At 42.0% G+C, this 53,334-nt stretch overlaps 1 protein-coding gene across 1 annotated transcript; it reads left to right on the plus strand.

Moving 5' to 3' along the window:
* Window positions 1-7,898: 7,898 nt before the first annotated feature.
* Window positions 7,899-48,877, plus strand: ube2r2 (ubiquitin coniugating enzyme 3b). The gene is made up of 5 exons (XM_041580678.1): window positions 7,899-8,952; window positions 36,619-36,705; window positions 38,905-39,002; window positions 43,778-43,912; window positions 47,573-48,877. The coding sequence occupies exons 1-5, from the start codon at window positions 8,776-8,778 to the stop codon at window positions 47,790-47,792; spliced, it is 717 nt and encodes a 238-aa protein (XP_041436612.1). The 5' UTR covers window positions 7,899-8,775; the 3' UTR covers window positions 47,793-48,877.
* Window positions 48,878-53,334: the final 4,457 nt, after the last annotated feature.

Consider the following 53,334-nt stretch of genomic DNA (forward strand, 5'->3'; position numbering starts at 1 on the left):
TAATAAGCAGAACCTGTGCAAGGACAAGCCTCCTACATAATGGACCGGTTGCTTATTTTGAAAAATACAGGTGCAAACTGCCACTTTAAGTCTTTGTTTTACTTCATACATCCAAAACTGCATGGGGAAACAGCATACCTCCCAACTGTCCCATTTTTAGAGGGGCAGTCCCTCTTTTGACAGCTCAACCCACAGTCCCTCATTTGTACTAGAAAGTCCAGTTTTTCTCTGCAACGAACAGCCAGAAAAAGAAACAAAGTTTCTAACTTAATTGGCTTTTGGCAGAGAGCCCAGAACAGCCACAGCAGCAGATAAGATACTTTTGTAACAATTTCAAGATAAGCAAAATAAGTAATTGTAACAATTTCAAGATAAGAAAAAAAGTAAGTGTAACAATATAAGATAACAGGTCCCTTGGGAAAAGTTAGACCGACAGCTTAGAGGGCAATTCACCTTTATTTGCAAAACTGTAATAACTGGAAAAAAAACACAGGAATATGTTCAAACTTTCATAACCTGACAAATTTTGTAAAATTAACATGGTAATTAGGAGGTGTGGCCACAAATGGGCGTGGTCAAAAAAATTGCAGGGCTTAGTGCAGCAACTTTTTTGTCCCTCTTTTTATTTCCAAAATGTTGGGATGTACGAAACAGGATAAGGCGTAAATGTCAAATAGCGATAAACAAACTATGGTTGCTCATTCCCAGTGGCGTAACTAGAAGGGGCCCTGCCCACTCCTATCCCCATCCTCCTGCCCAGGCCCGGATTTGTGGCGAGGCCCCAAAGGCCCAGACGGCAAAGTATTAGGGGCGGCATGTTGCTCCGGCCACTTTCTCTGGAGCACGGCCGGCAGCTAGGACCATGTGGCCTAGGAGCGGCTGCCCGTGAGATCCAACCCTGGTCCCGCCCACTTCCCATCCTGCCTCCACCTCGCCTATGTCCTGCCTCCACCCGCCCACTCCAGCCCCGCCCACTCCCACGCACGTTGCATCCACCTTCTTCACCGCACCGTAGGAGGGTTTTTTATTAGCTATAGAGAGGAAAGACTCCACAGTCCGGCCCCCCCTGTTCCTCGGGCCCCCTGCTACTGTGGGGTCTGCCTCCTCTATAGTTACACCACTGCTCATTCCCATAATTAGGAACAGGTGTTCCTTGGCCTTCACCCAGGATTAACTACTTCACATCCGCATATTTGTGTGCCACTTGACTTATTTGGCTCATGCACTTGCCCTACATGGCTCACGCAGGGACGATACTTTCCACCGGCTCATGACAGTTTCTACTTTATATCCACACCTGACAGACTTTTTTTTTTATTAATCCATCGATATTTATTAAGCGATCGATAAAGCAACAAATTCTGAGCACTTTTGCAATTTACATTTATTTTCTAGTTTTAGTGGTTTCTGAGATTTTAGCAGTTTTAGATTGCTACTACCAGGCTGTTTTTAATGGTAAGAGTGTCAGTGACCCCCCGTCTATGGGTTAAATTTACTAAAGGGTGAAGTGACTAACGCTGGCGAAAAGTCTCTTGTGTAATCTAAATTTAACTTCCCGCCGTATGCAAATTAGCCAACGCTAGCGCAACTTCACTTTTCTTGCCGAATTAACGCTAGCGAAACTTCGCCATCGTTTGGCGCCCTGGACGCAACTTCACATTTTAGTGAATTAGTGTTGTCCTGGCGAAGTGTGGTGATGTGAGCGAAGCGAAGATTAGTGAATTTGCCCCAATGTACTTTGTGTTATCTGGAAAACCCCAGGTCCTGAGCATTCTGGATAACAGGTCCTATACCTGTACCAGGAAAGGGATTGTCAGACCATGAGATTAGTAATGCTGAGCAATTATCCATGTCTAGTAAGCACTTGCATGAAGAAAGCCTGATTCCCAAACTGTAGGGTGTCCTTAAAGGGATTGTGTTGAGCCCAGTAATCTCCTATGTCTGATATCGGTGCCTACTTCTCAGCCCCAGGAAGGTTTGTGGGAAGGTTAGAGGAAGGGTGGAACAGATACTAATGAGTATAATTATAAAACAGGAAAATTGGGTAGTAGTAACTGTGAGGGCCCTAAAGCTTGGCCTTCACTTGCTTATAGTCTGTAGCACTTCCCAGCCCAGGAGCCCAGGTGACCAAGGCAATCAGATAATATTTGGGGTTCTCTGGGGCTCTGCTAATTTATCGGACCCCAGGATTATTGACAATGTCTTAGTACAATGACCCTTTAAAAGTATTCAGAATATTCTATGGACAACCCTGCCCTCAGTTGTTTGCCTGGGTTCTGCCTGGCATCTCGTTTGCACTAATTACCTACATTCAGCTTCACTCTGATCCCTAAACTTCTGGGTGACACCCCAATAACGTGCAGACCTGCAGCCTCAGACAAACTTTGTTGTAATGCAACTGCCTGACTCATGTTAATTGCAAGATCTGCTGCCAATTTGTTTGGGACATGATGTTTATTTTAAGCCTTCCTCAAACTGGAGTGGAATGTACGGGGCAAGTACCTTTTATGAATCATGGTGATACATGGACAACTTTACATCTAGTTTAGTGGAATGAGCACACATGAGGTCCCAGTGACTGCACAGATCCTATCTGATCCCCATTGTAAGCAGCAGTCCTGTCCTGCTTTATGGCAGCTGAGATTCTAGCTATCTGTATAACAGAACATTCTGTCCCAGTGGCTGCACAGATCCTATCTGATCCCCATTGTAAGCAGCAGTCCTGTCCTGCTTTATGGCAGCTGAGATTCTAGCTATCTGTATAACAGATCATTCTGTCCTAGTGGCTGCACAGATCCTATCTGATCCCCATTGTAAGCAGCAGTCCTGTCCTGCTTTATGGCAGCTGAGATTCTAGCTATCTGTATAACAGAACATTCTGTCCTAGTGGCTGCACAGATCCTATCTGATCCCCATTGTAAGCAGCAGTCCTGTCCTGCTTTATGGCAGCTGAGATTCTAGCTATCTGTATAACAGAACATTCTGTCCCAGTGGCTGCACAGATCCTATCTGATCCCCATTGTAAGCAACAGTCCTGTCCTGCTTTATGGCAGCTGAGATTCTAGCTATCTGTATAACAAAACATTCTGTCCCAGTGGCTGCACAGATCCTATCTGATCCCCATTGTAAGCAGCAGTCCTGTCCTGCTTTATGGCAGCTGAGATTCTAGCTATCTGTATAACAGAGCATTCTGTCCCAGTGGCTGCACAGATCCTATCTGTCAGCCTGCAGCCTTGTGCCTTTATATGGTCACAGAACAACCCCTCAGTGACTTCTAATATCCTTATCATTTACAGTAGGGGGTACATTATCCCTTATAATACATGAGTGATACTCAGAGTTCCCTGTATAACTCAGCCTGCAGCCTTGTGCCTTTATATGGTCACAGAACAACCCCTCAGTGACTTCTAATATCCTTATCATTTACAGTAGGGGGTACATTATCCCTTATAATACATGAGTGATACTCAGAGTTCCCTGTATAACTCAGCCTGCAGCCTTGTGCCTTTATATGGTCACAGAACAACCCCTCAGTGACTTCTAATATCCTTATCATTTACAGTAGGGGGTACATTATCCCTTATAATACATGAGTGATACTCAGAGTTCCCTGTATAACTCAGCCTGCAGCCTTGTGCCTTTATATGGTCACAGAACAACCCCTCAGTGACTTCTTATATCCTTATCATTTACAGTAGGGGTACATTATCCTTTATTATACACTCAGAGTTCCATTACCTTTATAACTGTAATTTGTCTCCTATTATATGGCCTGACTAGAGTGCTCAAAGTCTGTTATGCATCTACATCAGTAAGTTATTCTCTTTGCTAAAAAGTAAAACAATAAAGCTAAAGTGCTCAGTTCATGGCAAGGGAACTAAAGCAAGAACAAAGACTGATAGAATACAGTGTAATATATGTAGTAAATAGGTGCATGCAGCATGGATATAATATCTAATATACACAGCATAAGGATATAAAAAACATATTTTATTGGGGACATACAGGGTATCTGCAGAAGTAGCTGCACAGCCATTGCTCAGGCAGGTGGATTAATTCTATTTACGGTAGGTTAGAGATCAGTATTGCAACACAGTGTATCTCTTGTTGTTCCTTTAAGTTAACTCTACCTATGCCAGTGCCTAGCTTTGGCCTTGCCTTCTACCTGCTTATGTATTAATAAAGTTGTTTCTGTTTAACAAGCAGCTGTCCTACTTGTTTCCCAGTCAGTTTTGTCTTGGATCTCACCTAAAATCCTTAAAAGAAGCAGGGCCCCTCGGTGTTACATATAAACCCCTGATTCCCTAACCCAAGAATAAAGCATAAATTAGAGCTGATAAGTTCCTTTACTATCAGCATTTGATTGGATCTAAGTAGGGATCAAGTACAAGGTGCTGTTTTATTATTAAAGAGAAAGGAAATCATTTGTAAAAAATGTAATGATTTGATTAAAATTGAGTCTATGGGAGATTTCCTTTTCAAAATTCTGAGATTTCTGGATTACAGGTTTCCAGATAATGGATCTCATAACTGCACTGGCTCTTCCTTTCTTTAAAAGTACAGGATAGCGATGGATACAGAGCATTGATTTTCTCTATCAACACAGAACAGAACTGGACTCATGTTATTAGATCTTCTCTGTTCAACAAGTACAGGACAGAGCTGGATATATATTACAGCTATGGGATCCATTATGCAGAAAGCTGTTATCCAGAAAGCTACCAGTTATGGAAAGGCCGTCTCACACAGACTCCATTTTATCTGGATAATCGAAATTCTTAAAGCTAATTTTCTTTTTCTCTGTAATAACCAAGCAACACCTTGTACTTGATTCAAATCAAGAAATAATAATAATAATAATATAATCATATAATTAAACTGAAAGCAAAACAAGCCCATTGGGTTTATTTCATGTTTACATGATTTTCTAGTAGATTTAAAATATGAAGATTCAATTACGGAAATATTCATTATCCGGAAAACCCCAGGTTCCGAGCATTCTGGATAACAGGTCCCATACCTGTACTTGCCCTTCTCAATCAGTACAGGACAAAGCTGGATACATATTTTTAACCCTTCCCTTCTCTGTCAGCTGGTGGCTAACAGAATATTGGATCAATCCCAAATCAATATCCATGAACAAAGGAAAAACACTGAAACATTCCTTGTTCCTAACAAACACATTCCTATTGCCAATTCTGATTGCAGAGTTCTTCAATATCGGAATACCCTTATCCTTAATGGCGTTGTTCACCTTTGAGTTAATTTTAGTATGATTATTATTTAGTAGATGTAGGGGCACATTTACTTAGGGTCGAAGTAAAATCCTTCGTCTTCGAATATCAAAGTCGAAGGATTTACCGCTATTCGTTCGTTCGAACGATCGTAGGAAAAATTCGAAGGATTTTAATTCGATCAGAAATTGGCTAGAAAGCCTATGTGGACCTTCCCCATAGGCTAACATTGATGCTCGGTAGGTTTTAGGTGGCGAAGTAGGTGGTCGAAGTTTTTTTTTAAAGAGACTATCGAATGGTCGAATGGTCGAATAGTCGAACGATTTTTAGTTTGATTCAAAGTCGTAGTCGAAGGTCGAAGTAGCCAATTCGATGGTCGAAGTAGCCAAAAAAAAACCTTCGAAATTCGAAGTATTTTTTATTCTATTCCTTCACTCGAGCTCAGTAAATGTGCCCCGTAGTGCTTGAGTTATTTAGCTTTTTATTCAGCAGCTCTCCAGTTTGCAGTTTCCGCCATCTGGTTGCTAGGGTCCAAATTCCCCTAGCGATCATGCATTGATTTGACTAAGAGACTGGAATATGAATAGGAGAGGCCTGAATGGAAAAATGAGGAATAAAAAGTAGCAAGAAAAATACATTTCTAGCCTTACAGAGCATTTGTTTTTTAGACGGGGTCAGTGACCCCTATTTGAAAGCTGGAAAGAGTCAAAAAATAATTCAAAAACTATAAAGACCAGTAAAAACATTGCTTAGATTTGGCCATTCTATAACATACTAAAAGTTAACCTATAAGTGAGCCACTGTGATTTGATTTTATTGTCATTTTGTAGCAACAGAATGATGAGTTTTATACTTCAGCTCAGAGCTGTACCACTGAAGGCTCCTGGATCTTTATGGCCCCGCAAACTGCTCAATGGCTGCACAGACTTCACTGTATGACATCATCATTTTAATTCCATCCTGCCCTTGACTATGTCATAAGAAAAATAATTGCCCCACTACATGTAATAAGTTGGACAGCTTTAGTGGGTTATTCTTCCTAATCTGATGGCTCTGGTAGCTGCAAAGCTTGCAATTACACTAACTACCTCTCAGAACAACACGTTAAAACAGTCCTTGAATTTCCTCCAACAAACAAAAAACAGGATATTGCATAATGTGCCACGTTACAGTGCAATTCTTTCTGCACAAAAAGCAATACAGTATAGCAAAGTTTGGAACAGAATGTTATCCTTGAGCGCTTTCAGAATTTTACCATAAACATCAGTGAGGACACAACAAACAGACTTGGCCCTTGTTTAATGCTCCGTGCTTCTTGTAATGATTGTACAATACTATAATACGTTAGCTTCACATACACTTCACCCTTTTCATTTAAATACTCCCACTACCAACTGTGACCATATAAAGGCACAAGGCTGCAGGCTGAGTTATACAGGGAACTCTGAGTATCACTCATGTATTATAAGGGATAATGTACCCCCTACTGTAAATGATAAGGATATTAGAAGTCACTGAGGGGTTGTTCTGTGACCATATAAAGGCACAAGGCTGCAGGCTGAGTTATACAGGGAACTCTGAGTATCACTCATGTATTATAAGGGATAATGTACCCCCTACTGTAAATGATAAGGATATTAGAAGTCACTGAGGGGTTGTTCTGTGACCATATAAAGACACAAGGCTGCAGGCTGAGTTATACAGGGAACTCTGAGAATCACTCATGTATTATAAGGGATAATGTACCCCCTACTGTAAATGATAAGGATATTAGAAGTCACTGAGGGGTTGTTCTGTGACCATATAAAGGCACAAGGCTGCAGGCTGAGTTATACAGGGAACTCTGAGTATCACTCATGTATTATAAGGGATAATGTACCCCCTGCTGTAAATGATAAGGATATTAGAAGTCACTGAGGGGTTGTTCTGTGACCATATAAAGGCACAAGGCTGCAGGCTGAGTTATACAGGGAACTCTGAGTATCACTCATGTATTATAAGGGATAATGTACCCCCTACTGTAAATGATAAGGATATTAAAAGTCACTGAGGGGTTGTTCTGTGACCATATAAAGACACAAGGCTGCAGGCTGAGTTATACAGGGAACTCTGAGTATCACTCATGTATTATAAGGGATAATGTACCCCATACTGTAAATGATAAGGATATTAGAAGTCACTGAGGGGTTGTTCTGTGACCATATAAAGGCACAAGTTTGCAGGCTGAGTTATACAGGGAACTCTGAGTATCACTCATGTATTATAAGGGATAATGTACCCCCTACTGTAAATGATAAGGATATTAGAAGTCACTGAGGGGTTGTTCTGTGACCATATAAAGACACAAGGCTGCAGGCTGAGTTATACAGGGAACTCTGAGTATCACTCATGTATTATAAGGGATAATGTACCCCCTACTGTAAATGATAAGGATATTAGAAGTCACATGTCATTGTGCCCAGCAGTGAGTAGTCGGCACAAGCGGTGAGACTGACAGGGAATACAGTAGCAGTGACACAGCGGTACAAATAACACAGAGAGACAGGACAGTCTGTACAAAACACAGAGACAACCCAGCAGTGACGTCACGCAGCACCTCTAGACCCCGCCCCTCACACAGTGACAGCACAGAAGCTACTGACACACACGTGTCTGACACTAAGACCCTCCCCGGGGCGTGTCCGTGCGGCGCCGTGCGTGTGACGTCACAAAAGGAGTCAGAGGCGGAGCCCGGTTGGGTCCGGCTGAGGGAGAGATCGTTTGAGAGAAGCGAATAGTTTGACCCGCGCCCTGGGGATTAGAAGCGCCAGAGAGTCCGCAGTCTGAAAGCTCCCCCGCCCGCACTGACTCCTCTTCTACTGACACCCGAGCGGGGAACCGTGAGCTGCTGTGACTGAGACAGGCCCGGGCTCTCTGACTCACACACTGGGGCCCGGGGAGTCACAGGGACTCACTGATACACAGGCCGGGGAGTGGAGGCGCCTCTAGTGGGACCTGACAGGACTCGCTCAGCTCCCCGTGCCCTCTCCTTCCTTCATCCGCTCACACTGTGGCCCCTCAGGGAAGCACTTCCGGTGTGGCTCTAGGGGCCCCGAGACACTTCTACTGTGGGAAGCTGGGCCCTCCCCCAAGTGAACTGCTATTGTGTCTCCCTCATCCATTCCCAGCTCCATTCTCTGTCTGTGTGGCCCCTGAATCCCAACAGAAGCCTTTGTGTGGCCCCTGAATCCCAACAGAAGCCTTTGTGTGGCCCCTGAATCCAACTACAGTCACTGCCCCAACAGAAGCCTTTGTGTGGCCCCTGAGAGAGACTGATTGAGCTCCACAAATAGTGACCCACTTTCAACCCATTTTTCTGGTCTCCCCCAGTTCCCCTTCCAAGTGGAGACCCCCCATCCCTGAGAGAGACTGCCTTGTGTTAGAGAAGGGCCCCTAAGAGACACAGTTGCTGGTGTGTGGCCCCAGTAGAGAATCTCTTTGCCCCCACACGTTGCCCCCTGTGGGGAGAAGCAGCCGCCACCCTCTCATCTCTGTGCCCACCATGGCCCACCAGCAGATGACCAGCTCCCAGAAGGCCCTGATGCTGGAGCTGAAGTCCCTGCAGGAGGAGCCAGTGGAGGGATTTAGAATTACTCTGGTTGATGAAAGTGACCTGTACAATTGGGAAGTGGCAATATTTGGGCCCCCCAATACTCTTTATGAGGGGGGCTATTTTAAGGTGAGTGCATGACCTCCAAACTGTCTCCAGATTTATTTCTGTGTATCCAAAATTAATGTGTTTTTCTAAATACCCCGCACTGCAGAAGTTTGATCCCATTTCTATTGTACTCAGAGGTATGGAATGGAATTTCAATACCTTGTGCAGGTATAATTCATTACATTCCGGGGAAGTGTTCAGCCATCCTCTTTAAAGGAACAGTAACACCAAAAAATTAGGAAATAAAATATAATCTACTGGTGCCCTGCACTGGCAAAATTACAGTGTTTGCTTCAGAACGTCTACTATAGTTTATATAAAGTGCTGTGTAGCCATGGGGGCAGCCATTCAAGCACAGGATACACAGTAGATAACAGATAAGTACTACTATAGTTTATATAAACAAGCTGCTGTGTAGCCATGGGGGCAGCCATTCAAGCACAGGATACACAGTAGATAACAGATAAGTACTACTATAGTTTATATAAACAAGCTGCTGTGTAGCCATGGGGGCAGCCATTCAAGCACAGGATACACAGTAGATAACAGATAAGTACTACTATAGTTTATATAAACAAGCTGCTGTGTAGCCATGGGGGCAGCCATTCAAGCACAGGATACACAGTAGATAACAGATAAGTACTACTATAGTTTATATAAACAAGCTGCTGTGTAGCCATGGGGGCAGCCATTCAAGCACAGGATACACAGTAGATAACAGATAAGTACTACTATAGTTTATATAAACAAGCTGCTGTGTAGCCATGGGGGCAGCCATTCAAGCACAGGATACACAGTAGATAACAGATAAGTACTACTATAGTTTATATAAACAAGCTGCTGTGTAGCCATGGGGGCAGCCATTCAAGCACAGGATACACAGTAGATAACAGATAAGTACTACTATAGTTTATATAAACAAGCTGCTGTGTAGCCATGGGGGCAGCCATTCAAAGCTGTAAAAAAAGACAAGGCACAGGATACACAGCAGAAAACACATAAACTCAGTATTATAAAACAGGATTCTTCATAACTTATCTGCTATCTACTGTGTATCCTGTGCTTGAATGGCTGCCCCCATGGCTACACAGCAGCTTGTTTATATAAACTATAGTAGTACTTATCTGTTATCTACTGTGTATCCTGTGCTTGAATGGCTGCCCCCCATGGCTACACAGCTTGTTTATATAAACTATAGTAGTACTTATCTGTTATCTACTGTGTATCCTGTGCTTGAATGGCTGCCCCCATGGCTACACAGCAGCTTGTTTATATAAACTATAGTAGTACTTATCTGTTATCTACTGTGTATCCTGTGCTTGAATGGCTGCCCCCATGGCTACACAGCAGCTTGTTTATATAAACTATAGTAGAGTTTCTGAAACAAACACACCAGTTTTACCAGTGCAGGACAACACTACATTTTATTGTCTTTCCTTTAAAACACTCATTTTTTTGGCGTTCCGGTTCCTTTAATCAGCTCTGTCTAACCTGCAGCTCCCAGTCTCAGTAGTGGTTGGAATGTTTATGTTGGGAATCCTTATGTCTAAGCCCTGGGCACACCTAGCAGCTAGCCGGCTTCTTTTCATCCACATTTAATAAATGACAAGAAGGTGCTTCTGCGGTTTCCAAGGCCTTGGGTTTTTATCACCTGTGATATAAATAACCGTATTTTGATTGTTTAATCTTCAGTTAGCCCTAGTTTGGTGTTCTCCTCAATGTGTTTGTGTGATTGATCTTCTAAATAGTAATGTAATGGCGAATCTAACCTGAATACTGTGTGATGGCTGTAGGAAGCCTATGGCAAATAATTTCCTTTCTAACTTATGGTGGCCATAGACGCACAGATAATATCGTACAAACAAATTCTTGTCCGATATTCGGTGCGTGTATGGTGGAAAAAGAGCCGACCGATGTTGGCAGAAGACTTGGCTATCGGTCGATCGGGCTGGATGGAAAATTATAATCAGGTGCCTTTGAAGGGACCCAAAAATCGGCCATTGTTAGTGCTGAATGGTCAGATACAGGTAGAATTCTATTGTTTGTACCTGTATATCTACCGGTATATCTGACGATTCAGCTCTACACGTGTGTATTGAAACAAATGATCTTTCTTGGAAACATCTTTTCCAAGAAAGATTGGAATTGTTACATCTATGGCCACCTTAACTCTTAGTGCATTACAGGGTAATTGTGCCCCAATACAATCTGCAATAGTGCAGGGCTGTTCCACCTATTGGGGGGGGGGGTTTGCTCAGTGATCCACATCTGCTTATATGATTGGCCAATTCAGAACTTTCATTTGATTGGATCAGTGCAAACTGAATATCCATGTGTGCAGACACTCATACTTTGTAACATGCACATACTTTACAATACCGGGTCAATCCCATGGCATCAAACTCATTTTTCATCTACAAATGTGCATCTGATCACTTATTTTTTAATTCCATATACTAGGAGGCCTTTAGTAGTCGGCAAGGATGGGGTATCCTATTGGCGAGGATCTTGGTGAAATAATCCCCAATGTTATCAAAGTAAACATCGCTTTATTATTGTATAAACAAGTCGTTTCGTGTTTTTACAGCAAAGTGATTGTGTTTAGTGCCAGTGGATTGTCTCTATTAACTTTATGTACCTCTTTCTAGTCATTTGGACAAAGAGCTGGTAAGGTTTTGCATGCGGTGTAGCCATTCGCATCCAGAGCTGCAGCATTACAACTGGGCGTATAGAAACGCACCTTCAGACTTTTAAATGGGAATTCACCCCAAAAATCAATGTGGCTAAGAATGCCGTATTTTATAAATTTAACTTATTGCAGGAGGCTAAAGTTTGAGCTTGTCAATAGCAGCAATGATCCAGGACTTCAAACTTGTCACAGGGGGTCACCATCTTGGAAAGTGTCTGTGACACTCACATGCTCAGTGGGCTCTGATTGGCTGTTGAGAAGCTAAGCTTAGGGCTCGTCACTAATTATCCAGCAGAAAATGAGCTTCCCTGGCTGTAATATAAGCTGATGCTACAGGTTTGCTGATTATTAAATTCTGATGCTAATTGCACTGGTTTCTGTGCTGCCATGTAGCAATTATGTGTATTAATTACTAATCAGCCTTATATTGTGACATTTCTATTCTATGTGTACTGTATATTGTGAGTGGGTCCCTAAGCTCAGTAAGTGACAGCAGCACAGAGCATGTGAATCAGTGAATCAGCAGAAAAGAAGATGGGGAGCTACTGGTGCATCTTTGGAGACACAGATCTTTACTGCTAAAGGGCTGTGGTTGCCTTGGGCTGGTAGAGAAGAACAATACATAACGTACAGCATTTCTACCTACTTCTTTAGTTAAAGGGATACTGTCATGGGAAAAAAATTTTTTTTTCAAAACGCACCAGTTAATAGTGCTGCTCAAGCAGAATTTTGCACTGAAAAATTCATTTCTCAAAAGAGCACACATTTTTTTATATTCAATTTTGAAATCTGACATGGGGCTAGACATTTTGTCAATTTCCCAGCTGCCCCAAGTCATGTGACTTGTGCTCTGATAAACTTCAATCACTCTTTACTGCTGTACTGCAAAATGGAGTGATCTCCCCCCCCAGCAGCCAAACAAAAGAACAATGGGAAGGTAACCAGATAACAGCTCCCTAACACAAGATAACAGCTGCCTGGTAGATCTAAGAACAACACTCAATAGTAAAAACCCATGTCCCACTGAGACTCCTTCAGTTACATTGAGAAGGAAAAACAGCAGCCTGCCAGAAAGCATTTCTCTCCTAAAGTGCAGGCACAAGTCACATGACTAGGGGCAGCTGGGAAATTGACAAAATGTCTAGCCCCATGTCAGATTTCAAAATTGAATATAAAAAAATCTGTTTGCTCTTTTGAGAAATGGTTATCAGTGCAGAATTCTGCTGGAGTAGCTCTATTAACTGATGTGTTTTGAAAAAAACATGTTTTCCGATAACAGGATCCCTTTAAGCTTTAGTTCTCCTTTAACTAAAAAGTCGGAGCAGTGCTTGTAATGCGAATGACTCCATGAGGTAGAGTAGTTTTGGGCTTACGTAAATAGGGGAAAGCTAGATATGAGAGGAATGCTATTTTTTTCCTGGCTACCCCTAAAGCTATTGTTTTTTTATGATAAAGGGGACCTGACCAATTTTGTGACAATTTATCAACACTGGGCAAATTTGCCCATGGGCAGTAACCCTTGGCAACCAATCAAATAGCTGCATTCATTGTTCTACTTGCAGCTGGCTTAAAATAGCTAATCACTGATTGGTTGCTATGGGTAACTGCCCACGGGCAAATTTGCCCAGTGTTGATAAATGAGCCCCAATGGGTGCAGCTTATAGAGCCACTTCAGATAGTTATCAACACCAGTGCAAAGCGCCTGCCATGACTTGTGCATAATGCACCAATATGGATGCAAATCTTTCTAACTGCATTTGTGTGCAAATGGCATACGTTGCAGCTATATATGCGACACCCCCCGAAAGAATCCCTGAAACTAGAGCAAGATCCAGGCATCCAGTAATTTCAGAACTCTATTATGTCCATGGATGGGTTTCTGCTTGGGGTTCCAGAGCCACTACCCTTATGAACATTGTAAATTAATGCTCTTTTTGATTGTGAATTTGTTAATTGGATGTCCTAATTTCTATGTTGCTATCTGTGTAAATTAGCTCCAAAACATATCTCTGTGCTGCCTACAAATTCATGCTATCATTTTCCCCCCAAGGAGGCCATACGTGGAACCATGACACATCTAAAGTCACAAGTACAGCCCTGCTAAATGTTTTCTTTTGGCTTTGGGATTAACACATCTAGGAATTGAAAATGTGTCTTGCAATTTCTTACTTCCCTCTAAGTCACAAGTGATCATCTCACCCTATTTATCTCAGTGGTGCTGCAAATAAAGGTGGCCATAGATGGAACAATTGGGATCTTTCCTGGAAAAGATCTTTCTCAAGAAAGATTGTTTGTTTCAAAAAAACCACACACACACACACACACACACACACACACACACACACACACACACACACACACACACACACACACACACACGCGTGTAAAGCTGAATTGTTGGATAGACATATAGAAACGATAGAATTCTACCTGTATTTGATGATTCAGCCCTAAACCGTGCCTGATGGTCAGGTGCCTTCAAATGCTCCCAATCATTATTTTCCACCTTGACCTATCGATGAGCCGACCGTATGAAAATTATCTTTGTACAATAATACGACTGCTTCATTTCAGACTGTGCACAAACTTCTCTTCAGGTTCTGCCACAGTATCTCTATAGTGAGGACTAGGCCTGTCCAAAACTTTAGTTTCTCCCTAGTAATTTGGATCATTGTCTTGCTGCATAACCTAATTCTTGGTTCAGTTTGAACTCTCAAACAGATGATCGGAACATTCTCCTTAGAAGATGACAATATATAGTGAATAAAGTACCCCCTCTTGTGAAATATAAGGATATTCTAAGTTACCGAGGAGTTTCATGACCATATAAAAACACAAGGCCGAAGGCCGAGTGTTTTTATACAGGTCATGGAACTCCGAGGTAACTTCTAATATCCTGATATTTTGCAACTGGGGGTACTTTATTTAATATAATACACAAGTTTCAGTGAGTCATGTGACAGAAATGACATCAGAACTCACCGTTTATAACTGATGACATCAGAACTCACCGTTTATAAGGATATAATTTACAGGATATTCATGGCTTTTGTGTATTGTATTCAAATAAACAAAACAAACACCATCCCCATGTTTGGCTGTTGATATGATGAACATATTGGGGAATGCTGTATTATTTTACTCCAGATATTGCTGGAGTCATATTCTGTCGTGATTTTTATGGTGTAGTTTTTATTTCTAAATTACACTGTAAATAATTCACTCTACCATATAACATTTCATTCCTGAACCAACAAGTATATATATTTTTTTTTAGTTGTAATATTCAGAAAGAGCCAATACTGCACTATGGAACTGCTTTCTGACAGGTTATTGTTTCCCCCAACTCAATCTAACTGAATGTGTCGCAGCGGACATGGATTTACTATTGAGTGGTGTTCTTATATCTACCAGACAGCTGTTATCTGGTACCAGTACCATTGTTCTGCTGATGGGCTGTAGGGGAGGGAATGGAGGGGGTGATATCACTCCAACTTGCAGTACAGCATCAAAGCGCAAGTCATGTTACTGTGGGCACCTAGGAAACTGACAATATGTCTGAACCCATGTAAGATTTGAAAAATCGAATATAAAAAAATTCCTTGGAGTTGTAGGGATTTGGGCTAGATATTTATACACAGATAAATTTGTGTGAATGGAACGATGTATTACTATGTATACTGAACATTTGGAGTAATAGACTCTATACAGTGTGATATTTGTGGGCACAAGGTGCACAAACTACCTTAAAGGAGAGGGAAAGTTTAAACTAAAAAAGCTTTATCAGAAAGGTCTATGTAAATACACTAGTAAACCCTCAAAGTAATGCTTTGTCAAAAGAAACAGCACATTTCTTTCCTTCTATTGTGTACTCATGGGCTTCTGTATCAGACTTCCTGTTTTCAGCTTAAACCTCCAGGGCTAGGGCTTGAGCATGCTCAGTTTGCTCCTCTCCCTGCTGTAATCTGAGCCCAGAGCTATGAGTGAGCAGGGAGAGACTCAGGCAGGAAGTGATGTCACACCAAGCTAATATGGCAGCTGCTATCCTAAACAAACAGAGACAGTGTCTAGAGCTGTTTACTCAGGTATGGAAAAGCATTGTAAAGAAAAAAATGGCACTATTGTGGCCAATCTATTGGCAATAAAATGCCTTGGTAGCTTTCCTTTAAAAAACATTGTGACCCTTTTCAGACTTGTGTCGCAGTCTTGTAAAAACATTGTTCACTCTCATGGCTCAGTTCAGTTTATGGTAAAGTTTCAATTTAATAGGGCTGGCTAAATAATCTAAGGGCCTTAAAAATTCATTGAAGTGCCAAAAGCATTTGCCAGGTGGTCAGCTTTGTTTGAGAGTATTAAAAGCAACTTCAGAGTGGTTTCCGTGCTGTCACGGAATGGTGACCTAGCAGCTTTACAAAGGGTGGTTGGAGCCTTGGCATACTCTGTGGGTATTCTTGTACTACTCAATGTCCTTGGCTATGATTTTTAGACTTTGGCATCTGTTTTCAGCATTTTTAACCTTATCCTCCTCTGAGCATTGTTTCCAGCAAAGGACGTTCTAACCCCCTGTGCCTGGACCTTAGGAGTTGTACATGTATGTAATGAATATGGATGTTGGTCTGGAACCTAACTGGGCCCTCAAGCCTTATAGTTTGCCTGGTGACTAGGGTAGCGTCCATTTTTTTGAACCCGTACCCAACCCGTTTCCATAACCTGCAATCCGCAACCCGGACCCGTGACCCGCTGACCATGAAGAATCGGGAAGTGCTGTCCTTGTGAATGGGAAGTGACATCAATGGACGTATGTGTGATCAGAAAAAAAGTAAAAATAGCTATTGAGAAGACCCGCTGACCCGCGTCTACACCCGCACCCAGAACTCCTACACGCAACCTGCAGGGTACCGCAGGTTTTACGGGTAACCCGCGGGTACCTGACCCGCTGCAGGATTCTAGCCTAGGATATAACAATAAAAATCACTGTGCTACCCCATTTATGCCTTCTCTATGCGTACTGGATATTTTGCAGAGGGGAGGGACTTGCAGAGGCGCGAATTGGGGCAGATCTCTGTATTTGCAAGTTTCGCCTGTTTTTTTTTTTTTCTGATGACATCACTTCTGGTTTGCGATAGAAACAAGGTGATCAGAGGGTCGGGTTTTGGGGAGTTGCAGATAGGATTGGGTAGTGGGTCAAAATGCCTGTGCAAGTTGTGTCTGAGTTTCAGAAATTGGACCCTTGCAGGACTCTTAACTTGGGCAAAATCTGAGCCTCTGTAAATTTTTATTTTTTTCAAGTTAATTTTTTTTATACTTGGTTTATTGGTATATATGTGGTTGGTGGTATATTTACTTACCTGATACCCCAGGCTGATGCTCCTATCGGCAGAAATCTGCACTGGCCCAGGGTTCATTTAGCAAGTACCACGGAGTTATCTTCTTCCTTCTTATTCAGTTTTCAAATTTCCTGCGGCAGACGCATGCGCAGTAGAACAAAATAGCGGCATTTTCATTAAATTTGGGGTTTTCGCTCTACTGCTCATGCGCTGCTGCGAGAAGACAGAGGAAGCAGGATGATTTTCGCTCCGGGGCAGTTTTCTGCTGATAGGAGCACCAGCCCAGGGTGTCATGTAGGTAACATGTGGAGGTGCCTAACTTTGGCACCCCCAAGTGTAATTTGCCTTTTGTTCTCCTTTAAAGAGGCTGTTCGCCTTCCAGAATGCAGGTCTGGGTTGCGGATTGCAGGTTGTGGGGTCGGGTACGTGTTCCAGAAAATGGACCCGCGCAGGACTCTAGTTTAGTGATCCAGGAGCAGATTCTGAACTGTTAAAATGTGCTACATTTAGTTGATACAATTGGTTGATACATTTCTCAGCAGTATCTGTGGAATATCAGCAACTCAGTAGTGATGTGTAGGCCGACCTCGCAAACCCCCTTTTCGGGTTAGGGGCCGGTCTGGGTTGAGCTCTTCTGACTGCTCTCCCCGTCCACGACCTTACAAATTCTGACTTCCGACTTTTGGGTTCAACTTTTATAGACGCGTCCCTGCTTTCAGCGGGACGGGTCTATAAAAGGAATCCGGAAGTCGGCCGCGTCTGCATCTGACAGTCGTGATGCGTCGGATCAACGCTGCTGCGACTTCATCCCACATTTCATTCTTACCTTATTTCCTTACCTTATGCAGCTTTTCGCAGGCGTTTAGTTGCAGCGAGTCGGATCGCGCCGAAAACGTTCATGTAGTCCTACCCATAGAAGGGGAAAAATGAAACTTTACACTTCAATATTAGAAAAAACGGTCACAAAAAGAAAATAGAAAGTAACTGAAAAAAGTATTTTTCTGGTGAACTGAAAATAACTGAACTAAAGGTCTTTGAGAGATATCCGGTAGGCTTTAAGATGGCCATAGATTGTCGAGATTTTTAAAAGATCAGATCCTCATCGTGAGACCACGATTTTCTCTGAACGATCGCACGAATTGACCATCAACTAAAAAGACCAATTTGGCAGGAAAACAAAGGGGAGCTGCCTGCTTGGCCCTGCAAACATAGATACATTGCACTGGGACCGACAAAGATTTTTTGACCTGGCCGATCAATTTCCTGACAGTTGTCGGCCGAAAAATCGTAAGATGTAAGATCGTTCGAATACCTCTAACAGCACGATAATTTCGAAGGATTGGTCGGATTTCTCTAAAATCGGTCGTTCGGCAAGAAGAACCGTCCCGTCTATGGGGAGCTTTATAGTCCTTGAATAAAAGTGACTATGATAGACTTGCTGGCTGAAGGGAGTTGTAGAGTAGCCCCATGACACACTGATATAAGTGACATTTTGCACTTTTGCTATCACTGAAAACATACTTGAAATGGACTGAGTAATCTATCATGAGCCGAGCAAGATGATGTTGCAAGATTTAATGGCACGGGGGCCCCAGTTTCAGGCAGGTCTAATCTGTAGAGTTTTTCACAAGTGCATGTGACCCAGGATCCCTAATGGCAGCTGCTAAACAACCCCTGTGTGCGAGTGTTTGTGCGAGTGTTTGTGTGTGTGTGAGTATTTGTGCGAGTGTGTGAGCTTGGTTATACGTGCCTGGAGTTGTTTTTATGTGGTTTCACACTGGGGCCCCTTTCTCATTTACACTGACATAATTGTCGCTGTGTAAAACGGACACCGTTTCCATCAACGTCAGCACAACACTCTGTTTGTAAACTCGCACCCCGGCCCCTTGCAATGAAACCAAATAGGAAGCCTATTTTACAAGGGGAACATAGGTTTTACATTTGCCTTTTATTTTACTTATAAGCCTCACACAGATTTGTCTCACTCTGCTGTCTCTTTCCAGTGCAAGTGTATGGTGATCTGTATATGTTTGGACCCCCCCAAAGTGCTCTGTTAATCCAGAATGCTCAAGACCTTGGGTATTCTAGATAACAGATCTTTCTGTAATTTGGATCTTCATACCGTAAGGAAGCTAGCATACGGGCAGATTTGGGGAGATTTAGTCGCCTGGCTACTAATCGCCTCTTCTGCCGGGCGACAATCTCCCCGAACTGACTTCCTCACGAGGAAACTTCAGGCAACTTAGGAAATCAAAGTGCAGCGATAGCATTGTCGCTACCGTTTTCTCATTATAGCAGGGGGAGGCAGTTCGGGGAGATTGTCACCCCGCAGAAGAGGCGATTAGTTGCCAGGCAACTAAATATCCCCGAATCTGCCAGTGTGCTAGCTCCCTAAATCTACTAGAAAATCATGTAAACATTTGATTAACCCAATAGGCTGGTTCTGCTTCCAATAAGGATTCATTATATCTTAGTTGGGATCAAGTACAAGTTACTGTTTTATTATTACAGGTATGGGACCTGTTACATAGTTAAATTGGGTTAAAAAAAGGCAAAGTCCATCAAGTCCGATCCCTCCAAATGAAAACCCAGCCCCATACACACACCCCTCCCTACTGTCACATAAATGATATATACCCATATCTATACTAACTATAGAGTTTAGTATCACAATAGCCTTTGTATTATGTCTGTCCAAGAAATCATCCAAGTCCCTCTTATAGTCATTAACTGAATCATCACCCGGCAGTGCATTCCCCAACCTCACTGTCCTCACTGTGATGAACCCCCTACTCTGTTCCTTTAAATGAAACTTCTTTTCCTCTAGTCTGAAGGGGAGGCCTCTGGTACGTGATTCTCTTTATGGGTAAAAAGGTCCCCTGCTATTTGTCTATAATGTCCTCTAATGTACTTGTAAAGTCTAATCATGTCCCCTCACAAGCGCCTTTTTTCCCCCAGAGAAAACAACCCCAAGCTTGTCAGTCTCCCCTCATAATTTAACTCTTCCCTCCCTCTAACCAGTTTAGTTGCACTTAGTCTCTGCACTCTCTCCAGCTCATTTATATCCCTCTTAAGGACTGGAGTCCAAAACTGCCCCCATACTCCAGATGAGGCCTCACCAGGGACCTATAAAGAGACACAATTATGTTTCATCCCTTGAGTTAATGCCCTTTTTTATACAAGAACTTTATTTGCTTTAGTAGCCACAGAATGACACTGCCCAGAATTAGACAACTTGTTATCTACAAAGACCCCAAGATCCTTCTCATTTAAGGAAACTCCCAACACACTGCCATTTAGTGCATAACCTGCATTTATCAACATTGAACCTCATTTTCCAGTTTGCTGCCCAGTTTTCGAACTTAGACAAATCACTGTGCAAAGTGGCAGCATCCTGCATGGAACCTATAGTTCTGCACAATTTAGTATCATCTGCAAAAATAGAAACAGTACTTTCAATGGACACCTCCAGGTCATTAATAAACAAGTTGAAAAGCAAGGGACCTAGTACAGAGCCCTGCGGTACTCCACTAACAACACTGGTCCAATTAGAAAATGTTCCATTTACCACCACTCTTTGTAGTCTATCTTTTAGCCAGTTCTCTATCCAGGTACAAATACTATGTTCCAGGCCAACATTCCTTCATTTAACCAGTAACCTTCTGTGTGGCACTGTATCAAATGCTTTAGCAAAGTCTAAGTAAATCACATCCACTGCCATCCCAGAGTCAAGGTCCCTGCTCACCTTCTCATAAAAAGAAATTAAGTAAGTCTGGCAAGATCTATTACACATAAAACCATGCTGGCACAAGCTCATAGTATTATGATTTGCTATGAAGTCCAGTATCTTATCCTTTATTAACCCTTTGAAAAGCTTTCGTACCACTGAAGTCAGACTAACTGGCCTATAGTTTTGAGGCTGAGAACGGGATCCTTTTTTGAATAGAGGCACCACATTAGCAATTCGCCAGTCTCTCGGCACTATGCCAGATCTCAATGAATCTTGAAAAATTAAGTAAAGAGGCTCGCTAAGTACCCTGGGATGAATACCATCTGGCCCCGGACCTTTGTTTATCTTAACATGTTCTAGTCTCTTTTGAATTTCTTCATGTGTGAACCATGAATCATTAGTTGTATTAATAGAATTGGGACTATTCAGAAGGAAACTGTCATTAACTGGTTCCTCATTTGTGTAGACCGTGTTTTAGTTACTCCCTTATAGAATTGCTTCTGCAACAGAATCTCAAAGGAGACCATGTTATGATCACTATTCCCTAAATGCCCCTCACCCACACAAATGCTAGAGATGAGTTCAGTATTATTAGTTATTACAGATACAAAAGAGAGTTATTCCTAGTAGGTTCTTGAACGAGCTGGAATAAAAAGTTGTCATTCAGCATATTTACAAACCTACTAGCTTTTTCTGTCTTAGCAACCCCATTACCCCAGTCAATGTCTGGATAATTGAAGTCACCCATAGCAACAACTTGACCCAGCTGTGAAGCCGCTTGTATCTGCAAGAGTAGCTGGGCTTCATACTCGTCACTTATACCAGGTGGTTTATAACATACACCAATGATAATTCTTTTTGTTACCTTTTGCCCAGTCAAAATCTCTACCCAGAGGGATTCTACACCCTCACCAGTGCCAGCTATTGGTATTTCTTTAGTGCAAAATGCTCAAGACCTGGGCCTTTCCGGATTACTGATCTTTCTGTAATTTGGATCTTCATACCTTTAAAGGTGGCCATACACGGGCCGATAAAAGTTGCCGACAGACCGTGTCGGCAGCTTATTGGCCCGTGTATGGGGCCCCCCGACGGGCTTCACCGATCGAGATCTGGCCGAAAGTCAGCCAGATCTCGATCGGATGGGACAGAAAATCCCGTCGGAGCGCGGCCGCATCTATTCGTTGATGTGGTCCCGCGATCCGACCGCCCGTTTGGGCATCGTTAGGATCCGATCGTTGGCCCCTAGGGCCCACGATCGGATCAGCCCAATATTGCCCACCTCAAGGTGGGCATATCGGATCTCTCCATGTATGGCCACCTTTAGTCTACTAGAAAATTTTGTAAATATTTGATTAACCCAATAGGCTGGTTTTGCTTTCAATAAGGATTAATTATATTTTAGTTGGGGATCAAGTACAAGTGACAAGTTATTATTATTACCCCAGAAAAAGGAAATCCTTTCTAGAAATTTGAATGATTTGGATAAAATGGAGTCCATGGGAGAGACGGGCTTTCCGTAATTCAGAGCTTTCTGGATAACTGGTTTCCGGATAACTGATCTGTACCTATAAAAAGGCATTGGACTCATGACGCAGCCTCCTACTATGCATGGGTAGGGAAATGTGCCATGGAAAGGGCTATGAGCAAAGGCAATGCTGTCAGCGTCGGATTGGGCTGGCGGGGCACCGGGAAAAAGCCCGGTGGGCCCCCAGCTCTTGTTGGCCCTGCTAGCCAGATCCACACCCTGCGTTTCTCCTGCCGCGACCAGCTGTTAGCGGTAAAAACTCAGTGAGGGGGTCCCTGAGGTAGCAGCCCCAATGGGCCCCGGGTCCCCTAGTCCAGCCCTGCATGCTGCAGAGAATATCTGAACTGGAACTTTCCAGCACCAGAAGCAATAAAAGAAATGGAAGCAAATTCCTGGTAATGATTGTGAATGTAGAATGTGTCATTTAACACCTGCCTTCAAATGGGGTGACCAGCCTTTACCGACCCAAAATTCATACGTTGATCCTCCCCTCGCACAGCTTTGTGGTACTGGCAAGGGACTGTGTAAATGCCTGGAACCGAATACACCGCAGAATGTCTTTTCTACATCAACCGCGCTTGTTATTTTGGAGATGGTGCGAGCATGACTTTATTTGTCCTTTAATATTTGTGTTCTTCCACTCACAGGTAAATACTCTCTCATCTGGGCTGCGGGAAGAGTCCTGTCCATGTACGTGCAGTCGACTAAATCTGGGGGGGGGGTGAGTTTGAGAACATTTTGGTACCCCCAAGTGAAGTAGACTTTAAGGGTAAGGACTCACGGGCAGATTTGGGGAAATGAGTCACCCCGGCCACAAATCACCTCTTCTTCGGGGCGACAATCTTCCCGAACTGCCATAAATGCGGCCGCGATCCGACGGGATTTTCCGTCCCATCCGATCGAGATCTCGATTGGTGAAGCCCGTCTGGGGGGCCCCATACACGGGCCAATAAGCTGCCGACTCGGTCTGTCGGCAGCTTTTATCGGCCCATGTATGGCCACCTTAAGGCCACCTATATGATGTTGAGCCAACCATGTGTAGATCTGTTATTTATAAGGAATGTGAGTGAGGGTTAAATCCCTATTCCCTCCCTTGTTACCATGAAAGTCAGAGGTCGTTATATAAATTCATTTTTTTCACGCTTCTGCTTTGCCTAATTGGGAGATACTCTATGTGACTGTTGCCTTGTGTAACGCTGTTCTGTGCTGATTCTATCCAGGCTGCTTTCTCTAGCTTGGCTTTTCCCTTAAAGGGGAAATTAACTCAAAAAATTACATTTTGCCATTCTGAGCTACTTTCCATAATATTTTTGTTATGATTTGCCTGTGAATTTCCTCAAGGAAATGTTATTACGGGTCGAATAGTGTATATATATATATTTTTTTTTTGGCCGAAACTGTCAAATTTGATTTGAGAATTATCCAAACTCGATTCGAATTTTAATTTAAATTCAAATTTCGAGATTTATCAGACCTATACTCTGGGAATAATTCGAATTTGACTATTCAATCTCTAAAACCTGCGGGAAAACTAGTCTGGATTGTATGAGGCCAATAGTGTTCCTTGCCAGTTGGGTCATCAGATTCAGTTAGAAGGCTTTCCAGCTACTTGAGGGAACTGGGTTTAGATAAAAAGGAGGACAATAGATAAAATAAATGGCTGCACAAATCCTGGTGCAGAAACCGGCATTGGATGTTTTATATGAAGAGAGTGTAATACATCCATTCATCATGCCATATAATCCGGGTTGGGCTGCAGAACCCAAAGTGTTTACCAGGCTTTTAATCGATGTACTGGGAGGTATTGATTAGCATTAATATAGATTAGTATAGATTAGCAGCACCAGAACTGACAGTCTGACGCCTCATGATAAGCAGCATCCAGGGTGGGGAAACTGACAGTCACTGTATGATTGTGGGCTGATTGGTGTCACCCATAAATATTCACTTCTTCGTTTCATCTGGATATTTCTATACATTGATATGAGCCGGAGCGTCTGTTACGGTGTAACCACATCCATAGACCTTGAATGTCTAGTAACTCAAGCAGCTTTGTTTGTTTCCCTGTAGAGCAGTTGGCGACTGTGTAGAGATTTGTATTGGAACTTATTTTTGCCTTTACATCCCCCCACAAAGATCCTGGAGCCAGATTTTAACAGATAAACTGGGATTCTATTTGGAGGATTATTTTGCTGCAGTCGCTGGTTCTGCAGAGTTGGAGAAAGTTTATATTAAACAATAAAAAGCTATAAAATCCACATTAGATTACATGACAACACAGGACCCAGTGCAGTCTGTATATTCTGATTATTAATCAGTCTTGTGTATCGGCTTCTGGCAGATATTATTTGACTTGTGCTGTTTTGATCATTTATGACGATCCCTAAGCAGCCCAGACCACACTGAGCATGTGCACAGTCTTAGTCTTGCAAAGATGTATAACAAAGTTACAAGATGGTGACCAATTTTGAAAGCATAAAAAATTTGTTTGATTAGGTTTGTGGTGCAGTAAGTTTATGTTTATGTTTAGTATACAAAATACAGCATTTCTAGCCTTATTCTATTTTACACTTTAATTCCCCTTTAAAGGTGAACCACCCCTTTAAATGGTCCGTATTCATATAATTATTGTTCTCCTCCAGTAGATAGTAAGGCCCGGCCAGTTGTCAGTCTACATTGATATCTAGGGGCATCACTAGGGTTGCCATCTTTACTGAAAAAAATAACCGGCCGGTGGGGGGCGGGTACAAAAAGGAGGCGGTCCATGATGCAAAAAGGGGCGGGGATTTGCCTCATGATGCAAAATGGGGCGGAGCAACATCACAGCGATATCAAGAACACTGCAAAAAAGGTAAGTTCTGCGCGAATTGGTGGGTATTACAAATTACCGGCAACTGCATTGCCGGTAAATTTGTAATACCGGCCTCGGCCTTGGCAGGTGTTTTGCTGGCTAGGCCGTTAAATTACCGGCCCGGTGGCAACCCTAGGCATCACTAGGAGCAGTAGGGTGGGACATTTTCCTAATTGTAAGAGGGACAGACGTTAACGTCAGAGGAGTAAACATGGCAGCTCGCTGGCTGTGCTGCTGAAATCAAGTTACGTTTGACGCTGTTTCTCCATATTTCCAAGGTGCAACGGTATTGCTGGGCAGCGTAGAATTAGGGACTGGGTCGATTTGATGCTGACTCTCATTACAGCCGGCGCAGGAGAAGAGGAAGCGGTTCGGGAAGATTATTTGCCTCAAAGAACAGGCGATTAGTCGCCAGGCGCTAAATCTCCCCGAATCGCCTGGTGTGGACTAACCCTTAACTGTTTGTTAAATTGATACATTTAGTTAGTGGATCCATTTGTTATCTTTGTCCCTGCAGAATCCCTGAGTTTCATTAAAAGCAACTGTAAGAATTGATACAAGAGTTGCTGATACTCCACAGATACTACTTGTATGAATTGTAGCAAATTGTAACCGTGCAGATGCCCTTGGATCACTGAGCTGCCAGACTGACACGCAAACATTATTTTCGGGAAAACGGTAAAAAATAAAAGATGGAAATCATTTGAAAAAAAAAAAATGTTTATGGTGAACAATCTAAAAACAACTGGATTAAAAAAAAATGTTTGGAAGGTGAACAACCCCTACCCCTATAAAGGAGAAGGAAAGGCTAAAAGTAAGTAAGCTTTATCAGAAAGGTCTATATAAATACACCAGTAAACCCTCAAAGTAATGCTGCTCTGAGTCCTCTGTTAATAGAAACAGCACATTTCTTTCCTTCTATTGTGTACTCATGGGCTTCTGTATCAGACTTCCTGTTTTCAGCTTAAACCTCCAGGGCTAGGGCTTGAGCATGCTCAGTTTGTTCCTCCTCCCTCCCTGCTGTAATCTGAGCCCAGAGCTATGAGTGAGCAGGGAGAGACTCAGACAGGAAGTGATGTCACACCAAGCTAATATGGCAGCTGCTATCCTAAATAGAGACAGTGTTTAGAGCTGTTTACTCAGGTATGGAAAATCATTCTGAAGAATTATAATTGCATTCTAGCTTGCACTATTTTGGCTAATCTACTGGCAATAAAATGCCTTGGTAGCTTTCCTTCTCCTTTAATAAGATATCCAACTGCAAGAGACCCATGTTGGTCCCAGTGCTCCCATCATTTACTCCCGACTGCAACATCAAACGTATCATAAGAAAGCTGCCATTATGTTGTTACTGGTCACTAGGATTGCCAGCTCTGTGACTACTGGTTAATGGATCCTGCTAACTTTGCTGCCAGTTGTACTTGCTACTTAGGACTAGGGTGAAGCCTTATAGCCAAGGTGCCCCCTCTCCTGTGTAGGAGCCACAGAGGTTGTTTGGGGGGACATTGGTGCACATTGTGGCTAGTAAGAAAGCCTAGAGGTGGTGTATAAGAGAGATGTAACGAGTCGTGGCCGTATCAGCTGTCCCTGTAGCCTGGTTTGTTCTTATCACTGAGTTATGATGAAAGCTGTTTACTTTATATTTACTTTATGTGCCCTCCCCGGCCCTTGGCACGTGAGTGTGGGTCACGGCTGTAACACGTGGCTGTACAGGGAGCACATTGGGCCACCTGACTGGCACATAACAACAACTCTCTTCCAAAATTAGCCCCTTCACTGCTGCTATGTGTCTGAAGAGCCCGTCATGGGGACACATTCCTGCAGCTTTTATTTATCTTTCACTTGACCAGCTCCTCTGTTAATTTCTTATCAATGCCTCCTTTACTTTAATTATCCTCCTTGTCTGTAACTAGTGCTGGTCAATTAGCACTTAAATGGGTTGTTCCCCTTTAAATTAACTGTTAGGGCTCTTACACACGGGCGTTCTGACCTGCGCTCCCCTGCGTTCCGTTTTTTGGCGTTCAGCCGCAGGGGAGCGCAGGAATAGACGCAAGTCATTATTTGAAATGGGGCTGTACTCACTCAGGCGCGTGTAGGCGCCGAACGCAGGAAAAATGCAGCATGTTGCGTCTGAACCTGCGTTCGGCGCCTACACGCGCCTGAGTGAGTACAGCCCCATTTGAAATAATGACTTGCATCTATTCCTGCGCTCCCCTGCGGCTGAACGCCAAAAAACGGAACGCAGGGGAGCGCAGGTCGGAACGCCCGTGTGTAAGAGCCCTTAGTAGGATGTAGAGAGGGATATTCTGAGACAATTTGTAATTGGTTTTCATTTTTTATTATTTGTGGTTTTTGACTTATTTAGCTTTTTATCCAGCAGCTCTCCAGTTTGCAATTTCAGCCATCTGGTTGCTAAGGTGTAAAATTCCCCTAGCAACCATGCATTGATTTGAATAAGAGACTGGAATATGAATAGGAGAGGCCTGAATAGAAAGATGAGTAATAAAAAGTAACAATACATTTGTAGCCTTACAGAGCATTTGTTTTTTTAGATGGGGTCAGTAACCCCTGTTTGAAAGCTGGAAAGAGTCAGAAGAAAAAGGCAAATCATTCAGAAAAAATGAAGACCAATTGAAAGGTTGCTTAGAATTGTCCTCACTAAAAGTTAACTGAAAGGTGAACCACCCCTTTAACTGTCAGCTCAAGTGTTTGGCTGCTTGTGACTCTATTCAAGAGCAGCCAATCCCAGTTCTAGGGGCGTGTTTGGGTTTCAGCCAATCCCATTCTCTCCGGCTACTTACCAGTAGCAAATATACTAGAGATATACATTCAATCTTTGCTTTTGTTTCCAGCCCAGCCATGATTGTGCCAGAGGAATGTCCTGATCCCCACAGCCAGTTGCTTTTAACTTAAAGGGGAACTATTGCAAACATTTAAATTTAAGCTTCATTATACAACCAATTCTTATAATCTTATAGGGGGGCTCCTTTTGCCTAGAAGATGTATTAGAGTTCACTCTATTAAACTCACCAGACATCATGTCTCTCTACATGCAGAATTTGTGCAAAAGGCAGTTATTTTGTTAGATTTTGTTTGTACTGGAATCAGTTATTTGAGTGAGCTCTAATACATCTGCTAGGAAAGGAGCCCCCCTATAAGATATATTGGATCTAACTGTCAGTGAATATCTGACACCCAACTGCTGCATGAAGACAGAATGAAGAGAAACAGATGCTGAGAGAGGAATAGTGAAGATAAACTTGATTATTTCAGAAACAGTGCAGAATATTTAATTGATTGTATTTAGAAAGTTTCTTATTTCAGTATGAGGAAGCTTATATTCAATTCTCATTTTCGCAACAGTTCCCCTTTAATGGTGGTGGATTATGTCTGCTGATTGGCTGGCAGTTGGGAGTCGGTTGTGTGTAGCATTGGAGGGAAGGTCTGGAGGCAATAGTTATGTGCTGATCCCTTACTGACACAACTCTGCAATAAATAGCCTGGCTGAGAGCCCAGTATTAGTACTGCTGTCTGTTACTGCACACGCTCAATAATCTGCCCCAAACATTAACTCACTCACTGCCCCCAGGATTAACTCATTCACTGCCCCAACCATTTACTCATTCACTGCCCCAGGATTAACTTTCACTGCCCCAACCATTAACTCATTCACTGACCCCAGGATTAACTCTTTCACTGCCCCCAGGATTAACTCTTTCACTGCCCCCAGGATTAACTCTTTCACTGCCCCGAGGATTAACTCTTTCACTGCCCCGAGGATTAATTCTTTCACTGCCCCGAGGATTAATTCTTTCACTGCCCCAACCATTAATTTATTCACTGCCCCCAGGATTAACTCTTTCACTGGCCCGAGGATTAACTCCTTCACGGCCCCATGGATTAACTCCTTCACGGCCCCATGGATTAACTCCTTCACGGCCCCATGGATTAACTCCTTCACGGCCCCATGGATTAACTCTTTCACTGGCCCCAGAATTAACTCCTTCACGGCCCCATGGATTAACTCCTTCACGGCCCCATGGATTAAATCAGTCACGGCCCCATGGATTAAAGCTTTCACTGGCCCGAGGATTAACTCCTTCACGGCCCCATGGATTAACTCCTTCACGGCCCCATGGATTAACTCCTTCACGGCCCCATGGATTAACTCCTTCACGGCCCCATGGATTAACTCCTTCACGGCCCCATGGATTAACTCCTTCACGGCCCCATGGATTAACTCCTTCACGGCCCCATGGATTAACTCTTTCACTGGCCCCAGAATTAACTCCTTCACGGCCCCATGGATTAACTCCTTCACGGCCCCATGGATTAAATCAGTCACGGCCCCATGGATTAAAGCTTTCACTGGCCCGAGGATTAACTCCTTCACGGCCCCATGGATTAACTCCTTCACGGCCCCATGGATTAACTCCTTCACGGCCCCATGGATTTAACTCCTTCACGGCCCCATGGATTTAACTCCTTCACGGCCCCATGGATTTAACTCCTTCACGGCCCCATGGATTTAACGCATTCACGGCCCCATGGATTAACGCATTCACGGCCCCATGGATAAACGCATTCACGGCCCCATGGATTAACTCCTTCACGGCCCCATGGATTAACTCATTCACTGGCTCAGCTACACTGCAATTCCCTGCCTCTATGCACACTCTTACACACACTATTCAGAGCCAGGACACTTGTTTTCTCTACACACTGATAATCGAGTGCAATTTGCTGAATTGTTCTCAATTTTCTCTGAAAACAACTCCGACCAAGTCCGTACAGGTTTTTTCTCTGTATTTATCAATACACTTTCCCGAAAAATTCATTAAAAAAAACCAAATCTTATGAATTTTTCAGATTTTCCACCCGAAAATTTTTTTCAGATTTTTGCCCGTAAAACCACAAAATCTTTGGACTATTGCAGGAAACCCAGCACAGATCAAAACATCTTTGGGACTTCTCCCATTGATTTATACACAACCTCGGCCGGTCTGAGATGTCACATTTTCAGACTTTTTCCATCCTCAGGGTATAACAAATCCCAAATTTATCGGGTCTTTGGCATTCGAGTTTAGTAAATAACCCTCTAAATGTTCTTTTACTGGGGTCTGTTCTGCAGCTCCCCATGCAGCAAGTTAAAGGGAAAATAAAATATTGGCACAAATTCAAGGAAATACATAAATAGTGACCCCAGAACCCCTTGGTACAAGGAAGGGGATCCTGGGGTTAATTCCAGTTGGAGAGGCCTTTGTTATAGGGGAATTAACCCCCGGACTGTGAGGAGTTTGTAGCATACATTCATTACACGCTTGCAATGTTATTAAAGTTTTATGTGTAACTGAGATTGCAGATTAAAGGGGTTGTTTACCTTTGAGTTAACTGTCCGTATGATGTAGAGAGGGATATTCTGAGACCATTTACAATTGGTTTTCATTTTTTATTATTGAAGGTCTTAGAGTTATTTAGTTTTTTATTCAGCAGCTCTGCAGTTTCAACAATCTTGTTGCTAGGGTCCAAATTACCCTAGCAACCATGCATTGATTTGAATAAGAGACTGGAATATGAATAGGAGAGGCCTGAATAGAAAGATGAGTAATAAAAAAGTAGCAATAACAATTAATGTGTAGCCTTACAGAGCAGTTGTTTTCTGGATGGGGTCAGTGACCCCAATTAAAAAAACTGGAAAGAGTCAGAAGAAGTCAGCAAATAATTCAAAAACTAAATAATAAATAACGAGTACCAATTAAAAAATTGCTTAGAATTGGCAGTTCTATAACATAATAAATGTTAACTTAACCCTTTAAGTGCCAGCAGAATTTCACATTTTGGTTACGCGAAATGCCAGCCGTTTTTGAAACATTTTGTGCTCTCTCACTTTAGGGGCATTTTCTGAGGGGAAACCTATAGTTTACCTAGGAAAACTATACATTGTTTTTTTCGGTAGAAACTGAGTTTTCTAAATCTGCCTGAGTTTTCATGTATTTCCACCTGTGCAAAAAAATTTATAGTGCTAAATACCAAAAAAAAAAGAAAAATTACCATTTTTCATCGTATATCAATTTATACCAGAAAAATATTTCATTTTACGGATGAAAATCCAACTGATTTGGAAAGCCTTATGTCTCTCGAACGTGCCAATACCAGATATGTATAGTTTTAGGGAGATTTAGGACTTCTGTACAGCAAAAACTCCCGGCAGTATATTGCCGAATTTTGAAAGCACTAAGGCAGAAAACGGCATGCTTTAGATTCCAAGGCAAAAACTCCTGAAACCGTAGGTTTACCCCAGAAAACCATACATTTTTGAAAAGTACACATTCTGCCGATTACAAAATGGGTAACTATGTCTCTCTAATCCCAACTACCAATCAGAAAAGCTTGTCTGAACATAGCGGTTTTTCAAAAAAAAATTCAAAATTCTGAAAAATCATTTCAAAGGTTTTATTTTGCTGCTCCGCATATCCCAAACTATATTAGGTACCAAGAAAAAGCACCTGAAATATGATTGCCAGGGGCCCACTGAACAGTTTGATACCCATTATGCATAGGTTTACCAAAGTATCTGGCATTTAGAGACACCAATATGAAGTTAGCACATCCAAATTGATCAGGACTTTACTTCAGCTACTGAGAAATCAACACATTGACTGCATTTTTTGTGGGGTAAAAACACAGAAATATATGTTTACCCCCCAAACCCATATATTTTTGGAAAGTACACATTCTACCGAATCTAAAATGGGTACCCATGCCTTTCTGCTCCAAACTACTGAGTCGCAAGGCTTTCCCAAAATTGTCGGTTTTGGTGAAATATGTGAAAATTGCCTCAAACCTTCAACTTCCCAGCACCATATCACCCATGTATCATTATGCACTAAGAAAAAGCACCCTAAATATGATTGCCAGGGTTCCTCTGAACATTTTGGTGGCCATTGTTCATAGGTTTACCAAAGTATCTGGCATTTAGAGGCCCCAAAATGAAGTTAGCGCATACAAACAGTCCCATGGGTAACTTCAGCTAATGAAAAATCAACACATTGACTGCATTTTTGTGGGGTAAAAACACAGAAATATATGTTTACCCCCAAAACCCATATATTTTTGGAAAGTACACATTCTACTGAATCTTAAATGGGTACCCATGCCTTTCTGCTCCAAACTACTGAGTCGCAAGGCTTTCCCACAATTGTCGGTTTTGGTGAAATATCTGAAAATTGCCTCAAAGCTTCAACTTCTCAGCACCATATCGCCCATGTATCGTTACGCACCAAGATAAAGCACCCTAAATATGATTGCCAGGGTTCCTCCAAACAGTTTGGTGGCCATTGTTCCTAGGTTTACCAAAGTATCTGGCATTTAGAGGCCCCAAAATGAAGTTAGCGCATACAAACAGTCCCGTGGGTAACTTCAGCTAATGAAAAATCAACACATTGACTGCATTTTTGTGGGGTAAAAACACAGAAATATATGTTTACCCCCCAAACCCATATATTTTTGGAAAGTACACATTCTACCGAATCTAAAATGGGTACCCATGCCTTTCTGCTCCAAACTACTGAGTCGCAAGGCTTTCCCACAATTGTCGGTTTTGGTGAAATATCTGAAAATTACCTCAAAGCTTCAACTTCTCAGCACCATATCGCCCATGTATCGTTACGCACCAAGAAAAAGCACCCTAAATATTATTGCCAGGGTTCCTCCAAACAGTTTGGTGGCCATTGTTCATAGGTTTACCAAAGTATCTGGCATTTAGAGGCCTCAAAATGAAGTTAGCGCAGACAAATAGTCCTGTGGGTAACTTCATCTAATGAGAAATAAACACATTGACTGCATTTTTGTGGGGTAAAAACACAGAAATATATGTTTACCCCCCAAACCCATATATTTTTGGAAAGTACACATTCTACTGAATCTAAAATGGGTACCCATGCCATTCTGCTCCAAACTACTGAGTCGCAAGGCTTTCCCAAAGTTGTCGGTTTTGGTGAAATATCTGAAAATTGCCTCAAAGCTTCAACTTCCCAGCACTATATCACCCATGTATCATTACGTACTAAGAAAAAGCACCCTAAATATGATTGCCAGGGTTCCTCTGAACATTTTGGTGGCCATTGTTCATAAGTTTACCAAAGTATCTGGCATTTAGAGGCCCCAAAATGAAGTTAGCGCATACAAACAGTCCCGTGGGTAACTTCAGCTAATGAAAAATCAACACATTGACTGCATTTTTGTGGGGTAAAAACACAGAAATATATGTTTGCCCCCCAAAACCCATATAGTTTTGGAAAGTACACATTCTACCGAATCTAAAATGGGTACCTATGCCTTTCTGCTCCAAACTACTGAGTCGCAAGGCTTTCCCACAATTGTCGGTTTTGGTGAAATATCTGAAAATTGCCTCAATGCTTCAACTTTCCAGCATCATATCGCCCATGTATCATTACGTATCACAAAAAAGCACCCAAATTGTGATTGCCAGGGGTCCTCCAAACAGTTTGGTGCCCACTGTGCATAGGTTTACCAAAGTATCTGGCATTTAGAGGCCCCAAAATGAAGTTAGCGCATACAAATAGTCCTGTGGGTAACTTCAGCTAATGAAAGATCAACACATTGACTGCATTTTTGTGGGGTAAAAACACAGAAATATATGTTTACCCCCCAAACCCATACATTTTTGGAAAGTACACATTCTACAGAATCTAAAATGGGTACCCATGCTTTTCTGCTCCAAACTACTGAGTCGCAAGGCTTTGCCAAATTTGGCGGTTTTGGTGAAATATCTGAAAATTGCCTCAAAGCTTCAACTTTCCAGCATCGTATTGTCCATGTATCATTACCAGCATAAAGCATCCTAAATATAAACATACGGGTCTACTAAACACTTTGATGCCCAATGTGCATAGATATACCAAACTATGTGGCGCACAGAGACCCCCAAATGACAATATGTATAGACATTTTCACGGCTGACGCGCTGGCTGCTGCAACATAACCACCCGGTGTGTGTATCATGCGACATTAGACCACCTAACAGTACAGAGACCCCAGAAAACCAGATATTTTCAGAAAGTACACATTCTGACGAATCCAATATGGGTAAATAAGTGTTTCTACTGCAAACTGCCAAACTGCAAAGCAATGCTGAACATAACGGTTTTTATCAAATTTCTGAAAATCGTCACAAAGCTTGAATTTTACCCCATTATACGCTCCACGTTTCGTAACGTATCAGCATAAAACATCCTAAATATGAACGCCAGGGGTCTACTAAATAGTTTGATGCCCAATGTGCATAGATATACCAAACTATGTGGCGCACAGAGACCCCCAAATGGATATATAGTAGATAAAATTTACAAGGCAAAACAAAATAAGGCAGTAAAGAGTGAAATGAAAAAAAATCCAATAAAACCACAAAAATCAATGTTTTTTTTCCAGAATAGTGTTATCGGGCATCAGAATCACAGTTTGAATATTTTAGCTGGGCCAAACAGGTTATACGGCTAGAAACAAGTGAACACAACATATGCAGAGCTGAAAATGCAATAAAATGGCTAAAATTTCAATAAAATGGCTAAAAATGCACCAAAATACCCAAAATTGCAATATAATCACCGAAATAACATACAAAAGATATTGCACAGTACGGTTAGCGAATACGCTATTCGTAATGGCAATAAAACATTTTTTTCAGCAAAAAAAAGAGACGATGCGATAAGAAAAAAAAAAAAAAAAAGCCACAATGCCATGTATGTGCGTGTGCGTGTGTACAAATGGTAAATTACATGTTATGTGCGCGTGTGTGCGTGTGCACGTGTGTGTAAGTGCAGTGAGTGTAAGTGACCCCCCCAATCCCCAAAAATGTATGTGTAAGTGTGTGTAAGTGTGAATCTAAGTGTGTATTACTGTAATAAGTGTGTGTTGGTGTGTTTGTGTGTGTAATTGTTGCACTAACCTGAAAAAGTCGCTGAAGACTGTTGCACACGATGTGGAGGGGTCCCAGGAAGACATCTGCGACGATCTGCGTGTCTCTGTGCTGTGGGGGCGGAGCTGGATGGCGCAGTGCAGGCTGCAGCAGCAGGACACGTAAGGAACACGTGCCTGCTGCTGTTTTTGGGCCCCTGGGCGATCGCGCCCCAGGGGCCACTCGATCCCCTGCTCTGCTCGTTGCCTAGGGGCAGGGGATCGAAGCGGAACGGAGCGAGCGGCTCTAACAGCCGCTCCTCCGCTCCAGAACCCGGAAGTGCTGCAGAACGTAGAATCTACGTTCTGTGGCATTTCAAGTTACTTTTCCACAGAACGTAGATTCTACGTTCTGTGGCACTTAAAGGGTTAAAGGTGAACCACCCCTTTAAAGCAGCATCTTTCTGGCTCTTGAAACGCAGAAGCGAGTTCTCCTGCTTTGTAAATCAGCTGGCTTCTGCTACATTGTTGCAGGAGGCAGAACCAGCAGTGCAGGGACTATAAAAAGACCGAATATAAAAAGACCGACAGATACTGCTTCATACAGCAGTTAAATTTACAAATAACCTTACAAAATAAATAAAGAAAGAGGCTGATGTTCTTCACTTTCTCACATCTTTCCTAAGCAGAAGAACATCAGCCTCTTTCTTTCTCCTGACAACTTCCTTGACTACTTGCTGGTCAGACTGGTGGGAAACTGACCAGCAGGTGGTGCTGTTGTAACAAAATTCATTCATATTAACAGTACATGTATCCCTTAATATCTTGGAATAAAAACAAAATAAATAATGAATGTAAATGACAAAAGTGCTTAGAATACCCCTCTCATCAATTTTACATTTACTTATTTTAAAGGTTTACTTATCCTTTAAGGTGACCCTGTACAGACCTGGCATGGCGTGACACAATACATGCTGGAAGGCACACTTATTACATATTTACTTACCTGGGCTTACTTTTTGGAATGTCACAAAAAGGTTTTTGGTTTAAAGGGAACATTATAACAAAGAATCAGGCTTGAGATTCTCTTCTTTATGTTTTGTGCTTCTGTACTATCCCAAGGCAACCACAGCCCTTTAGCAGTAAAGATCTGTGTCTCCAAAGATGCCCCAGTAGCTCCCCATCTTCTTTTCTGCTGATTCACTGCACATGCTCTGTGCTGCTGTCACTTACTGAGCTTAGGGAGCCACTCACAATATACAGTATATACACAATATCATTTACAATAAAGGGTTGATTCGTAGATAATTCAGATTCCCTTTACATGGCAGCATATAAATCAGTGCAGTCTGCATCAGGATTGAGTCATAATTAGCCCTGTAATATCGGCTTCAATAAAAAATTGGACCTCCTTTTCTGCTTGATGGTTTGCCCACGACCCCTAAGGTTCGATGCAACAGCAGCCTAGAGCTCACTGAGCATGTGCAGTGCCGCTGACACACACAAGATGGCCTCTCAACAGGATGAAAAGATGGGGGGCAGTTAGGGCCATTTCTAGCCATATGTTTCTAGGCTTTAGATCTCATTGAATAATCACGTTCAGTTGTTTGCTGTGATCTCATTGTTTCTTGATCTTTGTTTTAACTACAGGCTCACATAAAATTCCCTATCGACTACCCGTATTCTCCTCCGACCTTCCGGTTCCTGACAAAGATGTGGCATCCCAATATTTACGAGGTGAGAGAATAAACTTTTTGTTCGTTTTGAAAGAAAATACAACGTTGCTCTATGATCATGTATTTTAATGGGTTTGTTTAGCTTTAGTATTATGCAGAGCCTGATATTCTGAGACCATTTGCAATTAATTAATTTGTAATTGTTAGTGGTTAATTAATTCAGCTTTTTATTCAGCTGCTCTCCAGTTTCTGCAATCTAGTCGCTAGGGTCCAAATTACCCTAGCAACCGTGCATTGATTTGAATTCGAGACTGGGAAATGAATAGGTGAGGCCTGAATAGAAAGATGAGTAATAAACAATAACAATAAATCTGAAGCTTTACAGAGCATGGGTCAGTGACCCCCATTTGAAAGCAGGAACGGGTCAGAAGAAGAAGGCAAATCATTTAAAAACTATTAAAAAAAATTAAATAAAAATAAATGAAGACCAATGGAAAAGGTTCTTAGAACTGTCCATTCTATAACAAAAAAACGGCAGAGACATACGTGAACATTAAGGGAGATTTGTTGCCTGGCAACAATCGCCTGTTCTTCGGGCGACTAATCGCCGGCGGGATGACACTCTGAGCGCTTTATTTTCTGAAGTTGACTCACGAGAAAACTTCGACTTCAGAAAACGAATCACAAGTGCCATCCCGCCAGTTACTTCGATTCTAGTGGTGGGAAGGCAGTTTGGGGAGATTAGTCGCCCGAAGAAGAGGCGATTTGTCGCTGGGCAACTAATCTCCCTCGAATCTCCACCTGTGCTTCTGCCCTAAGGCTACAAATGTATTATTATTGCTTCTTTTTATTACTCCTCATTCTAATCCGGTTTGTTCAGATTCCAGTCTCTTATTCAAAGCAATGCATGGTTGCTAGGGGAATTAGGACCCTAGCAACCAAATGGCTGAAATTGCAAACTGGAGAGCTGCTGAATAAAAAGCTAAATAACTCAAAAAACACAAATAATAAAAAATTAAAACCAATGGCCCTATGTCTCAGAAAATCCCTCTCTACATCATACTAACCGTTAAAGGTGACCAATCCCGTTGAAGATATGTCCAGATGTAATTGCTGTCCTTTTTTTGGTTTATTCTTTTTTGTTCTTTGGTTCTCACTCTTGAAACAATGTAGCAGACGTCTCTTCTCTTCCAGGCCTGTAACTCAGCTAGTTTCTACTACATTGTTTGCAGAGTCAGAACCAGCAGTGCAGAGAAACTACCAGCCAGACAAATTCTGCTTTCATTTGCAGCTGCTGTAGGTTGGAGGGTTGATTTATTTTATTGTTTGTGTAGGAAATGCCTTTATTTAGCCAAACCCCCTAAATAAAAACATATGCCTATTGGGAAGTTAATTATAATTTCAGTTTCTATCATTTGGGAAACTTTCAAATTGAGGGGGTCCTTGACCTCAGCACCCACAAATCTATTGCTCTGTGAGACTACAATTGTACAATATTATTATTGTTACTTTATATTCCTTATCTTTCTTTTTAGGCCTCATCTATTAATTTTCCAGGATCTCAATCCAGAATCCTTCTTGAAAGATTCGGCCGAATACCGAACTGAATCCATATCCTAATTTACACATGCAAATTAAGGGCAGGAAAGGAAAAAGTGGAAAAATTATTTTGTGCCGAAAAGTCACGTGATTTCCCTACCTGCCAATAATTTACATATGCAAGTCATAATTCTGATTTGGTTCAGCCAGGGACAAGGATTCGGCCGAATCCTGCTGAAAAAGGCCGAATCCCGAACCAAATCCTGGATTCGGTGCATCCCTAGTTACTAGGGTAAATTGTACACTAGCAACCAACTGCTGAAATTCCAACAGGGACAGCTACATCTAAATAATTCAAAAGCCTCAAAATAAAAAATGCAGAGGGGAAAATAAAGCCATCTTTCGTGATATTAAAGGGATACTGTCATGGGAAAAAAAAAATTTTTTTCAAAATACATCAGTTAATAGCAGAATTTGCACCGAAATCAGTTTCTCAAAAGATCAGATTTTTTTTATATTTAATTTTGAAATCAGACATGGGGCTAGACATATTGTCCGTTTCCCAGCTGCCCCCAGTCATGTGACTTGTGCTCTGATAAACGTCAGTCTCTCTTTACTGCTGTACTGCAAGTTGAACTGGACATATACAGACAGCATTCAGGTAAGATACAGAACTTCATGTGCACTTACTGGAATTTCCTTTCTCTCTCTGCCCCTCCAGAATGGTGATGTCTGCATTTCAATCCTTCACCCCCCAGTAGATGATCCTCAGAGCGGAGAGTTACCGTCAGAAAGATGGAATCCCACGCAGAATGTCAGGTACAGCTGTGTGTGTGACAGTTCCGCTTGCTAATTGACCTGTTAAATTATATATTTAACTTCCACACTTGAAAATGGAAGCCACATATTAACCCCTGCACAAGCACCCTTTCCATCTCCCCAAAGAGACATTGCAGAACGACCCTACAACCCCATACCTATAACAACAACTCACAGTCAGGTTGGCAGACACCTTCAATTCCTGACCTGCTCTACTGAGTGTGAGCAGTTGGACAAGGAATGTACAGTCATGTGACCAGTCACAGGGAGTAAACCATTCAGGAGGGTGGTTATTGGTGTGATTAGGAAAGGGCAATACAGTGATAATTTACATCAATCCACAGCATCTAACGAGCTAATTTAACCCAGTAATTTAAACATTAAGCATTTCTGCAGTTTCAACCACATCTACAAATATTCTTATTGAAGGAGCTCTGTCTCCTGCTCTTTGTGTGAGATAATAAGGTGCACCCCAAGGTTAAAAGGGGACTTGAAGACCTGAGCCTGACCTGTCCCCTTAGCTGATGTCAGAGATGATGTCAGAAAGGGGCGGGCCCAGGAAAGGTTATACCATCAACAAAGTGGCTAGCTATCTGGACCCCAAACACAGCAAAGAAATTGAAGGAACAGTACCATTAAAAAATGAGTGTTTTAAAGTAATATAAATTTAATATAGTATTGCCCTTTTTATATAAACTATAGTAGTACTTATCTGTTATCTACTGTGTATCCTGTGCTTGAATGGCTGCCCCCGTGGCTACACAGCAGCTTGTTTATATAAACTATAGTAGTACTTATCTGTTATCTACTGTGTATCCTGTGCTTGAATGGCTGCCCCCGTGGCTACACAGCAGCTTGTTTATATAAACTATAGTAGTACTTATCTGTTATCTACTGTGTATCCTGTGCTTGAATGGCTGCCCCCATGGCTACACAGCAGCTTGTTTATATAAACTATAGTAGTACTTATCTGTTATCTACTGTGTATCCTGTGCTTGAATGGCTGCCCCATGGCTATACAGCAGCTTGTTTATATAAACTATAGTAGTACTTATCTGTTATCTACTGTGTATCCTGTGCTTGAATGGCTGCCCCCATGGCTACACAGCAGCTTGTTTATATAAACTATAGTAGTACTTATCTGTTATCTACTGTGTATCCTGTGCTTGAATGGCTGCCCCCATGGCTACACAGCAGCTTGTTTATATTAACTATAGTAGTACTTATCTGTTATCTACTGTGTATCCTGTGCTTGAATGGCTGCCCCCCTGGCTACACAGCAGCTTGTTTATATAAACTATAGTAGTACTTATCTGTTATCTACTGTGTATCCTGTGCTTGAATGGCTGCCCCATGGCTATACAGCAGCTTGTTTATATAAACTATAGTAGTACTTATCTGTTATCTACTGTGTATCCTGTGCTTGAATGGTTGCCCCCATGGCTACACAGCAGCTTATTTATATAAACTATAGTAGTACTTATCTGTTATCTACTGTGTATCCTGTGCTTGAATGGCTGCCCCCATGGCTACACAGCAGCTTGTTTATATAAACTATAGTAGTACTTATCTGTTATCTACTGTGTATCCTGTGCTTGAATGGTTGCCCCCATGGCTACACAGCAGCTTGTTTATATAAACTATAGTAGTACTTACCTGCACAATTTCATAGAGAGTCAGGCTGGATGAGTGTAACTTTACTGTCGGAATTCTCCCAGTACTAACAGCCCCACAGCACTTTTTTGCAGCTGCTAGGCCAGTCAACCATGGGTTAATTCACATATACAATTGCAACTCCAATGCGAGACCATTCTGCATATAATTCTCACTATCCTGTTGGGTTATTAAAGTTGCACTACACTGAGTTGTGCTTAAATGGGAAGGTAAGATCTTTTTCTATCCATTGTCAGCAGAGCTGAAAAATCCCACCGGGATAAAGAGTTGCAAAGCATCATTGTACTGGAGGCTAAAGCTGCATGTTGTATTAACCCTGCATCTCCTGGCCCAGCACAGATACAGTATGGCCACTTTTACAGAATACAACTGCCAGTATTGTTTCATGGGTTAAAAATAGAAAATTTAAGGGGTTGTTCACCTTTGAGATAACTGATGTAGAGGGATATTCTGAGATAATTTGCAATTTGTTTTTATTTTTTATTATTTGTGGTTCTTCGAGTTATTTAGCTTTTTATTCAGCCGCTCTCCAGTTTTCAGTTTCAGCCGTCTGGTTGCTAGGGTCCATATTCCCCTAGCAATCATGAATTGATTTAAATAAGAGACTGGAATATGAATAGGAGAGGTCTGAATAGAAAGATGAGTAATACAAAGTAACAATAAATGTGTAGCCTTACAGAGTATTTGTTTTTAGATGGGGTCAGTGACCCTCATTTGAAAGCTTGAAAGAATCAGAAGAAGATAGCAAATAATTAAAAAAAACGATAAAGAATAAATAATTAAGGCCAATTGAAAAGTTGCTTGCTCCAGCAGAATTCTGCACCGAAATCTGTTTCTCAAAAGAGCAAACATTGTTTTTTTACATTTAATTTTGAAATCTGACATGGGGCTAGACATATTGTCAGTTTCCCAGCTGCCCGTAGTCATGTGACTTGTGCTCTGATAAACTTCAGTCACTCTTTACTGCTGTACTGCAAGTTGGAGTGAAATCACCCCCCCCCCCCAGCAGCCAAACAACAGAACAATGGGAAGGTAACCAGATAGCAGCTCCCTAACACAAGATAACTGCTGCCTGGTAGATCTAAGAACAACACTCAATAGTAAAATCCAGGTCCCACTGAGACACATTCAGTTACATTGAGTAGGAGAAACAATAGCCTGCCAGAAAGCAGTTCCATCCTAAAGTGCTGGCTCTTCTGAAATCACATGACCAGGCAAAATGACCTGAGATGCACCTACACACCAATATTACAACTAAATACACTTGTTGGTTCAGGAATGACAATCCCTTTAATGCAGACATACCTGATTTATATCTTGAAAGGAATCCATGAAACTGTGACAAACCCTTTTCCAAAATCCCTTAGGCTCACAGTGTAATGGAACCCCTGACTCACCTTTTTCCATTGTAAATTGATGGGAGTCTTAGGCTTGAGGTCCCTGTGTTTTCTGTAGTGCTGCACAGATTGAGAGACTTCAATTCCCAGAATCCATCACTGCACAGTGGAACAAGGTGAGGGAGGGGCTGCATGACCCTGTGAGCCTGAGTGGGTAGGGAAATCATTCCCGCAAAGACAGACTACAATTGTATAATTTTTTGTTATTTCTGATTGAGAGATTACACCACAGCCATCTTCGGGCTCTTTGTGTCTTCTTCCGGCGATTCTACGATTCCCGTCCATTTTGGCGCATGCGCAGTTGTCGCAAATTGGTACATTTCTGGTTAATTTGCCAGTCTCAGTCTCAGATTACCAAAGACCCAGAAGATGGCTGCGGTGAACTCCGATGCCTAAATTTGCACTGAGGGGTAAGTAAAAAGTTAGGGGCATTTCTCCAGGGCGGCAGTTAGGCTGGGGGGAGGAGGGAGGGGGGTCTACGTGGGGTGGGGGAGTAGGGTTTTTTTTTTTTGCTAAAGGTTTAAATTCTCTTTTAAGTGAGTCTGAGCCGACTCCTGCCATTTGTTCCATTCACTGCTATAAATCCCTGAACAGAAAGCTTTGCCTGTATTGCTAAATAGCTGTCACGGAGGCTCCGACATGCAAAAACTAGCTTAAAGGGGAACTTTCATGAAAATGTAATATAAGCTTCCTCATACTGAAATAAGAAACTTTCTAAATACAATCAATTAAATATTCTGCATTGTTTCTGAAATAATCAAGTTTATATTCACTATTCCTCTCTCAGCATCTGTTTCTCTTCATTCTCTCTTCATGCAGCAGTTGGGTGTCAGATATTCACTGACAGTTACATCCAATATATCTTATAGGGGGGCTCCTTTTGCCTAGAAGATGGATTAGAGGTCACTCTATTAAACTCACCAGACATCATGTATCTCTACATGCAGGATTTGTGCAAAAGGCAGTTATTTTGTTACATTTTGTTTGTACTGTATAGAAATTGACAAGGAACATTGGTACTGCATGTGTGTCAGCCAGAGGTAATAAATCTGTAACTAGATTTACCAGGGGGTTGAATCACTTCCATTGATTCAACCTTATTTAGGTACTGGATGATATCCGGAAATCTGTGTTGGCATAGTTTCAGGGTATATGGGGGTGTAAATGGGGGGCAGTGTAAAGTTACCAAGAGAGACTTTGAAAAAAAAAAACCCTTAATAGAAAAACCCTACCCCCTATATTTAGTTTTTTATTCCAAGATATTAAGGGATACATGTACTGTTAATATGAATGAATTGTGTTACAACAGCGCCACCTGCTGGTCAGTTTCCCACCAGTCTGACCAGCAAGTAGTCAAGGAAGTTGTCAGGAGAAAGAAAGAGGCTGATGTTCTTCTGCTTAGGAATAAAATGAGAAACCTTTCTCACATCTTTCCTAAGCAGAAGAACATCAGCCTCTTTCTTTCTCCTGACAACTTCCTTGACTACTTGCTGGTCAGACTGGTGGGAAACTGACCAGCAGGTGGCGCTGTTGTAACAAAATTCATTCATATTAACAGTACATGTATCCCTTAATATCTTGGAATAAAAACAATATAAATAATGAATGTAAATGACAAAAGTGCTTAGAATAACCCCCTCATCAGTTTTACATTCACTTATTTTACGCCTCCAGTAATAACCTCCACATTTGCTTCTGTTGCAGGACTATATTACTAAGTGTCATTTCACTGCTCAATGAACCAAACACATTCTCCCCGGCCAATGTCGATGCCTCGGTTATGTTTAGAAAATGGAGGGACAGTAAAGGAAAGGACAAAGAATATGCAGAAATTATCAGGTGAGTGAGTTCTTCTGGTTAATATATTTGTAGCCGAGGTGTAATTGGTGTTTTGTTTTGTTTAATACGCAGAGCTGGCACTTTGCCTGCAGATTTTGCTTCTCTTTTCTTCAAAGTGTCAGGACATGGGAATGGCCACTAACTACAAACAGGGTTTCCTATAGAGCTCATGTGTGGGGCAGCTTTGTACAAGCAGTACATTTGTAATGAATCCGTTTGATTATAAGAATGAAGGGCAGGATGAGTTGTTTAGTCTTTAGCCAATGGACAGTTATTCCTCTTTATTTTATATCTCATTCCATTGGCATTAGCTGAAAACATACATCCCAGGATAAGCAATTCAACATCAACAATATCAACAATATCAAGGGGTCTGATCCCTCCTCTTAGGGCAAGGCCAGACGTGGCGTTTTTACTAGGGATGCACTGAATCCACTATTTTGGATTCGACCCAACCCCCAAATCCTTCGAGAAAGATTAGGCAGAATACCGAACCAAATCCTAATTTGCATATGCAAATTAGGGTGGGAAAAGGAAAACATGTTTTACTTCCTTGTTTGGTGACAAAAAGTCACACAATTTCCCTCCCCGCCCCTAATTTGCATATGCAAATTAGAATTTGGTTTGGCCGGACAGAAAGATTCAGCCGAATCCAAATCCTACTGATAAAGGCTGAATCCTGGATTCGGTGCATCCCTAGTTTTTTACATTGCATTTTTAAAAAAAGCTCATTCGGGCGTAACCCACTGAAACCACACGCGACCGTCAACATGCGTTTTTCAGCACGTAGGATTCTTTTCCCAACATGCACTTCTCGTCGTTCTCATTCCCCATAATTCCGCTGGCTGACAATAGAAAAGTTATTTCCATGCAAAATGGAGCAGGAATGATCATTAATACGCAACGGAATTACGTCACCGGCCTAATACGCCTTAAAAACGTATATGTGTCATTTATCTCGTATTAACGTAAAGTGTGTTTTCAAACGTGCAGATCCCATAGAGTCTATTGAGTTAGTAGTTTCTTGACGTATTGACGTTTCTGCTGAAAAACGCGGCTCTCAAGTGCCCTGTGTGAATTGCCATAGTGCGTTTAGCATTAGTTTTAGTTAGGGATGCACCGGATCCACTATTGGATTCTGTCAAACCCCTGAATCGTTCGTGAAAGATTCGGGCGAATACCAATCCGAATCCTAATTTGCTTAAGCAAATTAGGGGTGGGAAAGGGAAAACGTTTTTTTACTTCCTTGTTTTGTGACAAAAAGTCACGCAATTTCCCTCCACGTCCCTAATTTGCTTATGCAAATTAGGATTTTCGTTTGGCCCGGCAGAAGGATTTGGCGGAATCTGAATCCTGATGAAAAAGGGTGAATCCTGGATTCGGTGCACCCCTAGTTTTTACATTACGTAAAATAGCTCAGTCAGGCGTAAATACGCCACTGAAAGCAAACGAGACCGTCAACATGCATTTTTCAGCACGTAGGTTTCTTTTCCCAACATGCACTTCTCATTGTTCTCATTCCCCATAATTCCACTGGCTGACAATAGAAAAGTTATTTACATGCAAAATGGAGCCGGAATGATTGTCAATACGCAATGGAATTACGTAATTTACCTGATACGCCGTAAAAACGTATATGCGTCATTTATCTGGTGAGAATTTGGACGCCATATTTAAAATACGCTGCGTATTTACGTAAAGTGTGTTTTCAAACTTGCAGATTGACGTTTTTGACGTATCGACGTTTCTGCTGAAAAAACACCAATACTAACGTCCCAAGGCAGATCTCGGCTTTCAATTGCTCTGTGTGAATTCCCATAGTGCCTTTTCCATTAGTTTTAATTAAGGATGCACCGAATCCACTATTTTGGATTTTGCCGAAGCCTGAATTCCTCTTGAAAGATTCGGCCGAATACCGTTCCGAACCAAATCTTGGATTCGGTGCATCCCTAGTTTCAGTGGTAGTGCAGTTTATGTGTATGTACACCCGACGGAGCTTTTTCAAAACGCAAATCAGGCAGTGAAGCTTTTGTGCTTCTGTACCAGCCCAAGGCAACCACAACCCTTTAGCAGTAAAGATCTGTGTCTCCAAAGATGCCCCAGTAGCTCCCCATCTTCTTTTCTGCTGATTCACTGCACATGCTCTGTGCTGCTGTCACTTACTGAGCTTAGGGAGCCACTCACAATATACAGTACACATAGAATAGAAATGTCACAATATAAGGCTGATTAGTAATTAATACACATAATTACTACATGGCAGCACAGAAACCAGTGCAATTAGCATCAGCATTGTTTAAAGGACAAGAAAACCTCAAACGGGGGTGATGCCATTTTTAAACACCCCCCAATGAATCTAATCTTATTCCTCCTACTCCGAGCTGCCCTTCAAAGTTTGCACACGCACAGTTTGTAACTTTAACAAACATTTCTGTATTCTGCATCTAAACTAGGGATGCACCAAACCCTGCATTCCGTTGGCCCAGGCTCTTGGATTTGGATGAGCCTTGCTGAAAATAGCTTTGATTGGGCCACATGCTAAACTGAATTTGGATTCGCTGCATCCCTAGTCTGAACTCTCACAGGGGGGGTTCAGACTAGAGATGCACCGGGGGCAAAATGCTGGTCGCTTGCACTGCAGGATCGTACCATTGGGCCTTGTGTGTTTGAAAAAAAAACTTTGTAGAACAGGAGCGCCCACTACTGTTACAAACGGAAACTGCACCATCAAAGGAACCGCAAGCATTCTAGTAATGGAATAATCATTTATTGTGTGACAAGCCAGACCTACATAAACAGGACAGGTCATTGACTGTGTCACAACTAACCGCACGTTTCTGTTTGCAAAGCCAAGAATGTGAGTTCCTCCAAAAAATTGATAAAGCAGCAAGTAAAAGAAATACAAAAAGTTTATTAGGAGGTTTATTAAGAAATGGCCTAAAGGGTTTCGTGCTTGGCTACGGATCAGTCCACACAAGCAGATTCGGGGAGATTAGTTGCCCCAGCGACAAATCGCCTCTTCTCCCCGAACTGCCTTCCCCCTGCCCTCCTCCGGCTAAAATGAAAATCGCCTGTGGCAATGCACATGCGGCACTTTGTTTTCCAAAGTTGCCTCAGGAAGAAACTTCAGACAAAGCGTCGTGTGTGCATTGTCGCAGGCGATTTTAATTTTAGCCGGAGGAGGGCAGGGGGAAGGCAGTTCGGGGAGATTGTCGCCCCAAAGAAGAGGCGATTTGTCGCTGGGGCAACTAATCTCCCTGAATCTGCTGGTGTGGACTGACCCTAAATGGCACATCCCTGTACAATGTTTTTATAGGGAGTGTGACCAATCAAACACACCACATATATCAACCAATCACAATCAGTACAAACAAATGACCTATTCAAGAGCTAATTTACATACAAGCTTCAACCAATGAATGAAGCTTGTATGTCCTAATAAACTTTTTGTCGTTTTTTTTTTTACTTGCTGCCTTATCTGTTTTTTGGAGGAATTCTTGGTTTTTGCCTTTGTGCATTTGCACCTGGGACTGGGCTGAACTGTGAGTATAGTAGGTCCTGCTGTTTTATTGTATTTATTCCAGTAGCGCTCACACAAGTTGGAAGCACCATCTCTTCCCGTACAAATAAACAATATTGTTTCTGATTATTTCTTTCTAGGAAACAAGTTTCGGCCACAAAAGCGGAGGCAGAAAAGGACGGAGTGAAGGTCCCCACCACGCTGGCGGAGTACTGCATCAAAACCAAAGTGCCTTCTAGTGACAACAGTTCTGACTTACTTTATGACGACTTGTATGACGATGACATAGACGATGAAGACGAAGAGGAGGAGGATGCGGATTGTTATGATGACGACGACTCTGGGAATGAAGAGTCCTGACCTGCTCTTGATTCCCTTTGTTTTTCCCACAGCCTGATCCTTTCCACCTCCCTGCTCTCCTCCTCTCTCCACTCCTCGGCTTCCTCCTGCTGCTCCTTCTACCCCTGCTAACTCAGGCCGGAAATGGAGCACATCTCAACTGGCGGGAGTCAAGAAATCAATCAAACCGTCGCTCTCTCTTCTCAAAGACCAACTTGCCTTTTGCATCCTGCAGCGAGAGACGCATGGACTGCGTTTGTTTTACGGACAATGGATGGGAAAGCGGCACGGAATCTCTGCAATTCCTCTATGCTGTAACACAAAACTATTTTGTTTTCCTATTGGTCCTTATACCTTCATAATCTGTTGAAAGGCAAACAAAACAACTTGGTTTTGATTGTACTTGTGAAGGAGACTGCGGTCACCCCGGTGCCCCCTCTTTGCTGGTTTCTTTATCCGTTGAGGGAAGGCGACTTTCATTTTGGAATTGATGCAGAGAAGCGACTGAGCAAACGTAAGATGTAACCATGATGCAATATTGCCAAGGTTCCAGCAATCACACTTGTACCTTTTTACATTTACCTCAGGAGATCCTTCAAGGCCTCTACCTGTGCAGAGCCTCCAACATGGCACCCCCATCCCCAGTTGTGAAACGCGTCAGGGCCAGCCGGGGGCCCTTATTACTACTGCTGTCAGCGTGAATGGCTTTCTGTCTGTGTCGGTGAAATGTAGAGAAGCTACAAATAAGCTGGAGAGACAACAGGGGTATTGTGGTATGCGGCACAACACACTTTATTGCTACATCTTCACAACTGAAAAACACAACAAAACAAAAGTGTACAGATATTTTTGTGCAAGAGGTCATGGCTTAGCTAATGTGTTTCCTTTCTGTTTCTCTCCTTGTTTTTAATTTTCTCTAGATTTGTTTTTTTCTTTTCTTTTTGTTGTTTCTTTTAATGTTTTTTTGCATTCTAGCACCCATGGCTGCAAAAAAAAAAAAAAAGGGTATTACTGCAGTTGCAGGGCTCTTGTGGTATGTTTGTTTGTGGGTGTCTTTCACTGTTGTAAAGCAGAAGGACAAATAAAGCAAGATGTGAAATCCAAAATGGCTGAGCAGGTTTGATGGACAGGGTATTCCAAGCCAATTACATCACGCTAAAGGGCAAGTAGCCGTATTTATGATCACACAGTGACCCCAAAACCGTCAAACAGTTGCCCCATCACTGTCTGCAAACTGCTAGGTTTTAATTTGTTTTTAATGTGCAGCTTTTTATGTACACACTTCAGTTTACACAAACAATGCAGTGATAGTATGAAATAAGGTTGCCATATTGCAAAAGTGATATTTAGGAACTGGGGTGAGTGCTTATTTGTACCCTGGGTACCCCTGGAACTATAGCAGGGTGACACCCCAATGTTTCTATATATCTGTAACCTTGTTATGAGCTAAGGGGGCCCAGTCTGAAGGTCAGTTAGGGGGAGATTTGGGGTGAGTGTTTATTTGTGCCCTGGGTACCCCTGGAACTATAGCAGGGTGACTGTTACCCCAATGTTTCTATATATCTGTAACCTTGTTATGAGCTAAGGGGGCCCAGTCTGAAGGTCAGTTAGGGGGAGATTTGGGGTGAGTGATTATTTGTGCCCTGGGTACCCCTGGAACTATAGCAGGGTGACACCCTAATGTTTCTATATATCTGTAACCTTGTTATGCGCTAAGGGGGCCCAGTCTGAAGGTCAGTTAGGGGGAGATTTGGGGTGAGAGCTTATTTGTACCCTGGGTACCCCTGGAACTATAGCAGGGTGACACCCCAATGTTTCTATATATCTGTAACCTTGTTATGAGCTAAGGGGGCCCAGTCTGAAGGTCAGTTAGGGGGAGATTTGGGGTGAGTGCTTATTTGTGCCCTGGGTACCCCTGGAACTATAGCAGGGTGACTGTTACCCCAATGTTTCTATATATCTGTAACCTTGTTATGAGCTAAAGGGGCCCAGTCTGAAGGTAAGTTAGGGGGAGATTTGGGGTGAGTGATTATTTGTACCCTGGGTACCCCTGGAACTATAGCAGGGTGACACCCCAATGTTTCTATATATCTGTAACCTTGTTATGAGCTAAGGGGGCCCAGTCTGAAGGTCAGTTATGGGGAGATTTGGGGTGAGTGCTTATTTGTACCCTGGGTACCCCTGGAACTATAGCAGGGTGACACCCCAATGTTTCTATATATCTGTAACCTTGTTATGAGCTAAGGGGGCCCAGTCTGAAGGTCAGTTAGGGGGAGATTTGGGGTGAGTGTTTATTTGTACCCTGGGTACCCCTGGAACTATAGCAGGGTGACACCCCAATGTTTCTAAATATCTGTAACCTTGTTATGAGCTACTGGGGATAATCCTATGACATTTTTTATAGAATTCATATAAGGAGAACAAAAAGGATCTAATGCAGAGAAGCCAATGTCTGTTGAAGTGGTTTATACTGTGTGTATATATATATATATATATATATATATATATATATATATATATATATATATATATATATATATATATATATATATATATTTATATAGTGAATAAAGTACCCCCTCTTGTAAAATATAAGGATATTATAAGTTACCGAGGAGTTTCATGACCATATAAAAGTACGAGGCCGAAGGCCGAGTGTTTTTATACAGGTCATGGAACTCTGAGGTTACTTCTAATATCCTTATATTTTACCACTGGGGGAATTATTTATTATAATACACAAATTTCAGTGAGTCATGTGAGAAATGACATCAGAACTCACCGTTTATAACTGATGACATCAGAACTCACCGTTTATAAGGATATAATTTACAAGATATTCATGGCGTTTGTGTATAATATATATATATATATATATATATATATATATATATATATATATATATATATATATATATATATATATATATACACATATATATACACATATATATACACATATATATACACATATATACACATATACACATATACACAGTTGTGGTGCAGGTTCAGTAAGTGTGAATGTCCCAGGGAGATGTGTCAGATATTCAGGGCTGTTAGTTGTGGGGCTCGGGGTAAAGATTATGGTAAGTTTTTATTTTACATGAAATGTATCTGTGAAACTGTCACCACTGACTACTGCCCCTTTCCCTGCTACTATCTGATTGGCTGCTGCTCTGGGTGGAGTGCGGGTTTCTGTGTTTTTGGGGGTTCAGGGTATTTGCTGCTGTTTCAGAGTTTAAAACCATCTCTGTAGTTGAAGTATCTGCAGTTCTGCCTGTACATTATTCCTCACACTTTACTTTTCTCATTTTCACCAACTAATGCCTGGCACAGGGACATATATGTAGTATTATTATTATTATGTACAAGTGTGCGGCCCCCAGAGAGGAACAACCTGTAGCCTCATCGAGGGGGTCGATCATATTGTACCAATGGCAGTCCTGGGGGTCTCTGTGCAGATATTCCATTTAAAGGGGTGGTTCACCTTTAAGTTAACTTTTAGTATGTTATAGAATGGCTAATGCTAAGCAACTTTTCAATTGGTCTTCATTATTTATATTTTATAGTGTTTGAATTATTTGCCTTATTTTTCTTCTGACTCTTTCCAGCTTTCAAATGGGGTCACTGACCCCATATACAAAAAAAACAAATGCTCTGTAAGGCTACAAATGTATTGTTATTGCTACTTTTTATTACTCATCTTTCTATTCAGGCCTCTCCTATTCATATTCCAGTCTCTTATTCAAATCAATGCATGGTTGCTAGGGGAATTTGGACCCTAGCAACCAGATGGCTGACACTGGAGAGCTGCTGAATAAAAAGCTAAATAACTCAAAAACTATAAATAATAAAAAAAAATGAAAACCAATTGCAAATTGTCTCAATATCCCACTCTACATCATACTAACTGTGAATTTAAAGGTGAACAACCCATTTAATGCTGCTCAGGTGATGGAGATGCAGGTAAGTAGCCCCCGCAGACTAATAAGAGGAGGTACAGTATCTCCATTGTGACTACATCTCATACTGACAGAGGGAGGCTCTGGTATATAAATGTTACACATCCAATCATTTCTTTATACAGATTACTCGTCTCTAGAGTGCAGCTTGAGTGGAGCTGATGGGACATTAATGGATGTACAGGAATTATTTCTTACACTCGGCTCATTACTGTCATTGACTCCAGCGTCACTAGTAGGACCAGCCTGGGGATCCTTGTCTCACATTTATCTTTTATATTCATTCGGAAAAGGCAAGTTTAGCTCAAGGACAGTTTATAGACAGGGTTATTATTGTATCACAAGGCAGGACCCTTTATCTGGAACATTCAGTGGGTAAAGGGGATGTCTCCAAACCAAAGTATAATCTGCACATTTACTTACACCTCTATCCCCTCATTGTGTCCAACTGGCTGTAAAACTGGTCCATAAAACTATGGTACATAGGTATTCCTCTGTACTAAGCACAATTCAGCAGGAACAGTCCCTAAGTTTGCTCATAGTCTGTACAGAGAGATCCCATAAAACTATGGTACATAGGTATTCCCTGTACTAAGCACAATTCAGCAGGAACAGTCCCCTAAGTTTGCTCATAGTCTGTACAGAGAGATCCCATAAAACTATGGCAGCATAGGTATTCCCTGTACTAAGCACAATTCAGCAGGAACAGTCCCTAAGTTTGCTCATAGTCTGTACAGAGAGATCCCATAAAACTATGGTACATAGGTATTCCCTGTACTAAGCACAATTCAGCAGGAACAGTCCCCTAAGTTTGCTCATAGTCTGTACAGAGAGATCCCATAAAACTATGGCACATAGGTATTCCCCTGTACTAAGCACAATTCAGCAGGAACAGTCCCTAAGTTTGCTCATAGTCTGTACAGAGAGATCCCATAAAACTATGGCACATAGGTATTCCCTGTACTAAGCACAATTCAGCAGGAACAGCCCCTAAGTTTGCTCATAGTCTGTACAGAGAGATCCCATAAAACTATGGCAGCATAGGTATTCCCCTGTACTAAGCACAATTCAGCAGGAACAGTCCCCTAAGTTTGCTCATAGTCTGTACAGAGAGATCCCACTCACACAAGTTTCCACAATTTTGAATATTTTTTGTACTTCATGAGATAATGAGGTTGTTCAGTTGCCCTGGAAAGGTTGCTAAAGGAGATATAGATGTACTACATTAATGTGCTTGTTCATGTTTCTGTAGCAGTTGAATGTCTGATACTGAGAAGAAGACAGACAGGAGAACATGATTATTCCACTCCAGGCTCAGACTGTGCTCAGATCTGCAGAATCATTGCTTCACAGGCCCAGGCAGGACTTGCATTAATAATAACATGGAGGCTGATCGGGTGATGCTGAGAGAATGGGGCTCTGAATGCTGCACTGATCCTATAGATACCGGTCACACAGTCATATTGAGGTTCATCTCTCAGCATTTTATTAGCTGTAATGTGTTGTGCCACAGGCTAGTGTACTTGTTACTATTATCCTTCTACTCATACCTGAGTTATTGATGAGGATGGGTTAATCTAACCTATAAATCGGGATTT

The sequence above is a fragment of the Xenopus laevis genome, chromosome 1S (genome assembly GCF_017654675.1).
Source record: "Xenopus laevis strain J_2021 chromosome 1S, Xenopus_laevis_v10.1, whole genome shotgun sequence".
Classification (NCBI taxonomy): Eukaryota; Metazoa; Chordata; class Amphibia; order Anura; family Pipidae; genus Xenopus; species Xenopus laevis.

What these genes read in the sequence shown, in the direction of transcription:
- ube2r2 (XM_041580678.1), top strand. Translation starts at nt 8,776, where the DNA reads ATGGCCCACCAGCAGATGACCAGCTCCCAGAAGGCCCTGATGCTGGAG. An exon ending in GGCATCCCAATATTTACGAG is followed by an intron (nt 36,706 to 38,904) that starts GTGAGAGAATAA and finishes CTGCCCCTCCAG; the next exon opens with AATGGTGATGTCTGCATTTC. An exon ending in AATCCCACGCAGAATGTCAG is followed by an intron (nt 39,003 to 43,777) that starts GTACAGCTGTGT and finishes CTTCTGTTGCAG; the next exon opens with GACTATATTACTAAGTGTCA.